The sequence below is a fragment of the Chiloscyllium punctatum genome, chromosome 20 (genome assembly GCF_047496795.1).
Source record: "Chiloscyllium punctatum isolate Juve2018m chromosome 20, sChiPun1.3, whole genome shotgun sequence".
NCBI lineage: Eukaryota > Metazoa > Chordata > Chondrichthyes > Orectolobiformes > Hemiscylliidae > Chiloscyllium > Chiloscyllium punctatum.
Window position 1 is genome coordinate 53857579 of NC_092758.1, and position 72089 is coordinate 53929667.

Consider the following 72089-nt stretch of genomic DNA (forward strand, 5'->3'; position numbering starts at 1 on the left):
GTTGTAATTAAACATCCATTCTGTTCATTAACATCCATCAATGAAGGCAATCCACTGTCCTGACTCAATCTGGCCTATCTGTGATACCAAATCCATAGCAATGTGGTTGATTTTTCACTACACTCTGAACTAGCCATCAAGCCACCAAGATGTACCATACCACTATGAAAATTAACAGAATAAAATAAGAGAAACTAAACAAGCCACCAAATTTGAACACAACAGCAGCTGAATAGGTCTGTAAAATCCTTCTCACTAACATCTGGGGAGTTCTGCCAAAATTGGGAGACATACCACGTAGGCCAATCAAGCAACAATCCAACACTCAGACTCAAATGATCAGCTAGTGTTTCAGACTCCTTTGTCACCATTCCTGGCTATTTCATTGGCAGACCATCACAGGAGGTGGTTGTACAGTGGTAGGGTCTGGCCCTGAGCATTCACATTGACACTACATATAATATACATTGCAACACCTGTTCAAACATGGGAAAAGCAAATGTTTATCATCTTACCTCCCTGTCAAAACCAAAGAGTAAGTATTCCCCATACATTTAGAATAGAACAGAATATCTTTTACTATCATGTGTACTCTAGAACAGAAGTATGAGGTACAGTAAAAAGTTTTTACAATGGCTGTCTCTAATGGTGCCATCTTAGATACAAGCACCTGGGTACAAATCTTGGATACAAAGGAGGGATAAAAGGAAAAAGTATTAGCGCTACTTACACTGTCCAAAAATAAGTTAAAAATAAAATAGTTATAACATAGTTAAAGGATGAATATAAAAGTCTGGTAAAGAATTTCAGATAGTAGCAGCTCAGCACGTGGTCTGACCACTCGCACCAGACCCCAGTCCAATACCTGTCCAGCTCTGCTCAAAGCCTCCAATCTGCCCCCACACCAGCACTCAGCTGCACCAAAGTAGGTTGTGCTGCTCCAGGACTCACTTCCCCTTGCACTGCTCCTGGACTGGTTCCCCTCGCGCTGCACTGGGACTCATTTCCCCTCACAACTGTTTCCCCTCATGCTGCTCCAGAACTCGTTACTTTTGTGCTGCTTCAGGACTTGCGCCTCTCGTACTGCTCAGGGACTGCTTTCTTGCACACTGCTCCAGGACTGCTAGAAAGAGAGAAAAGAAAAGAAAGAAAATGAGCAGGTGGAGCAGAGGAGCTCCGGGTTGAGCACCCAAGAGTGGCTTGGTAGTGTCTTTACTTTGTAAGTTTACTAAGTTCTGAAGAGTATATCTGCCAAAATGATCTGTTGGTGGGCGAGTGGAGAATCAGAAAGAGGGTAAAGCCTACTTGACCTTACCTTAACTAATCTATGTATACATCCTTGACAGTATTGATGCTGGACAAAAAAAGTCATTACTGGAGCACCTCACAATTCTTACAGAGACAAGGTTTCATCCTCACAATGAGGGCACCACCCCATCATATTGTATGGCCCATGCAACATGCTAAAAGGAGTGGACAAACAAAACTGCAGCTCAAAACTGGGAATACATGCTTAGTAGTAGCGAGTAACAAACAGAACTAAGTGATCCCAACACCACAAAAAACAGTTCAGAACTTACCTCTGCAGTGTTGCCAGAGGCAGACATGATTGGTGATGGACAATCAAATGGAAGCTGTAGGCTCCTCAAACATCCCTGCTTTCAGTCATGATGGAATACAATTAATGAAGGCAAAATACAAAGCTAAAGTATTTGCAACATCTGAAGCCTGAAGTATGGAGTGTGTCATCCACTTTGGTTACCAGATGAGGTTCTCAGCATCATAGATGGCAGTCTTCATCATTTCCATAAACTCTACAGGGTATGCATTTGACATTAATGCAGCTGTAGCAAATAAGGACAGTGCTCCCAATCTAGTTGAATCTTTACCTCAGCATACTCCAGCATAGCCACAAGGGCTACAACAATAATATCACCCAACACTGTGGAAAATTGCCCAGGTGTAGTTATTTCAGCCACGTTATTGGCACACTCTATGGCAGGTGGGATTATTATTGTGCCACAAGTGCAGATACAGCATATCTTGTCCACTAAAGGCAGAACAAATCCAATCTGGCCAATTGCTCCAATTTGGTCAATTGCTCCAATGACTCCAACTGTAATTTATTAGTTAACTAATGGAAGGAGTCATTGACAGTACCCATCACGTAGCACTTAATCAACAATAACCTGCTTACTACTGCAAAGTTTGGGTTCTACCAACAGTAAGCAGCTCTTAACCTCATATAGCCTTCCACCAAATATGGGCAAAAGAGATGAATGCCAGTGGTGAGGTGAGAATTGTGCCCTTGATAACAAAATTATATTTGATTGTGTGGCATCAAAGAGCCCTAATAAAATTGAAGTGAATGGGCACATGAAGCACAATTATTGTGTTTGGATTTCAATCATTTCGGCACCAGGGTATAATTGCAAGAGTTCCTCACAATGTCCTAGACCTTACCTTCAACTGCTTCATCAATGACTTTCTCACAACATAAAGTCAGAAGTGGGGATGAACACAGATATTTGGCATTTTCAGGTCAATTTGCAACTTCTCAGATAATGCAGCAGTATGTAACAATATGCAGCAATATTTGGTCAAAGTTTAGTCTTGACTTGATAAGTGACAAATAGCATTAATTTCAGACAAATGTCAAGTAGCGTTCACCTCAAATAAAAGAGAATCTGATCATCTCCCTTTGACATTCAAGATTTCTATCACTGAATCCTGGGCCTGAGTACAGCAAGTCATCGCAATTCAGCAGGAACTTGCTCCCATATTGGATTACCCTGATTGCAAGTGACTGGACACATTAGAAGTTTTCTTCAACGGCACCTCACAAGTTCTTACCTGAAAGGACAGAACACTTCCAATGGCCTTCCAACTCATACAACGTTTTGATTTGGAAATATATTATCCTAGTTTCATTATCACTGGCTCAAAATCCTTTACCCTTCCAAACAACATTATGAATGTACCTTCAAATTTGGACTGCTATGCATCAGGAAGCCAATTCACTGAAATATTTTCAAGGATAATTAGGGGAGGGAAATGAATGCTTGCCTTGTCAGAAATGCCCACATCCTGTAAATAAATTAAACCTCAATCCAGATATTCATATTTTCCCCGTGTCCTCACATACTCATATTACTACAAGCCTCCTGCACACACACAAACCTTAAAACTTTCACACAATGCCAGCTGTTTAATGATTACAGGTACACCATTCACACAAATTCTAAAGTCCTCACAGATGTATTTCCTTGGGAAGCAAGGATTAGTCAGAGAATGTGACCTGCGTCTTCTAAGACCTGTAGAACCAATGGTGTTATCAATGATAGCCATTGCTCTTAATGTGACCTTGAAAGAGCTAAAACCATCAAGGACAGCAGTAAGCCACTACCTCACCTTTGTTCTCACATCACACTTCAATTCATTTTCTGGTTACGCATTACATGCAAGCAAAGACTGCTCTCAAGCAAAAATCCCCTCTCCAAAGTACGACCTTATCTTTGGGCCTTCCTCCTTTCAAATATAAGACCATAAGACCATAAGACATAGGAGTGGAAGCAAGGCCATTCAGCCCATTGAGTCCACTCTGCCACTTATTCATGGCGTTTTAATTCCACTTACCCGCACTCTCCCCGTCGACCTTAATTCCTTGCGAGATCAAGAATCTATCAATCTCTGCCTTGAAGACACCCAACATCCCGGCCTCCACTGTACTCCGTGGCAATGAATTCCACAGGCCCACTACTCTCTAGCTGAAGAAATGTCTCCTCATTTCCATTCTAAATTCACCCTCTCTAATTTTAAAACTGTGCCCACGGGTCCTAGTCACCCCGCCTAACGAAAACAACCTCCCAGCCTCCGCCCTTTCTAAACAATGCATTATCTTGTAAGTTTCTATGAGATCTCCCCTCAACCTTCTAAACTCTAATGAATACAATCTCAGGATCCTCAGCCAGTCATTGTATGTTAGGCCTACTATTCCAGAGATCATCCATGTGAATTCCAGCTGGACACATTCCAGTACCAGTATCCAGTATGTCCTTCCTAAGGTGTGGGGCCCAAAATTGGACACAGTATTCTAAATGGGGCCTCACTAGAGCTTTATAACATCTCAGAAGCATGTCGCTGCTTTGATTTTCCTACCCTCTTGAGATAAATTACAGCGTTACATTTGCTTTCTTAATCACGGACTCAACCTGCAAATCAACCTTTAGAGAACCCTGGACCACGACTCCCAGATCCCTATGTACTTTGGCTTTATGAATTTTCTCACCATTTAAAAAATAGTCCATGCCTGTATTCTTCTTTCCAAAATGCAAGACATCGAACTTGCTCTCATTGAATTTCATCAGCCATTTCCTGGACCACTCTCCTAAACTGTCTAAATTTATCTGCAGCCTCCGACCTCCTCAGTACTACCTGCCTATCCACCTAACTTTGTATCAGCAGAGAACTTTGCCAGAATGCCCCCAGTCTCTTCATCCAGATCATTGATATATAAAATGGACAGCTGCAGCCCCAACACTGAACCCTGCAGGACACCGCTTGTCACCAGTTGCCTTTCCAAAAAAGAATCTTTTATCCCAACTCTCTGCCTTCTGTCACTCAGCCAATCCCCAAACCATGCCAGTGTCTCATCTCGAACAGCATGGCCCTCACCTTACTCAGCAGCCTCCTGTGAAGCACCTTATCAAAGGCCCTTTGGAAGTCTAGATAGATAACATCCACTGGGTTTCCCTGGTCTAACCTACTTGTTACCTCTTCAAAGAATTCTAACAGGTTTCTCAGGCATGGCCTGTCCGTACTACATACATGCTGACTTGTTCTAATCTGACCCTGCACTTCTTAGAATTTAGAAATCTCATCCTTAATGATGGATTCTAGAATTTTACTTACAACTGAGGTTAGGCTATAATTTTCCATCTTTTGTCTTGATCCTTTCTTGAACAAGGGGGTTACAACAGCAATTTTCCAATCATCTGGGACTTTCCCTGACTCCAGTGATTTTTGAAAAATCACAGTCAGTGCCTCCACTATTTCCTCAGCCACCTCTGTCAGAACTCGAGGATGTAGCCCATCAGGGCCAGGAGATTTATCAATCTTTAGACCTTTTAGCTTTTCTAGCACTTTCTCTTTTGTAATGGCTACCATACTCAACTCAGCCCGCTGACTCTCCTTAATATTTGGGATATTACTCATGTCTTCCACTATGAAGACTGACACAAAGTACTTATTAAGTTCTTCAGCTATTTCCTTATTTCCAAGCACTAGCCTTCCAGCACCAATTTGAAGCAGCCCAATGTCTACTTTTGCCTTTCGTTTGTTTCTTATACATTGAAAGAAACTTTTACTATCATTTCTAATATTACTGGCTGCCTCACCTTCATATTTGATCCTCTCCTTCCTTATCTCTCTCTTTGTTATCCTCTGTTTGTTTTTGTAGTCTTCCCAATCTTCTGATTTCCCAGTGCTCTTGGCCGCTTTATAGGCTCTCTCTTTTTCTTTGATGCATTTCCTGACTTCCTTTGTCAGCCATGGCTGTCTAACCCCTCCCCTGGATAATCTTTCTTTTCTTTGGGATGAACCACTGTACTGTATCCTCAATTACACCCAGAAACTCCTGCCATTGTTGCTCTACTGTCTTCCCCACTAGGTTCTGCTATCTTATTTTGTCTTCTCTCTTTCAAACTGCAGACTGAACTCTACCATATTATGATTGCTGCCTCCTAGATGTTCCCTTACTTTAAGATCTTTTATAAAGTCTGGCTCATTACATAGAACTAAGTCCAAAATAGCCTGCTCCCTTGTGGGCTGTTCCAAAAAGCCACTCCAAATATCAAAGTTTAACTTGGTGGGGTCGTACAGGAGCAGCAAGAAGACAATGATAATGACTCACAATCATACCTGACATTGCATGTAACTTAGACGAGAACACAAAAGTAGGATTTATGTCTTTTGAAATATTGGATTATTTACAGCTTGCAGACCAAGCAGGAGGCCGAAATAGCAGAGATGCCAGCTTTCTGGCACTAGGTTCCTACTGCAGAGGACTCAGATGAGCACGTTGATGAGGCTGTATGTGGAAAAACTCTATGACACATGCCAAAAAGTTTGATTGATTGCAAGTTGTGTCAGAATGCCTGTGGAAAATGTAAAGCGACATGGAGACGTTTAGCACCAACTTAGCTTTGTACACACCTTGGAGCCCATTCTTTACAGCGTGGAAGTAAGTGGTTGACATCTCCATTTGGACACTTGACCAACCAATTATGATGCAGTATCTGATGGCTGATATCTCATCTACCATTGTAGCACAAGCTACTGCCATCCAATGCCTGTATATTCCAGTAGAAATACAGACCTTTGCCCTCATGGCTGTGGATTGCAATCATCCGAGAGCTTTGTAGGGTATCCTAGCAACCCATCAATTTATTCTTCAATATGCATTAGGATTGTTGAGGTGTCACCCTGGAACATTGTGTCTTGCCTTCAGTGGATAGCCTTTGTCGCTCAGCAGTCACCCTTAGTTTGCAATGAAGATTCAAATGAAGTGAACTGACACAGAATAAAGCCATCATAACTATTATTAGGACATTGGGCATTTACCTGCATGATTATTTGCATTTGGTTGCACACCATTAGGATGCTGAGAGAGTGAAAGCTTTTTGGTTCCAGCATATGTCAGAGTTGATGTGCAACCCTCACACAGTGATGATGTACCTGCTGTCAATGACATGCTGTGCCACAGGGAAGCCTGAATCCACAATGTACATTCTCATTCTGTTTGCTTTTCTTTGGCATTAGAGGATGAAATGTAATTAGAATATAGGGCCTCAACAAATCTCTAGCACAACAGTTGACAACAAATCGGAAGGTGTTGCAAATGCTTCCGTTTGAGGTTGGATAAGAGGTAGATACATAAAGGTTCATGTCACATTCACCTTCATCATCACTGATAATCCAGTGTTCACTCTGTTCTGAAGTTGTGGCTGCACCATGATTTCAGTGAGAGATTCCTCATGAAGCACTGACATCTCAAACATTAAAACTTGCTGAAATTCAGATGAATGAATTACATCCTGAACTCCCAAGGTAGATATGACTTCCTTTTAATGTACTACAAGTGGAAAGCCTCCTGGCGCACTTATGACCAAGAACCACTGATTTTGGCAAAAGCTTTGAAATTATTGACAACTCTGTCAGCACCTATCACATCATATCACTTTTACCACTTTAAACAACGTCAGTACTTGTAGAATTGAAACAACAGCAAGAGGAAATCATAGAACATAGAACATAGAAAAATACAGCGCAGTACAGGCCCTTCGGCCCTCGATGTTGCGCCGACTGAAGCCTACCTAGCCTACACTAGCCCAATAACCTCCATATGCTTATCCAATGCCCGCTTAAATGACCATAAAGAGGGAGAGTCCACCACTGCTACTGGCAGGGCATTCCATGAACTCACAACCCGCTGAGAAAAGAATCTACCCCTAACATCTGTCCTATACCAACCTCCCCTTAATTTAAAGTTGTGTCCCCTAGTAACAGCTGACTCCATACGCGGAAAAAGGTTCTCACTGTCAACCCTATCTAAACCCCTAATCATCTTGTACACCTCTATCAAATCTCCCCTAAACCTTCTTTTCTCCAATGAGAACAGCCCCAAGTGCCTCAGCCTTTCCTCATACGATCTTCCTACCATACCAGGCAACATCCTGGTAAACCTCCTCTGCACTCGTTCCAGTGCCTCCACATCCTTCCTATAGTATGGCGACCAAAACTGTACACAATACTCCAGATGAGGCCACACCAGAGTCTTATACAACCGCAACATGACCTCAGGACTCCGGAACTCAATTCCTCTACCAATAAAGCCCAGTACGCCATATGCCTTCTTCACAGCACTATTTACCTGGGTAGCAACTTTCAAAGATCTGTGTACATGGACACCAAGATCCCTCTGCTCATCCACACTACCAAGTAGCCTACCATTAGCCCAGTAATCCATCTTCTTGTTACTCCTACCAAAGTGAATGACTTCACACTTAGCTACATTGAACTCCATTTGCCACCTTTCTGCCCAGCTTTGCAACTTATCTTTATCCCACTGTAACCTGCCACATCCTTCTTTGCTGGCCACCACTCCACCGACTTTCGTATCATCCGCAAACTTGCTCACCCAGCCTTCAAGCCCCTCCTCCAGGTCATTTATAAAAATGACAAACAGCAATGGTCCCAAAACAGATCCTTGTGGAACACCGCTAGTAACTGCACTCCAAGATGAACCTTTACCATCAACTACTACCCTCTGTCTCCTTCCAGCCAGCCAATTCCTAATCCAAACCTCTAATGCACCCTCAATGCCATACCTCCGTATTTTCTGCAGTAGCCTACCATGGGGTACCTTATCGAACGCCTTGCTAAAATTCATATACACCACATCTACTGCTTTACCCTCGTCCACTTCCTTAGTCACCTTCTCAAAGAACTCAATAAGGTTTGTGAGGCACGACCTGCCCTTCACAAAGCCATGCTGACTATCCTTGATCACATTATTCCTATCCAGATGTTCATAAATCCTATCCTTTACAATTCTCTCTAAGACTTTGCCCACAACAGAAGTGAGACTCACTGGGCTATAGTTACTAGGGCTGTCCCTACTCCCCTTCTTGAACAAGGGGACCACATTCGCTATCCTCCAGTCTTCTGGCACTATTCCTATAGACAACGACGATATAAAAATCAAGGCCAATGGCTCCGCTATCTCCTCCCTAGCTTCCCAGAGGATCCTAGGATAAATGCCATCAGGCCCAGAGGACTTATCTATTTTCACCCTTTCCAGTATTCCCCAGACCTCTTCCCTACATACCTCAAAGCCATCCATTCTAATCACTTGTGACTCAATATTCACATCAGCAACAACGTCCTGTTCCTGAGTGAATACTGACGTAAAGTATTGATTTAGTGTCTCTCCAATCTCCTCTGCCTCCACGCACAACTTCCCACTACTATCCTTGACTGGACAGATACCCACCCTATTCATCCTTTTATTCCTGACATACCTATAGCAAGCCTTAGGGTTTTCCCTAATCCTACCAACCAAGGACTTTTCATGTCCCCTTCTTGCTGCTCTTAGCTCTCTCTTTCGATCCTTCCTGGCTACCTTATAACTCTCAATCGCCCCAAGTGAACCTTCACGCCTCATCTTTACATAGGCCGCCCTCTTCCCTTTTACAAGGGATTCCAATTCCTTATTAAACCACGGCTCCTTCACAAGACCCTTTCCTCCCTGCCTGACTGGTACATACTTATCAAGGACACCCAATAGCCGCTCCTTGAACAAGCTCCACATATCATTTGTGTTCTTCCCTTGAAGTCTATTTTTCCAATCCACACATCCTAGTCATGCCTCACCGCATCATAATTTCCCTGCCCCCAGCTATAACTCCTGCCTTGCAGTGCACACTTATTCCTCTCCATCACTAGAGTAAATATCACCGAGTTGTGGTCACTGTCCCCGAAGTGCTCACCTACCTCCAAGTCTAACACCTGGCCTGGTTGATTACCTAGAACCAAATCCAGTATGGCCTCACCTCTTGTTGGCCTGTCTACATATTGTGTCAGGAAACCCTCCTGCACACATTGGGCAAACACCGACCCATCTAACAAACTCGAACTATAGCTTTCCCAGTCAATATCTGGGAAGTTAAAGTCTCCCATAATAACCACCCTATTACTTTCAGTCTTCTCCTGAATCATCCTTGCAATACTTTCCTCTACGTTTCTCGGACTATTAGAAGGCCTGTAGAAAACTCCTAACAGGATGACCTCACCTTTCCTATTTCTAACCTCAGCCCAAACTACCTCAGATGGCAAGTCTTCCCCCATCATCCTTTACACCGCTGTAATACTATCCTTGACAAGCAATTCCACACCTCCCCCTCTTTTACCCCCACCTCTGACCCTACTAAAACATTTAAACCCTGGAACCTGCAATAGCCAATCAACCAGCAACTGACGTGTAAGTAGTTGATGATGCTTAAAAATGGTGAAGCTCCTTTTGGTGTTTTCTCAGATGACTACTCACGGCACATTATGGTATTTGTCACTAATCCTCCTTTGTTTTTGTCTTTGTTTTGCCTTGGACACATCTGGTGAATTGTGGAAGAGGATATACAACCACAGAGTGTCTGAAGAAGAGATACAGTTCTCAGATAGGTTTATAGCATGAAAAAAGTAACTGCAATTATGTTTGATTGAGCATAATTACTAGGGAACTGATATACAAATGTAAGCTCTTTCTGAAATCTCAAGCAGAACTCTTTTTCTCTCACAGGCTATGCGGTGATATCAGTAAAACAAGCTCTGCCAATGTAACATGAACATGAACTCCTTCAGAGCCATTGCTTTCTGTGACAGAGAATTTCATGTGCTTTCTGGCAAAGACATTTCTCCTCATCTCTGTCCTAAAAAAGTGACCCCTAATTTTTAAACAGTGCTCTCTCATTCTGGACACACTCACAGGAGGAAATGTCATTTCCACATCCACCCTGATGAGACCTTTCAGGATCTGAAACACTTCAATCAAGTCCATCTCTCACTCTTCTCAACTGCAGTGAAAACAAGCCCAATCCAGCCAACCTTTTCTCATAAGATTATCCATTGTACATTGTGGAATATCTGACCCAAGCATTTTTCTACATAGCTAACCTATTACACATTCATAATTAGAATTACATTTACCACTATCCATCTTCTCCCAGTCTCTGACTCCACGAATGCAGGAAGACTGGAGTTTTTACACTTTTGTTAGAATGCATCTTCTTAGGACTCAGAAGAATGATAGCTCCCTTGCTTGAGGACTGGTTCTGATTTGTGGATCACCACTAGAGAATCTTCGATCTTACAGATATCCTGCATGGAAGAATTCATTCTTGGTAGTGTTATTGTTGATCCATTACCTTATGTGATGTGTGACCCAAACAGCTGAAACCATGTGGCTTTTTCCCAGATAGCCACTCCATCTTTGAGGTCTTTTCACACTGCATGTTGAGAAAATGGTCACAAACAATCAACTTTTTTTTTGCACAATTTCTCTCAATGTTGAATACAGAGTTTGCCAAGGTGAAAAGCACTAACATTTTTCAAACCATGATACCTCTATTAATAAAAGTTCTATTTTTACTGATATATAAGATTGAGCAATAAACAGAAAAGACATAATAAACTACGCATTTTCAACTGTGCATTGATTTATTGATACAAGTTTCAAGTTTGATGGAAAAAAATTTCATCGTAGGATTCATTGGGTTATTAAAGTAATGCTGACTGTATTCTTGTGAAAACTTGCGTGCTGCAGCCTTTCAGAAAATGTCAACTTTAGATTCCTTTTATTGTTCAATAGTTATAAACAAAGTATACCGCCTGCTTAAAATTACATTCTGAACTGTTTAAAGCTGATATGAAAAATGAAGCTTTCATTTGAAACATTTCTGAATGAACTAAATTTACTTACTAGATCTGCAAAGTGACAGATGGAAAGTTTGTCAAAACATAGATATTGATGTGTTTTAACTATGGCTCATGTTATGAGTAAAATTAGGTGTGAAACAACACATGAAATCAATGTTTATTTAAGGGTAAAGGAATACCTGTCAAGCTGCAATTATCTATCTTTTATATGTATCTTGAGACAGACATTTTAACTGGGTCAGAAAAGATTTACAAGAATGTTGCCAAGACTAGAGGGTTTCAGTTATGGGGAGAGGCTGATTAGGCTGAGGTGTTTTTTCATTGGCGTGCCAGAGGCTGAGGGGTCAACTTATAGAGGTTCATAAAATCATGAGGGGCATGGATAGGTGAATAGCCAAGGTATTTTTTCTAGGATGGGGGGGGATCCAAAATTAGAGGGCATACGTTTGAGGTGAGAGGAGAAAGATTTAAAAAGGGCCCGAGGGGTAACGTTTTCACAAGGATGGTGGTGTGTATATGGAGCGAGCTGCCAGAGGAAGCAACAGAGGCTGGTACAATTACAACATTTAAAAGACATCTAGATCAGTATATGAATAGGAGAGGTTTAGAGAGATATGGGCCAAATGCTGGCAAATAGGACTAGGTCAGATTGGGTTGTCTTCTTGGTGTGGATGAGTTTTACTGAAGGGTCAATTTTTCATGCCATATGTTTCTGCATAACTATCTGTCATGAGATGGCATGGTGGCTCAGTGGTTAGCACTGCTGCCTCACAGTGCCCCCAGGGACCTGGGTTCAATTCCTGTCACGGGCAACTGTCCGTGTGGAGCTTGTACATTCTCCCTGTGTCTGTGTGGGTTTCCTTTGGGTGTTCCGGTTTCCTCCCACAGTCCAAAGATGTGTAGGTTAAGTGAATTGGCCATGCTAAATTGCCTGCAGTGTTTGGTGCATTAGTCAGGGTGGGTTGCTTGTTGGGCTAAAGGGCCTGTTTCCACACTGTAGGTAATCAAAAGTGTCACATTACATTAGCAGTATTTTAATTTCCTTCAAATGCACATGACGCTCATATTCTTTTAAATGTTGTATATCCCATTCAGGGATGACTTATGACAATATTGATGCAAGCTTCCATTCAGTATGTATTCTGTTTAAACAAAACGTCAGCTGTAGTTTTTATACAGAAGCACATACTGACATAATTTAATATTATTCAACCTACTTCAGGCAAATATGAAAAATATTTAGATGATAGGATTATCCTGTAATGCGATATGAGGTAGTCTTGATTTGTTATTGAAATTTCAGTTGCAGTCTTGGCCTTTCAGAGTATGTCTTTTTTTTGAATAGGAACACAGAGAATATGAGCCAGGAGTAGGCCATTTAGCCTTCGAACTTGCTCCTCCATCCAATGGTTGATTATTCAATTCAGCATCCTTTTCCCACTTTCTCTCCATATCTTTTGATTCCTTTAGCTTGAAGAACTGTATTTAAATCCTTCTTCAAAACATTCAGTGTTTTGGTCTCAACACTTTCTGGGTCAGAAAATTTCTCCTCATCTCTATCCTAAAAAAAACTCTTAATTTTTAAACGGTGTTCCTTACTTCTGGATGCACTCATTGGAAGAAACATCATTTCCACATCAACCTTGATAAGACTGATCAGCATCTTATACACTTCAATCAAGTCATCTCTCACTCTTCTCAACTCCAATCAAAACAAGCCCAATCCAGCCAACCTTCTCGCATCAGATTATCCAATCATTGTAGGTATCAACCTAGTAAATCTCCTCAGAGCTGCTTCCAATGCATTCACATCATCCACTAAACTGTAAACACTATTCAAACTTTGGTCTCACCATTCACCCCTGTATAACTGAAGCATAACATCCTTACTGATATGTTCAATCACTCTTATAATAACAGATAATATTCCATTATCCTTCTTAATTATTTATTGGACCTGCATACTAACTTTTTGTGATGCTTGCATTAGAATCCCTTTGCACTTCAGGATTCTGCAGTCATTCTCCATTTAGTTAATACTCTACTTTTTCATTCTTGTGCCAAAGTAAACAATTTCACACTTGCCTACATTATACTCGATCTGCCATATTTTTGTCCACTCACTCAATCGACTTATATTGGTCTGGGTTCCTCTTAGATTATTTTCATAATATTCTTTCCTGCCCACCTTTGTGCTGTCTGCAGCCACGCCTTCACTCCATTTGTCAAAGTCACTGAAACATATTGCAAAATGTTGAGAACCCTGTTGAGATCACCTCAGGGTCCCACTCATAACATCGTGCCAATTAGAAAGAGACACATTTATGCATGCTCTCTGTTTTTCCCAGCCAGCCAGAAAATCTACTATTGATGCTCGTATGTTGCCCCTGCATCACATGTTTATAAAGGTTACAATAATTTTTATGTGGCACCTTGTCAAGTGCCTTCTTGAAATACAAGTTCAGTCCATCAATAAGCTCCCCCTACATCCACAGTGCATGGTACTTCGTCAAAGAATTTGACTTAATTGGTTAAACATTGCTTTGGTTTTCACAAAACTAGGTTATCTCCTGCTGGTTACTTTGGGTTTCTTGAAGTGCCCAGCCACAAATTCCATAACGATCACCTTCCCCATGGCAGAGGTCAAGCTAAGTGGCCTATAGTTCTTGCCTTCCTCCCTTCTTGAATCTGTTACATTTCAGTGTGATGGGAACTTTCCAGAATCTAGCAAACTTTGGAAAATGTACTTATTCATGGAACGTGTGCATTGCCAGCTGGCCATAATTTATTTTTCATCCCTAATTGCCCAGAGGGTAGTTAAAATCAACCAGAAAGCTGTGGGTCTGGAAGTGCAGGTAGGCTTGATCAGGTAAGGATAATAGTTTTCCTTTCCTAAACAACATTAGTGAACCAAATGGGTATTTATGACACTCAACAGTAGTCAAGATTAGACTGAGTCTTTATTTCAATTTTCAAACCAGCTTCTGTGAATTTAAAAATCATGATAATTTATTATCATACACTTGTCATGGACATTTAAAACATGCTGTCTCATGCACAGGCTAAAATTAAAACTCAATGAAGGAAAAATAATATTAGATTTTGATATTATTTCAGTTTCTCTGTACCAGACATTTAGTTTCTGAGATGAATTGATGCTTTAGCTGAAGTACAAATCCTCTGAGCAGGGATTCTCAGAAAATGTAAGGATTTCCACAATTCAATTGCCGGTGTATCTGCTCTCAAATAAACTTGAATTTGAAACAAGTTGAGGGGGAACTCCTTCTCCCATTTTCAATATTTAGCTGTCTATTATCTTGGATGTGTAATTGTTTTGCAGATGGTTAGGTGGCATATATAATCTCTTTGACTCCGAATGGCTTCTGCTGTTATTCTTTTATGAGTAGGTAGTAGACATGGTTGCTTTACACTGGGACTTCTTACAAGTCCAAAGTTTCCAATAAGGTAGTCACTTAGGCCAAGGTAATCACTTTTCATGCTCTGAAATTTAAAAGTGGCCAGAGTCTTTATGTTTGAGACAAGGAACCTTCACAATTTAATGAAAGTTTGGTGAGATCCATTTTGCATTTGATGACTTTATTGTCCATGTTGAAATAGAAAACCAAGTCACATGGCATGTTATAGTCCTTTTTGTTAATTATTCATCCTTAATTTGACAATTGGTTATTTTTGCTCATAGTTGTTTAGACATTTGCTTGAGTTTTAGATTGAGCTGATGGTGTCAGAAGTTACATTAAATGCTGTAGCCGTTTTAAACAACTTCTTGAAACATAAATTTGCAATTTGTAGATTCTTCATGCTTGTGCTAATTGTGATATTCTTTATAAAAGTATAAATTAGGATTGTCTTAATTTTGGCTTTAGAAATTCACTCACCAATCATCTTTACATGTTAAAGATCAGATTTTTGAGGTTATTATAAATTTCAACAATTGCATAACATGCTCAAAACTGCACAAGCCCCACATTATGCAGTCTGGCTGATTGGGACCAATGGAGAAAGTATGTGGATAGCTATCCCATGTTACATCATAGCTCAAATTTAAAATGATCTCTGTTTCCTTTTTCACTCAAGTACACCATTAAGAACTTCAATACTATGCACAATATGAGTTCAGTCTTGTTTTAGCACAGCTTATAGGCAGCTTCAATGGCTGATTGATTATCCTATAAGCCTGGGAAAGAGCATCTCTTGAAAACAACTCAGATGTATGTCCCATTGCCAACTTACTTCATGACCTTGATGATTGAGCCAAAATGAAGTATCACAGAGTCAAAATTTACTTAGTGACATCAGGGAATAAATCTAAAAATGCCAAACTTCTTTCACATAAACATTTTAGCCTGTGGCATCAACAAATTTGTCAAATCTGATTTGTCTGTTTATTCATGTTTATACCTCTATAATGGCCAGGTGATAAGAAGAGAAATTATAATTTTTTGTGTAAAAATATATCCTCTCCTGTCACAATGAGCTGAATGATCTCCTTCCCTGATATAACACTCCTGTGATTCTATCTTTCTTATGTTTAAATTCTTTTTTTAAGGATTTGCGTGCTGATACCAAGGACCATGTGCATTATCAATGATATCTCTTTAAATACAGTTATAAATATCAGTTCATGATAATATGTTAATGAAACACTATATCAAGTCATATAAATAAGTATAAAACAAAACAAAACAGAACCTTTAATTAAATTGTAAAACAAACTTCTTCATATTATTGTACACATGTATGCATGCATGTGCATTTGGTAACAATCGGTAGTGTTTTAGTTAAAATAGATTAATGAGACTTTAGTGAAAGTACTATTTTAAATTTGTTACAAATAATGTATAAAACAAAACAGAACTGTTCTTTTAATAATCAATAATTATTTTAATATTGTGCATATGCGCACAGGGCATTAGTGACATCAAAAAGATCACTAAAAACAAATGATCAACAAAATGGTCAGCCTCTTAAGATGGCTGCTGTAATCATTGGAAATAAATGTTACCTTCCAGAATTTTCCACAAGTCAAACTTTCTGCTTGAACAAAAGAGTAGTTCAAACACTACTTTCAATGGGTTTTAGTGAGTAGCTATTTAAAAGTACAGAAATTTGTTCCTTGGTCTTTTGATATGAAACAGTCCTTTACCCATTTCACGCTACAACCAAAAATACAGAGAAAGAAAATAATACAGCCTTTATAACATAAACTAACACCAATATCTTTGATATCTTAAGAAATTCATGAGTTTTACCTTCTTTCCCTTTCTCTTTCTCTTTCTCTTGGCATTATATATCTTTGCGTGTGAATGAAGTTCCACAGCAATTATCCTGTGTTTTGACTCTTATGTTAAATAAACCCTACCTCTAATTTCATTTTCAGGGATTTTGTTGTGAGTTTATATATAAGATTGAAATTTCAAAAATAAACAGGGTTTGATCATACAATTTGCCCTACCTCAAAAGAAATGATATAAACCAAAAATATTACATCAACAATACCTTGCTGTCTTGGCCTTGAGAGGATAAAATCAATTGTCATTTAATTCCCCCAATACCCCTGTTGTCTGGGAAACCTCAAAGTATAAACAGTAAAGACAAAATTTCCATGAACTCCACCATTCTTAATAATTCTGATTCCTTACCTCCGATCAGAATTTGTACATTTAACCCTTACTTGGGCAAGTTATTCAGAAAAGACAGAGGCAAGGCCAGAGTTTTCAAACATGATGATCTGCCCTGTCCCCAAATCTATGGGTTCACAATCTATCACATGCCAAAGTAATTTTGAAGAAGTTAGCCTCAATGGATGGAGAAGAGGAAGAATTTGCAAAATGACCAGCCTGCACTCCTGAAAATACAGGGTACTCCTTACAAAAAGCCCAACATAATTGATTTCTAAAGATAGATCGGCACCCTATCCAATGTATCACCCCAGCTTCTGCTTGACGCTGCTGCTCCTCTATATGCATCTAAACAATGTCCCTAATGGCCAGAGCCTGTTGTCCAGTAGAACCCCAACTGCAAGGTGTGTTTCTCCCTTGCCCGCATGCAGAAAGGTGGGTGTGTGTAATTCAGTGGGCGACCTGACAGTACAGCTTATAGTAAGATGAAGCAAAAGTAGGGAGTGATTCTTGCTACGCGGACTACAATAGCAATCAAGTGAAAAATCACATAACACCACGTTATAGTCCAACAGGTTTCATTAGAAGCACTAGCTTTCAGAGCGCTGCTCTGTCATTAGGTGGTTGTAGTAATATTCCCAGTCTGACACCGGCATCGCCAAATCATAACAGCAATTAAAGCAGTGAGTTTGGTAAAATACATGCGAAAACCTATTTGGTCTCATGGCAGGATTTACTTTTCGAAATCACTCAATGGGATAATCATAAATGCTCTGGACTTGTAATATTGAGTTTGAATGGTGAATATTTGTTTTACATCGACTGGATATGCTTGAAGAACAATAATAATCACTTTAAAATGTTTTCCAATGTTTTGACAGGAATAAAAACATGAATAGAAGAGTAATTGGAATTTAAACTCAGGTAATTTTATTGGCAAACACAACATGGCATTCTGCATAGCTTTTAAAGCTGTCATATGAAGACTATTGTTTCTCATTATGTTTTGCTGAAGAGAATTCTTCTGTTCTTCTGCATAGTTGACGCTGGGTATAGTACCAGCTTGTCTTAACAAGTAAATGTTTCTACCAAATTCCCATTGAACAAACAAAAAACCCTCTAACAATAAAAGTGAACACACTGTATGCCTTCTTAACAACCCTATCAACCTGGGTGGCAACTTTCAAGGATCTATGTCCCTGGACATTGAAATCTCTCTGCTCATTTACACTATCAAGAATCTTACCATTAGCCCAATACTCTGCATTCCTGTTACTCCTTCCAAAGTGAATCACCTCACACTTTTCCACATTAAACTCCATTTGCCACCTCTCAGCCCAACAATGCAGCTTACTTATGTCTCTTTGTAATATACAACATCCTTCATCACTATCCAAAACTCTGCCGACCTGAGTGTCATCCTCAAATTTACTAACCCATCCTTCCATGCCCTCATCCATTATAAATGACCTGGATGAGGGCATGGAAGGATGGGTTAGTAAATTTGTAAATTAGTATAGTGGACCCAAAACAGATCGTAGTAACTGAACTCCAGGATGAATATTTCCCATCAACTACCACCTGTCTTCTTTCACTGAGCCAATTTCTGATCCAAACTTCTAAATCACCCTTAGTCCCATGCCTCCATATTTTGTGCAATAGCCTATCGTGGGGATCTTATCAAATGCCTTACTGAAATCTATATACACCACATCAACTGCTTTTCCCTCATCCACCTGTTTGGTCACCTTCTCAAAGAACTCAGTAACATTTGTGAGGCATGACCTACCCTTCATAAAACCATGTTGACTATCACTAATTAACTTCATCCAATTGAGATGATTATTAATCCTATCTCTTATAACCCTTTCCAACACTTTACCCACAACCAAAGTAAGGCTCACAGTTTTATAACTTCCAGGGTTGTCTCTACTCTGCATCTTGAACAAGGGAACAATATTTGCTATCCTCCAGTCTTCTGGCACTATTCCTGCAGACAATGACGACATAAAGATCAAAGCCAATGGCTCGGTAATCTCCTCCCTGGCGTGCCAGAGAATCATAGGATAAATTCCATCTGGCCCAGGCGACTTATCTATTTTTACACTTACAGGATTGCTAACACCTCCTCCTTATGCATCTCAATCCCATTTTAATACCTTATGAGTAATTATGGATGATATTTTTGTTCAGACTGTCAAATAGTGTTTTTTTTATTTTGTTCGCTCTCAGTTTTTTGGTACAAAATATTTTCTAATCACCCTGTTCAGGCTTGTTATGACACATCTCTGGAACAAGTGGACTTGAACACATTCTCCTAACTCAGAGACAAGGACACTACCACAGAATCACAAGGACTCTTAATTTGGTGCCACCATACTAAATGTCAAGTTATTCAATAACCATCCAATTGATCTCAATAATACCTGACTATATTTCTCAAAAATATAATTTCATTGATCTACAAGCAATTGGATTGCTTGGTCTTGAAAAATAAACCAACTTTCTAAATAATCTAAATAATGTTGTTGGAATTTTGATTCTGAAATTAGTATTAATTTAATTGTATGATATTGTATAATAAAGTTGGATCAACTAGATTCAATCACATATCATTGGACCTTAATAACAGATGTCAATTTTGTCAGCAATAAATAGATTGCTTGATAAATCCCCAAATGATAACACAGCAAAATTTGGCAGAATTCCATTCCAATTTTAACATAGATTTGCATCAGTAATTATTTGCAAAATTTTTCCAGACTTTAATAAGAAACAATTACTCAGGTGGATATGACCAATGAACTTGAAGGTACAACTTGAATATTGATACTTACTTTCTTCCCCTCTTTGGGGATTTAGAGTCTATTTTGGATTTCTTGGCTATGAATCCATACCACAAAATTGATTTTGATTTTCACTTTGTTTCTTAACTTCATTTGTGCTCTCAGATGGAAACCATCAGCTCTTGGCGACATGGCTATTTTAATTCTGGTAGTTTTTCCCTTTGACATTTCTCTTCCTTATATTAAATCCACTTTGTTATCCCTGGCTCCTTTAAGTCTGCAACAGAATATATCATTAACAGTTTGCAGTTTATGCTAGAAATAAGCAAATGATTGATAGGATGTGTGAAGAAGGAAACAGTTTTTACGATGTGCCACATGCAGAACCAGGAAAAGTAGGAGTTGACACAGATTGCAGAATTTCTCCAAGTCCAAAGTGCCACCAACTGCTACATGTAGCATCCAAGCTCCTTTAGATGATCACTTTGATGAATTGCAAGGACTTCCAATTCACTAACGGCAACCATGTGATGGCCAGACAAACACCAGGTCTGTATATACCTCCCTGACAGTTATAATAACATTTCAATCTTGCATCAATCAACCATTTTGCTAATTCTTTGCTCCTGTTTTAAATTGAAGGGTGATAGATACAGGACAGATGTCAGAGGTAGGTACTTTACTCAGAGAGTAGCAGAGGTGCGGAATGCCCTGCCTGCAACAGTAGTAGACTTGGCAACTTTAATGGCATTTAAATGATTATTGGATAAACACATGGATGATAATGGAAAGTGTAGGTTAGATGGACTTCAGTTGGGTTTCACAGGTCAGCACAACATCGAAGGCCAAAGGGCCTGTACTGTGCTGAAGTATTTTATGATCTATGTTCTATGCATAGATATGGAGATTGGGGGATAGGATTACAGATGATGGAATAGCAGGCTGTTTTAGCATAAAAACTATTCCCTGAAATGTGCCTCATCCCAGAGGTCCACAGGTGCTGACCAAACTGCCCTGCAGACGATGCTTCTATCAGCTGCATCCCTCTTTTTTGAGCAGAATTTTGGAGCATTCAGTTGATTATGCTGTCTGTGACACAGTGAGAATGATCATATCACAGTGATTTGCTGTAAGCTGCATTTTCCGTAAGTGGTCAGTCCAATAGAAAGTTCACATGGAGATAACAGTGGATGATTATTTCTAAGTGACTAACACAGATTTCAGGATGTTAGAGAATACAAAGAGCCTAAACCAGGGGTGAGCAATTAATTCTTCCAAGAGGCCACATGAGAAACCGGAGTTGTGTTGGAGGGCATTAATTTTCTCCCATTGTAAAAAGTACTATATTATATCGTTTTGCACTGAAACTTATAATCAAAAGAATAAAGATATTCTGTTACAATAAAGATATGAAATTGTGGAGTAGATCAAATATAGAAGAAATAAACAGTAAAAACAATAATTTCAGTATTTCATTTTATTTTTAACATGTTAATCTCACAAACCAATAATGAAAAGTTGTTTCATTATTGTTCAGTTCTCAAACAACAAACTGCTCTATACAAAAAGCAATAAGTGCTTTTGTCGTTTTTCAGTTCATTTTACTTGTTTAGTGAGAAAAATCCAGTCTGTTTTGGGCTTGAACAAATGCACTGAAATCTGGGTGAATGTCTGAGGTGGATATGCAAAGGACAGTTGAGAGATGATCATCAGTGATAGAGGATCTGTATTTGGATTTGTTGAACTTCATCACTGAGAATGTCTGTTTCCATATATAGTAGATCCAAAGAGGACTAGAATCTTCTGAGCATGCTCCTCATGTGTGGAAAGTTCTCCTCTTTGAGGGAAGAGTAAAAATTAAGCAGTGAGAGTGACCTAAAGTACTCTGCCAGAATTGTGTCAGACTGCAGGTCAATGAGTTCAAGCTGAACATGACTAGGTGCATTCTCCTCATTGCATATAAATGGGGAAAAAAAATCATGTGCATTTCATTCTCAACAGTTTTAAAGTCTTGAGATCGCCTTGAAAATTCACCACGCAGTGCTTCTAACATAGATGAGTACCTGAGGAGGTGATCAGCTGAAGGTGCGGCTTCCTTCAGTGTTGGCAAGTGGCTGAGAATGTTGTCCTCTATTTGGCTTGAGAGAAGCTGCAATTTTCTCATAAAAGCCTTCCCCAAGTTGTACATTTCATGCACAAAAGGGCCCTTGCACTGCAGTTTCACATTTAGTTCATTCATAAGTGCAGTCCCATCAACAGCAAAACCAAGGTCTGCAATCCAGTCTGCATCTGAAAGCTGTGGAATGCCATTCCCTTTCTTCACACAGAAATCTTGAATCTCTTCTCTCAGGTCCCATACACTTTTCAGCATCTTGCCCAGGCTGACCCACCTGACAGCTGTGTGGTAGCCTATGTCACAATGTTCAGTCTCATTTTCCTCCAAAAGTGCAACAAACTGCCTGTGATTCAAAGCTCTTGCCCTGATGAAGTTAACTATTTTAGTTACAACATCAACCACATGGTTCATTTTTAACACTGACTTACCCAGCACTTCCTGATGCATAATACAATGCAAAAATACCAATTTCTGTTCAGGGTCAATTTCTGTCACTTTATCCTGCATTCTCTTTAAGAGTCCAACATTTTTTCCCGTTAGATTTGGACAACCATCCGTTGTCACCCCCACCAGCTTGTCCCATTTTAGTCCCAATGTGTCCCAACATGCACTTACCTCCATGAACAAATCATTATCAGTTGTTGTTCCTTTCATTGACTGCATGGCTGCCAGCTCCTCTGTGATTTTAAAGTCCGTAGTTATCCCACATACGAAGATGAGTAGCTGGGCTGTGTCACGTATATCGCAGCTTTCATCCAAAGCCAAGGAAAAAAAGTCAAAGTTGACCGCTCTGTGCTGCAGCTGAAGCTCCAGATTTCTCACGATGTCCCCAATCCTTCTCGTTACAGAGCATCAGGAGAGGGGCACGTTCTCAAATGCCTCCTTTTTCTCCTGCCATATTAGTTCTGCAGAGTCCAACAAGCACTCCTTAATAAACTCACCATCAGAAAACAGTTTACGGTTTCTGGTGATTTTGTGAGATATGACATAACTTGCCTTGGCGTGAGCTGACATTTTGAGGGCTAGCCAGCAAGCATCACTTTTAGCTGTTCACGCACGCACACACATACACACGCATGTGCATCCATATGTAAATTAAAAAAGCATTATTTTCAAAACAAAAGCAACACAGTTGTATTGTGTGCATGGTGTAAATACCTTTTCATTTATGTTCTACTTTAAGATTGGCCTCATGCGGGCCAGATATGGCCCATGGGCTGTAAAATGCCCAGGTCTGGCCTAAACCCACCTGCAATCTAAGCTTTTTTAACATCGCACATTGAATAATAATTCAACTAAGAAACATCTGACCTTCATGAGGATTCACTTAGGTTAATAGACAATTTGTCACAGTTCCTGCTCTTCCAATTCCTACTTGTGAACTGTAAACCAAATTAACCACATTTATCTTACAACCTCCAAATTAAAAAAAAACAAGATTTGTGCGATTTCTGTTTAGCATGAATTAGAAAAGATGCAAATTTAACAACAGTTAACAGGCAAGTAAAAAGGTGAATTGCATTTTAAACAGCCAATACATCAGAGATATCTTACACAACCAAAGCCACCTGCATCAATCCTGCAGACAACATGTGCAATTCCAAAATTTTCTAACTCAGCTGTTCCCACTTTCCAACACAAGTAAGTGGGCCTTCAAATTAAGTTCACTGACAACCAAATGCTATCTAAGTGCACCCAGCCCCAAAGTTACCATCACCTACACAGTACATCGCTGCAGACCTTCTTAATTAGGTTTCTGACAGTCTTGATATCATAGATTCCTCAGACTCCTTTATCTTACCACTTCAATAAACCCCTTAAATGGCTTGGTTGGTTCAGGCAGAACTAAAGTGGCAGCAATAAAGTTTTTCAATTCATACTATCTGCTCCAAACTTATCTTCAACTTTCTGCCTCTTTCAACTGTCTTATACTTGCAGCTGATGTAATGCAACTTCTCCTGTTGTAGCATCTTTGTCTCTGGCCACACAGTTTATTTCTTAACTTCCTAACTGATTGCAAAGAACATACAAAAATATGAATTAAGAGAAAGTGTGGGCCTTTGGTTCCTGAAGCCAGATCCACTATCTAATATTGCTTCCAGCTCAATTTCCAATAGAATAATCTACACTTTCAAAGTGTTGTCGTGAAAGCCTGCAGCTCTGTAACATTCAACAGGACTACAACCCAAATATGCTTAATAGTATGCCTTTGACTTGACCTTTCTTTCTGCTGGCACTTTGTGCTGTGTCCATTACCTTGTGGTACTTTTAATCCAAATATCACTCAGATGTGCATGTTTGTGCTAGGTTTGGGGGAGCAATGACTGAGTGATGATAAATCTGCGAAATGGTCATCTCTCCATATTTAATACCCAAAATGCCCCCAAAAACCTAGAAAAAGTGCTCTCTAGTTATCTTGGTGGGTGTCAATGCTACAATACCAGTTGGAGGGCACTTATGTGTTCAATACTTCAGGCAGAATGCACATTATGGTCATTGGGAGTATAGAGACAAGGTCTGTAACTTGACATCATGAAATTTGACTTCCCTGAATGGAGCTATTAATCTGGTCCAATTTGCGAGCCCTGGCTGACATGTACTAAAGTGAAGGACTGTTCATGTTTTCCTGATAGGCCTCAGTCGAGTTATTTCAGAGGCTTCTCAGTATAAGGCCAGGTCAGTACCTGAAAGTAGTGTTGAATCCATTGCACATACAAACTGAGTCCTAATGCATGTATCAGGCCATTTTGTCAATTTTAACTATCAATAAGTGCAGGATCACAGTCAGCATCCAGCAACTGAAACAGCATTCCTTAAACAAACAGCATACAAAATAGACAATAGACAATAGACAATAGATGCAGGAGTAGGCCATTCTGCCCTTCGAGCCTGCACCGCCATTCAATATGATCATGGCTAATCATCCTCAATCAGTATCCTGTTCCAGCCTTATCTCCATACCCCTTGACTCCACTATCTTTAAGAGCTCTATCCAATTCTTTCTTAAATGAATCCAGAGACTGGGCCTCCATTGCCCTCTGGGGCAGAGCATTCCACACAGCCACCACTCTCTGGGTGAAGTAGTTTCTCCTCATCTCTGTCCTAAATGGTCTACCCCGTATTTTCAAGTTGTGTCCTCTGGTTCGGCATTCCCCCATCAACGGAAATATGTTCCCTCCTGCCAGAGTGTCCAGTCCTTTCATAATCCTATACGTTTCAATCAGATCCCCTCTCAGTCTTCTAAACTCAAGGGTATACAAGCCCAGTCGCTTTAGTCTTTCCGTGTAAGGCAATCCTGCCATTCCAGGAATTGACCTCGTGAACCTACACTGCACTCCCTCAATAGCCAGAATGTCTTTCCTCAAATTTGGAGACCAGAACTGTACACAGTACTCCAGGTGTGGTCTCACCAGGGCCCTGTACAGCTGCAGAAGCACCTCTTTGCTTCTATACTCAATCCCTCTTGTTATGAAGGCCAGCATGCTATTAGCCTTCTTCACGACCTGTTGTACCTGCATGCTTGCCTTCATTGACTGGTGGACAAGAACACCCAGATCTCTCTGAACAGCCCCTTTACCTAATTTGATACCATTGAGGTAGTAATCTGCCTTCCTGTTCTTGCCACCAAAGTGGATAACCAGACATTTATCCACATTAAACTGCATCTGCCATGCATCTGCCCACTCACCTAACTTGTCCAGGTCACCCTGTAATCCCCTAACATCCTCATCACATTTCACCCTACCACCTAGCTTTGTGTCATCAGCAAATTTGCTAATGTTATTACTGATACCATCTTCTATATCATTTACATATATTGTAAAAAGCTGCGGTCCCAGCACGGATCCCTGCGGTACCCCACTGGTCACTGCCTGCCATTCCGAAATGGAGCCATTAATCACTACCCTTTGTTTCCTATTAGCCAACCAATTCTCTATCCAATCTAGTACTTTGCCCCCAATCCCGTGCACCCTAATTTTACTCACTAACCTCTTGTGTGGGACTTTATCAAAAGCTTTCTGAAAGTCCAGGTACACTACATCCACTGGATCTCCCTCGTCCATCTTCCGAGTTACATCCTCAAAAAATTCAAGAAGATTAGTCAAGCATGATTTCCCCTTCATAAATCCATGCTGACTCTGTCCTATCCTGTTACTATTATCCAGATGTGCCGTAATTTCATCCTTTATAATAGACTCCAGCATCTTTCCCACCACTGAGGTCAGACTAACTGGTCTATAATTTCCTGCTTTCTCCCGCCCACCCTTCTTAAAAAGTGGCACAACATTAGCCGCCCTCCAATCCTCAGGAACCGACCCCGATTCTATTGAACTCTGGAAAATAATCACCAGCGCATCCACGATTTCCCGAGCCACCTCCTTCAGTACCCTGGGATGCAGGCCATCAGGTCCCGGAGACTTATCAACCTTCAGACCTAACAGTCTCTCCAACACCAAATCCTGGCAAATAGAAATTCCCTTAAGTTCAGGTCCTTCAGCCACTGTTACCTCAGGGAGATTGCTTGTGTCTTCCCCAGTGAACACATCTGAAGTACCTATTTAATTCCTCTGCCATTTCTTCGTTCCCAGTAATATATTCCCCTGCTTCTGTCTTCAAGGGCCCAATTTTTGTCCTAACCATTTTTTTTGCCTTGGACATACCTAAAAAAGCGTTTACTATCCTCCTTTATATTCTTGGCCAGTTTACCTTCGTACCTCATTTTTTCTCTGCGTATTTCCTTCTTACTAATCCTCTGTTGTTCTTTAAAAGCTTCCCAGTCCTCCGTTTTCCCGCTTATCTTCGCTAAGTTATACTTTTTCTCTTTTAACCTTATATGTTTCTTTACTTCCCTCGTCAGCCACGGCCGCCCATGTCTCCTCCTGGGATCTTTCTTCCTTTTAGGAATGAACTGATCCTGCATCTTCTGCATCATACACAGAAATATCCGCCATTGTTCCTCCACGGTCTTCCCTGTTAAGGTATTGAACCATTGAACTTTGGCCAGTTGCTCCCTCATAGCTCCATATTTCCCTTTATTCAACTGAAATATTGTCACTTCAGATTGTACCCACTCCCTCTCAAATTGCAGATTGAAGCTTATTGTATTATGGTCACTACTTCCCAATGGCTCCTTCACTTCGAGGTCACTGACCAATTCTGGTTCGTTACACAATACCAGATCCAGAATCGCCTTATCCCTGGTCGGCTCCAGCACCAGCTGCTCTAAAAATCCATCTCTGAGGCACTCCACAAAGTCTCTTTCTTGAGGCCCGATACCATCCTGATTCTCCCAGTCTACCTGCATGTTAAAATCCCCCATAACAACTGTAGTAACATCTTTGCGACAAGCCAATTTCAGCTCCTGATTCAACTTACCTCCAACATCCAGACTACTGTTTGGGGGCCTGTAGATGACTCCCATGAGGGTCTTTTTACCCTTAGTGTTTCGAAGCTCTATCCACACTGACTCTACATCCCCTGACTCTAGGTCCGCCCGCGCAAGGGACTGAATATCCTCCCTTACCAACAAGGCCACCCCACCCCCTCTGCCCGTCAGTCTATCCTTACAATAGCACGTGTAGCCTTGAATATTCATTTCCCAGGCCCTGTCCCCATGAAGCCACGTCTCAGTTATCCCCACAATAGCGTATCTGCCAATTTCCAAAAGAGCCTCAAGCTCATCCACCTTGTGTCTAATGCTTCGTGCATTCATATATAGAATTTTTAATTTGTTACTGCTCTCACCCTTCCCCTCAACCCTTATTTCACTCAACTTTACAGCATGATGCCTTTTCCAGTTTTCTGCCTCCTTGATACAGTTGTCTTTCTTGACTTCTCTTGTTCTAACTACCCCTTCAACTTCCTTTTTAAACATCCAGCTTGTCCCCTCCCCCCCGCTACTTAGTTTAAATGTAGCGGTGTTGCAGCAGAAAACCTGCCTGCCAGAATGCCGATCCCTGTTCTATTAAGGTGCAAGCCGTCTCTCTTGTAGAATTTATGGTTACCATAAAATATACCCCAGTGATCCAAGAACTTGAAACCTTGCTTCCTGCACCAGTTCCCCAACCACACGTTCAAGTCCATTATCTCCCAGTTTCTGGCCACACTAGCCCGAGGAACTGGAAGCAAACTGGAGATAACCACCTTGGACGTCCTGCTTTTTAGCCTTCTTCCTAGTTCTGCGAAGTCTCGCTGTAGTATGTTCCTCCTCTTCTTCCCGACATCATTTGTGCCGACGTGTACCACCACCTCGGGCTCTTCACCCTCGTCCTTGAGGATGTCCTGCACTCTGTCCGCGATGTCTTTCACTCTAGCACCAGGAAAGCAACACACCATCCTCAAATCCCGTCTGCTGCCACAAAAACCCCGGTCAGTTCCTCTCACGATGGAGTCCCCTATTACCACGGCTCTGTGCGATGTCCGACTCTTCCGCTCTGCTTCTGCGGCAACTTTTGATTGACAAACATGGCCGCCTTGCGAACTGGTAGTGTCATCAGACTCTACTGTTTCCAAAAGCTTCAACTTGTTCCTGACAGGTACTTCTCCCGGCGTCTCTTGCACCTGTCTCCTCTCTGCCTTCCTCATCGTCTGCACTCTTCTGCTCTCTTCTGGCATGATTGGTGTAATAACATCACTGAAGGTCTTGTCCAGAAAGATCTCGTTCTCTCGGATGAGCCTTAGGTCTTCGAGTTCTTTCGTCAGTGCTGCAAAAGGCACTTGTTTACTTTATTTTTGAGCGTGGAGGAATTTTAAAGTCAGAGTATCTATTTAAATTAACAGTTACCAGACAAATTGGGACTCAACTAGGAGAAAGTGAGGACTGCAGATGCTGGAGATCAGAGCTGAAAAATGTGTTGCTGGAAAAGCGCAGCAGGTCAGGCAGCATCAAAGGAGCAGGAGAATTGACGTTTCGGGCATAAGCCCTTCTTCAGGAATGAGGAGAGTGTGCCAAGCAGGCTAAGATAAAAGGTAAGGAGGAGGGACTTGGGGGAGGGGCATTGGGAATACAAAAGGTGGAAGGAGGTTAAGGTGAGGGTGATAGGTCAGTGAGGGGGTGGGGGCGGAGAGGTCGGGAAGAAGATTGCAGGTCAAGAAGGCGGTGCTGAGTCTGAGGGTTAGGACTGAGACAGGGTCGGGGGAGGGGAAATGAGGAAGCTGGAGAAATCGGCATTCATCCCTTGTGGTTGAAGGGTTCCTAGGCGGAAGATGAGACGCTCTTCCTCCAGGCGTCGTGTTGCCATGGTCTGGCGATGGAGGAGGCCAAGGACCTGCATGTCCTTGGCGGAGTGGGAGGGGGAGTTAAAGTGTTCAGCCAAGGGGCGGTTGGGTTGGTTGGTGCGGATGTCCCAGAGGTGTTCTCTGAAACATTCCGCAAGTAGGCGCCTGTCTCCCCAATGTATAGGAGGCCACATCGGGTGCAACGGATGCAGTAAATGATGTGTGTGGAGGTGCAGATGAATTTGTGATGGATATAGAAGGATCCTTTGGGGCCTTGGAGGGAAATGAGGGAGGAGTTGTGGGTGCAAGTTTTGCATTTCTTGCGGTTGCAGGGGAAGGTGCTGGGAGTGGAGGTTGGGTTGGTGGGGGGTGTGGACCTGACAAGGGAGTCATGGAGGGAGTAGTCTTTCCGGAACACTGATAGGGGAAGGGAGGGAAATATATCCTTGGTGGTGGGGTCTGTTTGGAGGTGGCGGAAATGATGAAGGCTGATACAATGTATCTGGAGGTTGGTGGGGTGTTAGTTGACCAGTGAGGTTCTGTCCTGGTGGCAATTGGAGGGGTGGGGTTCAAGGGCGGAGGAGCGGGAATTGGAGGAGATGCGGTGGAGAGCATCGTCAACCACATCTGAGGGGAAATTGCGATCTTTGAAGAAGGAGGCCATCTAGGTTGTTCGGGATTGGAATTGGTCCTCCTGGGAGCAGATGCGGTAGAGGCGAAGGAATTGGGAATATGGGATGGCGTTTTTACAGGGGGCAGGGTGGGAGGTGGTGTAATCTAGATAGCTGTGGGAGTCAGTCGGTTTATAGTAAACGCCCGTGTTGAGTCGGTCGTCTGAGATAGAAATGGAGAGGTCTAGGAAGGGGAGGGAGGAGTCTGAGATGGTCCAGGTAAATTTGAGGTCTGGGTGGAAGGTGTTAGTAAAGTGGATGAACTGTTCAACTTCCTCATGGGAGCACGAGGTAGCACCGATACAGTCATCGATGTAGCGGAGGAAAAGGTGGGGCGGGGGGGGGGGGCAGGGGGTTTGCCAGTGTAGCTGCGGAAGATGGACTGTTCCACATATCCGACGAAGAGGCAGGCATAGCTGGGGCCCATGCGGGTGCCTTCTTAACCTGCAATCTTCTTCCCAACCTCTCCGGCCTATCACCCTCACCTTAACCTCCTTCCACCTATCGCATTCCCAACGCCCCTCCCCCAAGTCCCTCCTCCCTACCTTTTATCTTAGCCTGCTTGGCACACCCTCCTCATTCCTGAAGAAGGGCTCATGCCCAATATGTCGATTCTCCAGATCCTTTGATGCTGCCTGACCTGCTGCGCTTTTCCAGCAACACATTTTTCAAATTAAGACTTAATGCCTCTGAACCAGAGGGAGGCAAAGTGGGTATCAGAGTGGTTTTCCTTATATGAGGAAGTGTGAAATGTGATATCTTGTCCATGGTACATTTTTTTTTCACCTTTTTTCACTGGGACACACTGCTCAGGCTACTTGATAATATCTGAACATTTTAGACTCTCATGATACCTGTTTTGGGTAATGAATTCCCTGAGCAGCTGCAAAAATCATTATGCCAGTATATCCAATCCCAGGTACAAAGCATTTGAGGTGAGATCACTTGGCTTTTATGTTTATTAAATATTCATGAATTACAGAACTATTTGGACTTACATCAAAAGAAGCAGTTTCTAAGTGTTACACGCTTTGCTCTTTGAATGATATATTAAGATTAAAAGGTGTGAATTTTCCTCAACTGTTCCATTCACCAACTAGAAACAGCCACAAAACTGAGTAGTAAGCCTATAACCATCAGTCTACTATGGCTTTACCTTTCCATTCTCCAGTGCATGAAAAGCTACCAGCAGAACTTTTAGCACCCACACTGAAAAATGCCAACAGCCCCTGGTTCGTAACCATGTATCCTTGTTGTGGTCTCTGATCCAGTTACTGCCTGAGAATAATCGTAGTCTCTGGAATAGTAGTGGCATGTCCCTCAGTCTCGTGGAGGAGGGTGAGGTTTTACAGCTTCCTAAAATCCTCCAGAACGTAGCTGTTAACATAGAACATAGAACATTACAGTGCAGTACAGGCCCTTTGGCCCTCGATGTTGCGCCGCCCTGTCATACTAATCTGAAGGCTATCCCACCTACGCTATTCCATGTACGTCCATTTGCCTGTCCAATGACGACTTAAATGTACTTAAAGTTGGTGAATCTACTACCGTTGCAGGCAAAGCATTCCATACCCTTACCACTCTCTGAATAAAGAAACTACCTCTGACATCTGTCTTATACCCATCTCCCCTCACTTTAAAGTTGTGTCCCCTTGTGTTTGCTGTTCCCATACTTGGAAAAAGGCTCTCCCTATTCACCCTATCTAACCCTCTGATTATCTTGTATGTCTCTATTAAGTCACCTCTCAACCTTCTTCTCTCTAACGAGAACAGCCTCAAGGCCTTAAGCCTTTCCTCGTAAGACATGCCTTCCATAACAGGCAAATCTCCTCTGCACCCTTTCCAAAGCTTCCACATCCTTCTTATAATGCATTGACCAGAACTGTACACAATACTCCAAGTGTGGCTGTACCAGAGCTTTGTACAGCTGCAGCATAACCTCCTGGTTCTGGAACTCAATCCCCTCTATTAATAAAGGCCAAAACACTGTATGCCTTCTTAACAACCCTGTCAATCTGGGTGGCAACTTTCAGGGATCTGTGTATGTGGACACCGAGATCTCTCTGCTCATCTGCACTCCCAATTAGTCCAGTACTTTGCATTCCGATTACTCCGTCCAAAGTGAATCACCTCACACTTGTCCGCATTAAACTCCATTTGCCACCTCTCAGCCCAGCTCTGCATCCTATCTATGTCTCTCTGCAACCTACTACATCCTTCGTCACTATCCACAACTCCACCGACCTTAGTGTCGTCCGCAAATTTACTAACCCACCCTTCTAAGCTCTCATCCAGGTCATTTATAAAAATGACGAACAGCAGTGGACCCAACACCAACCCTTGTGGTACACCGCTAGTAACTGGACACCAAGATGAACATGTTCCATCAACTACAACCTTCTGTTTTCTTTCAGCAAGCCAATTACTGATCCAAACTGCTATGTCTCCCACAATCCTATTCTTCTGCATTTTGTATAATAGCCTACTGTGGGGAACCTTATCGAATGCCTTGCTGAAATCCATATACACCACATCAACCGGTTTACTCTCATCTACCTGTTTGGTCACTTTGTCAAAAAACTCAATAAGATTCGTTAGGCACGACCTACCCTTCACAAAACTGTGCTGACTGTCCCTGATCAGATTATTCTTTTCTAGATGGTTATAAATCCTATCTTTTATAACCTTTTCCAACACTTTATCAACAACTGAAGTGAGACTCACTGGTCTGTAATTACTAGGGTTGTCTCTACTACCCTTTTTGAACAAGGGAACCACATTTGCTATCCTCCAGTCCTCAGGCACTATTCCTGTAGACAATGATGATTTGAAGATCAATGCCAAAGGCTCGGGAATCTCTTCCTTTGCTTCCCAGAGGATCCTAGGATAGATCCCATCCAGCCCAGGGGACTTGCCTATTTTCACACTCTGCAGTATTTCTAATACCTCTTCCTTGTGAACCTCAGTCTCTTCTAGTCTAGATGCAAGTATCTCTGTATCTTCCTTGCCAACATTTTCATTTTCTATAGTGGACACTTTCGAAAAATATTTATTTAGTGCTTCCCCATCTCCTCTGACTCCGCACACAACTTCCCGCTATTATCCTTGATTGGCCCTAATTTAACTCTCGTCATTCCTTTATTCCTGACATACCTATGGAAAGCCTTCGGGTTAACTCTGATCCTATCTGCCAACAACTTCTCATGTCTCCTCTTGGCTCTTCTGAGCTCTCTTTTTAGGTCTTTCCTGACTTCCTTGTAACCCTCAAGCGCCCTGAGTTTTCACATTTTGTCCTAACATAAGCCTTCTTCTTCTTCTTGACCAGGCATTCCACTTCCTTCATAAACCACAGCTCACAAGTTCTATATCTTCCTTCCTGCCTGACAGGTACATAGGTATCTAGGACACACAGGAGCTTTTCCTTGAATAAACTCCACATTTTTAATGTGCTCGTCCCCTGCTGTTTCCTTGCCCATTCTGCACTTCCTAAATCTTTCCTAATTGCATTGTAATTTCCCTTCCCCCAGCTGTAACTCTTGCTCGGTGGAGTACACCTATCCCTTTCCATCATTAAAGTAAACCTGACAGAATTGTGATTGCTGTCTCCAAAGTGCTCACCTACTTCCAAATCTAACACCTGGCCAGGCTCATTACCCAGTAGTAAATCTAAAGTGGCTTCGCCCCTTGTAGGCCTGTCTACATAGTGTGTCAGGAAGCCCTCCTGCACACACTGGACAAAAACTGACCCATCTATAGTACTCGTACTGTAGTGATCCCAGTCAATATTTGGATAGTTGAAGTCCCTCATGATAACTACCCTGCCTCTCTCACTCCTATCGAGAATCATCTTTGCTATCCTTTCCTCTACATCTCTGGGACTATTCGGAGGCCTACAGAAAACTCCCAGCATGGTGACTTCTCCTTTCCTGTTTCAAACCTCAGTCCATACTACTTCAGTTAATGGGTCCCCAAACATCCTTTCTACAACTATAATATTGTCCCTGATCAACAATGCTACACCTCCCCCTCTTTTACGATCTTCTCTGTTCTTACTGAAACATCTGAATCCTGGAACCTGCAACAGCCATTCCTGTCCCTGCTCGATCCATGTCTCTGTAATGGCCACAACATCAAAGTCCCAGGTACCAACCCCCACTGCCAGTTCACCCACCTTATTTCGGATGCTCCTCGCGTTGAAGTATACACGCTTCCATCCAGGTTCTCGCTTGCTAGTGTCAGATACTTGATTTTGGAACTCCCTACTCTCATCCTCTTCTGTACCATAAGCCTTCAATTTAGGTTCCCATCCCCCTGCTGTACTAATTTAAATCCACCTTAATAGCTTTAGCTAATTTCCCACCAAGGATATTGGTACCCCTCTGGTTTAGATGAAGACCATCCTACTTGTAGACGTCCCACCTACCCCAGAAAGAGCTCCAATTATCCAAAAACCCAAAACTCTCCCTCCTGCACCATCCCTGTAGCCACGTGTTCAACTCCTTTCTCTCCCTATTCCTCACCTCACTAGCACGTGGCACGGGCAACAAACCAGATAAAACACCTCTGTTTGTCCTATCTCTAAGCTTCCATCCTAGCTCCCTGAATTTCTGCCTCAAGTCCTCATCTCTCTTTCTTTTATCTGGGGAGTGACTACCTTTCTGTAAGTCCTGTAAATAATCCCCTCTGCCTCCCGAATGATCCAAAGTGCATCCAACTCCGGCTCCAGTTCCCTAACGCGGTTTTCGAGGAGCTGGTGTTGGGTGCACTTCCCACAGATGTAGTCAGCAGGGACTATTCAGCCTGAAGCCTTCAGTAAAAACATTGCTACAGTTGTCAGAGCGTTTTTGACTCCTTCAGATTTTTTCTGTCACTTCTGACCTGCACTGCATATTCTGCTTTTATGGTCCACAGTGTTAGGGTGCCCTCTTGCTTACAGGCATACAATAGAATCCCATCCTGCATAACTAATGAACTTTAGTTCAAGATTTGAGCCCCTAGCAAATGAACAGAAATCTCTCTCCAGCCATCCTCCAGCAAGAAAAAGGGAATTCCAGGCCAAAATGTTTTGCATTTGTGTTATAAGAGGATTTGGATTTAATTTTGATGGACACTAGGAGGGTCAGAGGAAGAGAGGAATCTTGCCTTTATATAGATTAAAAGAACAGAGCATTGACATTGTAGCTGCACAACATTTTGGTAAGACTACAGCTGGGGTACTGGGTGCAGTTCTGGTCACCTCACTACAGGAAGAATGTGATCACACTGGAGGGGGTGCAGAGTAGACGCACCAGGATCTTGCCTGGAATGGAGCGGTTTAACTCTGAAGAGAGGCTGGATAAGCTCTGCAGAACACAGAAGGCTGAAAGGGGACCTGATTGAGATGTATAGGACATTAAGGGGAGTGGACAGGGTGAATAGGAAGCAGCTGTCTCATTTAGTTGAAGGGTCATTATCAAGGGGCATACTCTTAAGGTGAAGACTTCAGTGATTGTAATGAGGTCAATAAGTTAGACAGCATAGAATATGACTTCCCTGACTGGGGCTGTTAATTTCATGCAACCAGGGACCCCTGGTTGACAGATAAAAAGTGGAGTATTGATAACCTGAGAGCTGTCTCTGAGGGAGCTGTACCAGAAGCAAGGACTTTTCATGTGTAAATAAAAGGTGACCAGGTGACAGGATATCGGCCCCTCTGAAGTTATTTCAAAGACCAGGAGATTTAGAGGGGATTTGATGAAAAACATTTTCAGCCTGAGGGGTAGACAACCTCAAGAGTACAAGAGGTACGGGACCTCAGAACCTTAAAAGGTGTGTGGATGAGCACTTGAAATATCATAGCATTCAAGGCAATCAGCTAAGTGCTGGAAAGTGGGATTAGTGTAGTTAGGTTGGTATATACTTAATGGGCCAAAGGAACTCTTCTGTGCTGCTTGCCTCTGTGACTATGTGATATCCTAAGAAATAATCCCTATGACTGCAGATATACTATCGTCTCTGAGGTCATGTAAAATTGCTAAGTACATTTAATTTTGACATGCGTAGTCCCAATATTTTTCTTGTTCCTGTTGGAACTTCCAATTGTATAGTATATAACCCAGAAAATATGTTTCAATTCACTAGTTCTCCTTGCAAAGCCACCCACATCTATCTGTTTTTATATAGTTCCACACAAATTACATGAAGGTGATATTACATGTATAATTTTTATTATTTAAAATATTTTACATGAATGCTCAGAATTACTAAACATGGCAATGAAAATGGGAGTAATTTTTTTAAAAGAACAGTATGCTTAATGGCAAGAGTTTAGCATTTTTCATTCATCTTTGAGATTTGCAAACTAATTTGACTGCTGCCTTTGTGCCATATATGTTAAAAGTAACAGTGAAAGTATTTGAAATTATTTTGAAATTATTTGAAATGTGGCTCTGTGTAAACCAGAAGAGTCCTAAGAATGAATATTTTGCTCCCAAGAGATCTGGGAATCACTCACAGAACAGAGAAGCAGATGCTTGTTTGTTCATACTTTCATGCGTAACATTCCTTAATAACAGCAGTTTCAATTGACCCCCATATCTATTACAATTTTGTCTAATTGGAGCTAAAATACAGAAAATCACATGGGCCCTAAAATTTTACATCATTTATACAATAAGTTCAGATATGTACATGCTTATCAAACAAACTTTGTAGTCTTCTAATTTATCTGCCTCTGACTCTGTCCTCCCTACTCCCCAGATGAAATCTGCCTGTTCTACTGGTTGGTAATGAGAAATCCAGGAAGATTTGAATTTCAGCATAATGTCAATTATAGGGATGCTAGATTTTAGAGATCAAACATAGCTATGTGTAAATATCAGTTGTTGTTTATGTGCTTCTTGAGTATCCCCAGGAATGGAGAAGCAGAGAACCCCCCTGGTCCTCACCTTCCACCCTACCAACTTCCGCATAAACTGCATCATCCACCAACATTTCCACCACCTCCAAATGGGCTTCACCACCAGGGATATATTTCCCTCTCCAACCCTTTCCACTTTTCGCAAAGACCGTTCCCTCTGTGACTACCTGGTCAGGTCCACGCCCCCCAACAATCCACCCTCCCCTCCTGGCACCTTCCCCTGCCATTGCAGGAATTGGAAAACCCGCACCCACACCTCCTCCCTCACCTCCATCCAAGGCCCCAAAGGAGCCTCCACATCCATCAAAGTTTTACCTGCACATCCACCAATGTCATTTATGTATCCATTGCTCCCAATGCAGTCTCCTTTACACTGGGGAGACCGACGCCTTCTCGCAGAGCGCTTTAGGGAACATCGCCAGGACACCCACACCAATCAACCCCACCGCCCACTCTGCCGAGGACATGCAGGTCCTGGACCTCCTCTGCCGCCGCTCCCTCACCATCCGCCGCCTTAAGGAAGAAAGCCTCATCTATCGCCTCAGAACACTTCAACGCCAGGGCATCAATGTGGACTTCACCAGTTTCCTCATTTCCCCTCCCCCCACCTTACCCCAATTCCAACCTTCCAGCTCAGCACCGTCCTCATGACTGGTCCTACCTGCCAATCTCCCTTCCCACCTATCCGCTCCACCCTCCTCTCTGACCTATCACCTTCATCCCAACCTCTATCCACCTATTGTACTCTTGGCTACCTTCTCCCCAGCCCCAACCCCCTTCCATTTATCTCTCCACCCTAGAGGCTCCCAGCCTCATTCCTGATGAAGGGATTTTGCCCGAAATGTCGATTTTCCTGCTCCTCGGTGCTGCCTGACCTGCTGTGCTTTCCCAGGACCACTGTAATCTGGCCAATTAAAAGAAAATAAATCACTTCAATCTTTTCAGAAAATGCAACAGAAGTATAACCTCTGTTGTCCTAGTTAGGAATTGCACACTGACAAACATGATAAATGGAAAGCTTGACAAAATAACAGCAGCATCATTTGTGCAGCCATGTTCAGAATGAGTGAGCATCTTTAGAAGCAGGAGCTGAAAAGAAAAATATTAATTGAAAAATTCAAGGCAAAAAAAAAGGCTTTGAAATTTTACTTATCTTAGTATTTGATGTGATAAAGATAAATATCTGCACGTGCAAGATTGTCCATCTCAATCAGCTTCAGCTGCTTCATCAGTAAGGTCAGAAATGGGATATTTGCTGATGGTTGCACAATGTTCACCAACACTCATGTCTCCTCAGATACTGAAGCAGTCCATGTCCTGACAATCTCCAAGGTTGGGCTGAAAAATAGTAAATAATGTTTGGACCATATAAGTGCCAGGATTACCTTCTCCAACATCAGAGAATCTGACCATCCCCTTTTGACATTCTAAGATGCTATAATTACTGAATCCCCTATCACTATCAACATCCTGGGGGTTACCATTGATCAGATACTGAACTGGCCTAACTTTATAAATACTGTGGCTTCAAGAGGAGGCTGGGAATCCAGCAACAGGTAACTCACCTCCTGATTCCCAAATCCTTCCATCAACTACAAGGCACAAGTCAGGATGTTCCCCACTTTCCTGGATGAATGAAGCTCCAACAACACTTGACATGATCCAGGACAAAGCAGCCCACGATATTGGCACCACATCCCCAGCATTTGCTCCTTCCACGACCGACTCACAATTGCAGCACTGTGTACCATCTACAAGATACACTTTAGAAATTCATCAAGGTTCCTTAGGTGGCACCTTCCCAACTAATAATCAGTATCATTGAGAAGAACAAGGGCTGCAGAGACATGGGAATAGCACCAGTTGCAAGCTGCTCACTGTCCTAACTTGGAAAAATATCATTGATTCCTCAGTATCAAGATCCTGCAACTCCAGCTCTAACAGCATTGTGGATATATACCTACAACAAATTGTCTACAAGTGGTTGAAGAAGGCAGTTTACCACAATCTTCTCAAGGGGAATTGGGGATTAGCAACAAAAGATAGCCCAGTCAGTGATACCCAATTTCCACGATCTTTTTTTAAAAATCACTATATTATGTGCAATGGTTCACAATTTCTTTAGTGAGTTAGATGGTGACATCAGATGTACTCTTATGGTGTGACCTACATTTTTAACTGCTTTAGTGAGCTAACTGTAAATCACATATCTATGTTTTGTTAAGCTAACGTTGCCATTAACCAATCAAATTCTTCCATTTAAGATTATAAAAAGGCAACATATGACACGATTCATCAACTAACTCATCAAAGTTTCCTATACATTATCGTACATCACAAGACATTATGATACCAAAGTGTCCTGTCTATCAAGATACATTATTATATCAAAAACACATCAACAGGCTTATGATATCATCAGTAAAGCAAAATTAAAATAAACCTCCTAGAAATGTCACTATAACAAAGTAGGCACTGCTGAGGATAATGTGAAGCCTAAATTTCTGCCATTTAAGTTTATTATGAAAGCCACAATATATCAACAATCAACTTACAACATAAAAGGAGCCAGAAGTGCAATTTTCACAGCTGTTTGATGTCAACAATGGGACAACTGAATTCACCATTAACTCATAAATATGCAAACATGTAAATTAAAGCTATTAAAAACCATGTTTGAATGTAAAGCTTCTTTCTGGATAACATGCTAAAGGTAGGACCATAGTAAAATAAGACTTATGGAGGTTGACAGTATAGAGACTTACAGTTGAAATGTTCCTGTTGGTTTTTCTAATTGCAGTCGAGAGTGTAGTGCTGGAAAAGCACATCAGGTCAGGCAGCATCTGAGGAGCAGGAAAATCGATGTTTTGAGCAGGAATGATGAAGGGCTATTGCCCGAAACGTCAAGTCTCCTGTTCCTCAGATGCTTCCTGACCTGCTGTGCTTTTCTAGCACCACACTCTCGACTCTAAGTTCCAGCATCTGCGGCCCTCGCTTTTGCCTTTTTTCTAATTGCAGCCCTGGGAAGCAGTAGAACAGGCTGAAAACAAAATTACTTTTCCGTGCCTCTATTTATATATATCCACTAATGTTAATGGGAAATTTAAAGAATCCTGCAGAATTTCTCCCTCATTTCATCTTAAGATTTAATGTCTCGATGCAGATGTTGGAAACTTCTCTCACTGAGTTCTTCATTAATTTTCAAATGTTTTTAGTATTTAGCTACTAGGTTCCCTACAGTGCGGAAACAGGCCCTTCGGCCCAACCAGTCCACACCAACCCTCCGAAGAGTAACCCGCCCAGGCCCATTTCCCTCTGACTAATGCACCCAAAACGATGGGCAATTTAGCATGGCCAATCCAACTAACCCGCACATCTTTGGACTGTGGGAGGAAACCCACATAAACACAGGGAGAATGTGCAAAATCCACACAGTCAGTCACCCGAGGCTGGAACCAAACCTGGGACCCTTGTGCTATGAGGCAGCAGTGCTGACCACTAAGCCACTGTGAGATTTCCATCAAATAAGTCTATTAAAAAAAAGTAATCCCCAGCAACACATTGATCAATTATAGTGATCCAAACAACATCAGGAAATGGCAGGTTTCAATACCTGGTCTTTACTGAGCTGTACGATCTCACATAGGTCAGCAACAGAAGATTCACATTTGACATCAACTGACCCTGAGCTAAAAAATTGGTATAGAGGACTAAATCAACCCAAGAAATCTAATAAATTTGGCTTTGAACGTGTAAGTAGAATCATAGAATCCCTACAATGTTGAAGCTGGCCATTCAGCCCATCGAGTCCACACCGACCCTCTGAAGAGCATCCCATCCACACTCACACCCCTTCCCTTTCCTTGTAATGCTGCATTTCCCATGGTTAGTCCACCTAGTCTACACATCCCTAGACACTATGGGCAATTTAGCATGTCTAATTCACGTGTATGTCAGTATTAATAGAAAAATAATTTCCCAATAGTCATATTCTCATAGATACTTGTGGTTTAGGCTCACATGCGAAAAGCCATCATTTGAGCAATACATAAGATTGCAAAAGCAAGAACTATAACTGAAATTGCATTACATTGTTTTGACTATGTGAGATTTTAATCAATAATGTGAATGGAGCATTTATTTTTAATTGACTTAATTGAATCTTCTTTTGTTAACTGAATGATAAAACACTTTCATTTGTATAAGCTACATGTGTTTTGGAATACTAATGTGTAATTTGTAAATTAATGTTTGACTATTTTCCTGTCCTTAACCGGTTTAACAGAAAATTTGAGACAAGTTGAAGTTTAAAGATCAGAGCCAAGTTCTTTCTTCCAAATCTAATTCTTGCATCAACAAACTTTTACATACGTGTAAATAATTCAATGTTGAGTTATCAAGCCAAAGTCTCCTTTCAGTTCTGTTGGGTTTTTTTGAAGAGGCAAAGCAGTTTCTGATTAACTCATCACCTGATATTGTGGGCAGAAGAGAGCAGGCTTAATGATATAAAACTCGAATTACGTTTGGAGCTTTTCAGTATAAGCTTTTCCCAGTTCTTCAGATGATTCTATGTCTCTGAAGTCCTGTTTGCTCAATTATCATTGCTGATATCAGCAACATTGTAGCTGCAGGCAGAAAGGAGCAAGAACTGCCCAGGTAGGGTTCTCACTTTAGATTTTTCAACTTCTCTCAAGACAGGCACCATCTCCTTTCTGATTTTCCTTTTCTAATGAGGAATCAACAAAACACTCAGTAACAAATTTAACAGCTCCATAAAGGTATGTGTAGGAGCATAACCCCCTGACTGGGAACAAAGACTCAGGAGACAGGCAGGATTCAAGCAAGTAGAAGACCTTTATTCAAGCAACAACCAATTAATACAGGGACAAGGTCAAAGACTTTCCCCGAATCTGGCCTCAATGTGAGAACCCAATGGTTCTCTTAATTTTCAGCTCAGATTGGAAACAAGATCGATGACACACTCCAATTTTTACAGTGGAATAGAGCATTTTTGTACATTTTTGTTACAATAATCACATACAGCGTGGTCACTGTGACCTTCCCCCTTATTCCATATACTCAATCTTGTGAAACACCTAATCAGTGATGGGTATTCCTATGGAAAGCCCCAGGTTATCATGATCCCATTGTGTTTAACAGACATTGCATTCTCCAGAGTTGATAAAATGGGGAGCTGGAAAAACAGCAGGTCAAGCAGCATTAGAACAGCAGGAAAGTTGATGTTTCAGGCAGGACCCTTCATCAGGACTGCAGTCCTCACTATCTCCAAGTTGCCAAAAACATTAATGCAAAGCCTTTACCAAGGATGTCCACCTTGAAGAAATTGGAATCTCCAGGCCTGGGGATCTTCCTACACATTCTATTAATTTGCATTCCAAAGTTACTGATTATATTATATCCGAGACTTGCTTATCTCTGAAGACCACTTGAATTCTGTTTTTTATTATAGTCTATGTGCTATCTCTATCGAATTCTCTTATTCCTCTTATATTTTCAGCTGTCCCAATTATGCATATATAAAAAAATACAAAAGTCAGTTGATTTTAACTAACTGCTGTAAGATTCATAATATTAATTTCTGTTGTAAAGTATTAGTTAGAAAGCATAAAGATATACCACTGCTTCTACTGTGAGCACTTTGCAACTAATAGGTTGTGAACTATCTATTTCATTCAGGGTGTATCGGGCATCTGTTTAGAGATAAGGAAAATGCTTCTTGAGATTGATTAATTTTCATATCTAGGTTTAAATGTTTTTCCACTAATGCTTCTATTATACTTTGGTTATACATATATTTATACTTATGTTGAAATTGATCTCTATGATTACCTGAAGAATCTTCATCTAAACCTATTTCTTAATATTGTGAATAACTTCAAACAAATAACTAATTACTACAAATTAACTTTAGTTGTTGTTTTAACAGCTACTTAATGAGATAGGCTAGCTGGTTCATGGGCTGAGATTTTCTAACTGGTGCTGTTTACTTAATGGAATAAGTGAATTAATGAGGCAGGGATCAATCGCTTGTCTATCCCTAGATATCCTCTTATCAAACTGTCTTGGATGGTTGCTTGTAGGGCCTTCTGTTCACCTTGGGGTAGACCTGTTCAACGGTAGCATTATATTTCACTTAAGTGCTGGAGGAGGCTGTTTAATTCTACTTCTCTCTTGACGGCCATTTTGTGTCTTAATGCTGAAGCAGGCTGGTTTATTCTGTTTAACCCTTGTTGGCCACATTGTGTCTTTCAAACATGGGCTGCCCTTATAATATGTTTATTTGTTCTGTGAAACTGAGGGAAAATATAGTTCTTTACTATGTATTTTGACAGTTACTAGTGATTTATAATCTTAAAGAAGAGCTGTTTTGTATAGTGTTATTTTAGCATTTAACAGAAATGAGTTTGAAAGACTAGAGTTTCAATTTATCAACAGAAAGATTTGAATCTGAATTCTTCTTGGTAGTTTAGATTGCATTTGCATCATCTCGTGTTCAAGGCGATTATATTTTCCTTCTTATCTATGTTGGATGTACTTCTCAGTTATGATTGTGATCAAACCACATTGTTTTCTAATTTGGGGTTGGCTAGTTTTGTCACTGTCAAATTTAAGACTGCCAGCAAGGAAATAGATGAAGTAGTTAATCTGTTACACGTTTTTGATTGTTTTGACCTTCCATTATATTTGCCCATTTTTGATCCAATTGCTTTTAACTGGAGAGTTTAGGAGCACTGCTACGTTATTTAAAGATTTATACTAACCAAGTCACAAATTTTCTTTTAAGTTCTATAAATAGTTAGAATTAAAAGGGAATTTAAAATTAGAACTGACTCTGTATAAATTTTTTAACGACGATCAGAATCTTATACAGGCCTTATTGACACAGGAAATGGTGAAAAATGTTGGAACTTTTGTATGAGAAGTCCAGTGAGGCCCATTTTGATGTCAGGGACAACTCGTTGCATCATCTAGATAAATTCAGAGTGTTGAGGTGACATTATCACTTGACAGTGGCCAAGTTGCCAATTAAGGAGAATTATTGGTTGTTAACTGCACATTTCACATCAAAATATGTAGATTTCTGTCTAAGCATCAACCGCGAGCAAACTGGATGCTGAGAATTCCTGACATGGATGTCAGAGAGAGTCAGATGACTTCAATAACTTGTAGTTTTTGCAGAAATGGACCTCAATGTTAGACATTAAGCATTAACACCTCAGGGTTTGCTTCACTGACACTAGCCACATGTACTTACATCCATGGACATTGACATCCAACTTGTGCCAGCTTCTATGAAACTTGATGAAGCATCTCTGATCTCCTTACAGTATGCTTCTGCAGTTGAATTTCACCTCAGGTGAAATGGAAAGGGTCATTGTGAGGCTGCAGCGAGGATGTTTTGTGCTCAGGATCAACAATGGACCATGCCAAGCTGCATCTCCAGGCTGCTTGTTCTCCTAGTGCTCACTCGCTTTGAGCCTACAGGATGCTTAATTAATCACTGTCTTGCATTGCCTTTCCTTGTCTTTTTGCACCTTACACCTCAGCAGGATACCAGGCTTAATACCAGTCCTGCTGTATGGCCTTGCTGTTTAGCAAGGACACAAAGCCAGGAGGTTTGTCATGATTGTCAGTAGGGCTCGGTTAAGTCAAAGGAGATAGGCTTTGTCCAGATGGTCTCAGCGCAGTAAGTCAAGGGCAGATTCTGATACTAGTCCAGGGGCTTGGACAGGGTTAGTCAGCCACTTGGAGTGGTTCAAGTCAGGATACATTCCACAAATGGGATGAGCAGCTGAATTTTGGACAGCCTATCTCCTGTTTTGACTCTTTCTGCCCAATCTTAGGCTATTTCCATCCTGAAATGAGAGAGAGGAGATATCAAAGGAGTTGTAAGTGTGTGGCACAGTTGCTATTTTTGGACAGTTGTGGTAAGACATGCTGAGAGATCTCACTAAGCCCATTGGAGAGAAACCCTCAATGAAAGCTAATAAATCAGCATAAAATTAAGCCCAATATGAAAATTGTACCACAAAATTCAGGATTGAAAACAAAGTGAAATCATGAGCATTCCTTTGAATGAGTATTCAGCATCTTCCGATTGCGTGAAATTTTATTTTGTTCATTTCGTAAAAGATAGCAGATTCCTTGTTCTTAATTGTGCTAGCCAGGTAAGTTACACTGAGACTGAAAATGGGGAGAATGATGGGTCTGCAGGGGCAATCAATGATGGTCATTAAGAACCTGCCATCAGAATTGTTTTCTGACTGAGGGCATGCGGTCTGCCTATCAGCTCAATCAGCCTATATAAGCCAGCAGCTGAGCACCACCAATCAAGGAGGCTGTTGCTGATTCTGAGGGACAAGTCTTGCCATTTTGAGGCTTGCAATGAACAACCAGAAAGAAAGGTCTTTTTTTATCTTGAGAAGCAGCTGACAAGCCATTATGATATCCCTGGCAGGTTTCCATACAGAGCATAGCAATTTCCCCATGTCAGTACTATGCCTGCAAGTGTGTGAAGTGGGCTTAATTAGTCAATTGAATTGTTGTTCGAACTTAGTCAGTGGGAAATTGCTCCACTGCCGCTCTCTCTTCTACAGAGAATAAGCCAAGCTAGGTGAAGGCATAACGTTTCCCTCGCATGCATTGTGCTCCAATTTTATGAGTGCTCCTGCCTTCCAGCCCATTTCTAGCAGGCTAGTAAAATTCACCCCCATATCATTCTGAAATTAATGAAGTGTTGAGATTTCATGAAAATTAAATATACAGAGATGAGAATACGATGGAAAATATTTTAAATCATGCTTCACGAGCCACAAAAAAAATTTCCTTAAACAATAAATGCTACAATGTGACAAACACTTTGAATTAAATGGCGGATGGAATTTTCTGCTCCCTGAAACTGTCTGGACAATGGTGAGAAAACTCAGTGGAAATGGAAAAATCAGTTTCTCGATGTTGAGAAAGTAAATTCTAATTTTTCCCCTATGGTTTAAATGAAGAGTTTAGAATCTTGTCAATGAGTGATGGCTGTTTTATTTCCATGCATTTAGCTCATTATTAACTAAACTCATCTCATTTCCATGAAGCTCCCAATTCTTCTTTCTTTTCACAAGAAACTGGATGGCACCAACTTCCAACATGGACATCAGAGTGGCAACTTGATGCTAGTAGCTCACCGTTTCCTTTTCTGGGCCCTTTTCCAACTCTGTCTTTACTCTGCGCCCCTCATCCATTCAAACCTACCTATCGCTGAACTGGTTGCACTTTGTGCTCTTAGATCTAACTCTGATTTGTCATTGAGCTTGCTGACAAGGGTGGTGCTATTGTTGTCTGAAGGACTGACCTCCGCATTGCAGGGCTGACTGCCTGCTCTCAGGCACCTCCTCCTACATCCCGCTGGACATGACTCTACCATCAAGCATCAGGCCACTGTGTCCATGACTATAACCAACCTCATCTCATCTCGAGATCTTCCCCCAGCAATGTCCTGGATCATAGCCCCCAGTCCTATGCTGTCTGCTTTGACCTTCTTCCCAACATCCACAAATAGGACTGCCGGGGCAGGCCCATTGTTTCTCCTTGTTCCTTCCCCACAGAACTTACCTCTTCCTATCTTGACTTGATGTTTTCCTCCCTTGTCCAGCCCCTTCCCACTTATATCCATGGTTCTTTTGACCCTTTACACATCTGCCACCCATCAGATAGTCTCAGACCTCTCTGCTTCTTCCTATAGAAAAGGCCTTAGCTGTCCATATCCACCACCAGCCTCATCTGCTGGCCAGGCTCGTCCTCACCCTGAACAAATTCTCCTTTAGCTCTTCTCACTTTCATCAGGTCAATGGTTTGGCCATGGATACCTACATATGCCCCACTTATGCCAATCTCTTTGCGGATACTTCTTGCGCCAGTCCTACACAGGCCCCTGCCGACAACTCTTTCGCTGGTACAGCGATGCCATTATCGGTGCTGGTTCACTGTGTTATTCTGAACTGGAAAAATGTATCAATTTCACTTCCAATTTCCACACCACTCTCCTCTTCACCTGGTCCATCTCTGATTTCTCCCTTCCCTTCCTCGCAATCTCTGTTTCTATTTCCGGAATAAGCTGGCCACTGATAGCCATTACATTTTGTTCTGCTATAACATGCATTTTGTTAACACAAATTCTCTGTAATATGATTGACAAATTAAGGATACTTTCTAAAGCACAAACTTTTAAAACTTGTGATGGCTGTAACACAATTACATCACAAACATTTTAAGCACTGTTTCTTAAAGCTCAATTTTTCTATAATGTAGGGTTGCACAAGAACACAACCATCGCAATATTGAAGAACTGCCTGTGCAAACCAAGCGACTTCGAGAGTTACTCTGCGTATAAACCATCACACCCTGCTTCCTGTAAAGAGTCTATTTCATTCTCCCAGTTTCTCTGTCTCCATTGCATCTGCTCAGATGATGCCACTTTCTGCAGGGGAGACATCAGAATGCCCACTTTTTTTCTCAACTAAGGACTTCCCACTACAATGGTTGACAGGGCCCTAAGCTATGAACAATCCATCTCCTACACATTGTCCCTCATCCCTTCTCTTCCCTCCCAAAGTAACAATATGGTCTCCCTGGTCCTCACTTAACACCTCACCAGTCTCCACATCCAATGCTTCGTAAGCTGCCAAAATTAGACAAACATTCTCCTCCCTTGTCAGCATTCCACAGGGGCCATTCCCTCCAAGACATCCTGGTCCACTCCTCCTCCACTCCCAACATCTCCCCACACCTCTACAGCACTTTCCCATTCAATCTCGAAAAATGCTACACCTGCCTGTTTACTTCCTCTCTCCTCACCATCCAAGGCCCCACTCACACCTTCTAGGTGAAGCAGCAATTTAACTCTACTTCATTCAATTTAGAATACTGTTTTTGCTGTTCTCAATGTGGTCTCCTCTCCACTTGGAAGATGGATTGTAGGTTGGGAGACCACTTCGTTGATCAACTATGTTCTGTCTACCACTTCAACAACAACATGTTCCCATATCAATATTACTGTTGCAGACCTGTTGTGGTCCTCTAATAAGCCTCAGCACAAGCTCAAAGAACAGCATCTCATTTTGAACTTGGGTACCCTGCAGCCTCTGGGACTTAACATTGAGCCTGATTCCATCTTCCCACATGTTTTAACCATTCCCACACCTGGTCCTGTCATGACTTGGTTGCTTTCAGTGCAGCTTACCCATTCTTGCCCACTGTTAGTCCCATTGTCACTTGTTCAGTTTCTCTTCTGTCCTGGCCAACTATCAACAATCCTCTTGTCTGCCTCCTCCTTCCAGAGCTCACTCTCTCTCTCTCTCTCTCTTTCTCTCTCTACAGGCTCCATCTCTACGTTTCTACTCACTTCTCACCTCTTCCAAATCCCCACACCCTCTCAACCTCCTCTTCACCATAAATATTTTCTTGCTGCTATCAGTTCTGTGGAAGAGTCAGCAGACTCAAAACCTCCATGCTACTTTCTCCTCAAGGATGCTGTCAGCCCTGCTGAATTTCTACTTTTGATTCTGTCTTCACTATGATGTCCCTGCATGCTCCATGGACAGTGTCATCTTCTAACCTTCATCGACACAGGTACATAACAGTAAACCACCTGTCTCATCAAATATTATGCCTGCTTCCAAGCCAAGTCAAACACCATTTCAACCCTTCACTTCACTTTGGAGTGCAAGGACACTTTTCACTTGCCTGTTTCTGCCAGAGCACTTTGTATGCAGGCACGCTTACATACGCACATGCCATGCATTTACTTAGGATGCAACTTTTGATTGTTTGCTTACTCTGTTAGCACTCAGTCATTTTGCATACAGAACCTACCTGTGTCTTTGGTTCACATTGCTTTTCAGCTGATAGCGAGAGGTGTCAGCTTGTCACAACTCAGAACACGGAATGGTCAAGGGTGTGGACATGTTGCTGTGTAACTCTGTGCTACAGTATCTAGAGTACTGATGAGGAGGTGCCAGTGTTGGACTGGGGTGGACAAAGCAGCTGAAGATGGCGAGGCCCTGGGACACTGCTTGTGAACTCCAACATTGATGATCCAGGGATGAGGTAATCAGACTTCAGCAAGAAACGTCATCATCCCTTATTCTAGACATGATCCCAACCAGTGGAGAGTTTTCCCTTTGATTTCCATACATGTTAATATGGTGAAGCTGGTGGTTTGCCCATGCCAACCTATGTGGATGAATGATTGAGGTGGTTAGTGGCCATGGAGCATACAGTGTCATTGGTTTGAAGAAGCAATGGCAGGATATGTATTTGGTAAGCTGCTGTGAGTTACACGTCTAGAATTTTAACCATCTAGCTCTCAGTGAAGGAGAAGAAAATTGGAAGAGGTGAGTGAATATGGTGAGTTCATGTTTAATGAGATGTGAATGCATGGAAATTCTATGGTTGCCCCTCAGTAGCAAAATCCTAATGCGGCGTTTACTCGAGGAGAAAACTGAGAAAAATAATCACAAAACAAAACAAGATAGAAGAGACATTCAACATCATCAACAACACCCTCACAGGCATAAAGTTCACCAAGGAGGAAGAAACCGACAACAAACTCGCATTCCTGGACGTCACAGTCAAAAGAAAGGACGACGGACAACTACAAACCTGCGTATACAGAAAACCAACAAACACTGACCAAATACTGAACTACACCAGCAACCATCCCAACACACACAAATGAAGCTGTATCAGAACATTATTTCAATGAGCTACCACACACTGCAGCACAGACAAACTTCAGAAAACAGAGGAGAACCACCTATACAACGTATTCAAGAAGAACGGATACTCAAAAAATACGGTCCGCAGATTCCTCAAGAACAAACCATGACAAGTAGACCAAACACAGCCGGAAACCCTAACCACCTTACCATACATCAAAGAAGTTTCAGAAATGACAGCCAGACTACTAAGACCCCTTGGAATCCTAGTAGCACACAAACCCACCAAAACTCTCAAACAAAAACTAACAAACTTAAAAGACCCAGTACAACCCATGGACAAAATCAACATCATCTACAAATTTCCATGCAACGACTGCCACAAACACTATGTAGGACAAACAGGAAGAAAGTTAGCCACCAGGATACACAAACACCAGCTAGCCACAAAGGGGCACGACCCTCTCTTCCTCATAGTCCTACACACAGATGAAAAAAACCCACCAATTCGACTGGGACAACACATCTATCCTGGGACAGGCTAAGCAAAGACATGCCAGAGAATTCCTAGAGGCCTGGCACTCCAACCACAAAGCCATAAACAAACACATATATCTAGATACCACCTATCAACCCCTCAGAAAATGAACAGGAAATGACATCACCACAAACCCCAGGAACCCCATCTAGGACAAACATATAAATAAAAAGCAGAGACAACAGCTTCGCTTCACTTGGAGGTCGCTACTGATGATGTTATCTAGCCAGGTAATGAAACGTCTGAATATCAAACCTACAGCTCAGTGAGCAAACCTACACCCCAAACCACAACCTGAGCTACAAACCTTCACAAATCTTGCAAATACAGATGTCGTTATTAGATTTTTTTTCATTTTCCACATACTTTCCTACCTTTCTTACCATCACTCACACCACACCAGGGAACCCTGCCCATAGTCTCAATTCTATAAAAATAGCACAGGATGGGATGAAACAGGAAGCAGACAAGAAATTTAAAAATCACAATTTTGCTAGTGGAGATAAAGTATTAATGTTACTCTGAGTGGTAGGTGAACCTTTAAAGGCAAAGTTTAGTGGGCCTTATCAAATCAAACCAAAATTGAGTGAGGTGAATTATTTGGTAGGAATGCCAGATAGAAGGAAATCTCAGAGTATACCATGTGAATATGCTCTAAAGGTACCTTAATAGGGAAGGAAAATAAAAGTTACTGGTGGCAACACAGATTGAAGAACCAAGTTCACATGATTCTCAGATTATTCTCAGGTCAAATTGGACACTGAGGAAGTTTTCAAAAATTGGGATAAATTATTGAATTACCTTCCAGTAGAGATCAAAGTGACCTGAAAGAGATATTGTAACTACATGGGGAGATATGTGGGAATAAGCTGGGAAGTACTAATCTGATTATGCATAATGCTGATATAAGAAATGGTGTTTCAATTAAGTAACATCCTTATAGACTTAACCTTCTAACGTTAGCACAGGTCAGAAAGGTACACAGGCATTGAACAGATATTTTGTGTCAGTCTTCACAGTGAAAGAAATGAATAATGTGCCAGTAACTGACAGAGACGAAGGTAGGTGAGGACCTGGAAGCAATCATTATCATGAAAGAAGAAGTGTTGACCAAGCTAATGGAGCTAAATAGAGACAAGTCTCCTGGCCCTGATGGAATGCATCCCAGGGTTCTAAAAAAGATGGTGGGAGAGATAACAAATCCACTCTTGGTAATTTTTGAAAATTCACTGAACTCTGGAGCAGTTCCAGCAGATTAGAAAACAGTAAATGTGATGTCACTGTTTAAAAACAGCAAATGTGATGTCACTGTGTAGACAAAAGATGGGGAATTATAAACCAGTTAACTTAGCTTCTGTAGTGGGGAAAATGCTTGAGTCTATTATCAACAAAGAAATAGCAAGGCATCAAGATAGAAATTGTCCTGTTGGGCAGATTATATTCATTGGAATTTAGAAGGATGAGGAGGATCTGATAGAAACATATAAAATTATGAAGGGAATAAATAAGATAGAAGCAGAGAAGATGTTTCCGCTGGAGGGTGAAACTAGGACAAGAGGGCATAGCTTCAAAATTAAGGGGAGTTGATTTCAGACTGAATTGAGAAGGAATTTCTTCACCCAGAGGTTGTGAATCTATGGAATTCCCTGTCCAGTGAAGTAGTTGAGGCTTCTTCAGTAAATGTTTTTAAAGCGAAGATAGATAATTGTTTGAACAGTAAAGGAATTCAGGCTTATGGTGGGAGAATGGCTAAGTGGAGCTGAGGCCATGAAAAGATCAGCCACGGTCTTATTGAATGGCAGAGCAGGCTCAAAGGGCCAGCTGACCTACTCCTGCTCCTAGTTCTTGTGTTCTTTTGAAAGAGATTGAACACATGCTCAAAGACAACATAATCAAATTGGGGTTGCAGTGAATGGAGCACACATGGTTTGGACCAGTTTAAAGTCATGCCATTTGCTATGAAATATATGCCAGCCACATTTCAAGAACTAACCAATACAGTCATTTCAGGATTACCCAATTGTGCGGTGTACAATGGTAATCTGGTGTTTTTTAAACATGCCTAGAAGAAACATTTGCAATAACTATTGGAATTGTTTGATCAACTTCGGGAGGCAGGCTTGATGATAAACCTGGCTAAGAATGAGTTCCCAAAAAGCCAAAGTTAGCCACATTATTGGACATGGACAAATGGTCCTATGGGAAGTGAAAACAAAGGTTACTGGGGAGTTTCACATACCATTGATGAAGAGGGAAACACTGCAATTCCCAGGAATGAGTGTTTTTTATTGGAGGTTCATATTGAATTTTAACAGTATGGTTGCTCCACTGATTGACATGTTAAGGAAGTGCAGAATATGTCAGTGGATGGTGAAGTGTGAGAAAGCCTTTGACAACCTGAAAGTTGTGCTGACAACTGCCCAGTGTTAGCCACACCTAATTACACAAGTTATTCAAGGTGGCTATTGATGCGAGTCATGTGGATGTTGATGTTGTATGCTTACAAGAAGACAATGAGAAGGTAGAAAGGTGGTTTGGTTACTTTTTCAGAAAATTGAATAATCATCAACAGAAATGTTTCACAACTGAGTAGGAGACTTTGAGTTCGGTGTTGACATTGTAATATTTCAACATTTATATTGCCAGTAATGTGTCTGAGACAATTGTTTATATTGGTCATAGCCCCTTAAAGTTTATGGTACTTGGCATAAATAGTGAGTCAATGGCTTCAGTATAAAGCCCAATCTTAGCCGTGTACTCGGCAGCGTCTTCCGCCAGGATCAACTGGGCCAAATGTTCCGGACTACTGGTCGGTCCGTGGTGGGTGGACTCTCTGCTGGAGGAGTTAGGGGGGTTCAGCTGGAGTACCACCCATCTCCTCTACCTGGGAGTCTACCTCAGCCCGGCTGAGGAATCCTGGCCGGCCAACTGGCAGGAGCTGGAGGCCAAAGTCTCGGCTCGCCTAGGCCGCTGGACAGGACTGCTCCGAGTGCTATCTTACAGGAGTCGAGTGCTGGTCATAAACCAGCTAGTGGGCCGCCATGCTGTGGTACTGGCTGGTCACTTTGGTCCCTACTCCTGGCCTTGTTGCTGACATCCAGAGAACCTTGGTCGACTTCTTCTTGGACAAAAAGATGCACTGGGTCACCGCGCAGGTTCTGAGTCTCCCTATTGAGGAGGGCGGTCAGTCGCTGGTGTGCGTCCGCACCCAGGTCACGATGTTCCGCCTTCAGACCTTGCAGCGATATCTTTACGTCGAGCCTCCTCCTAGGTGGTGCGCCCTGGTGACGTATTTTTTCCACCAGGTGCGTAACCTCAACTACGACACACAGCTCCTGTTCGTCGACCGTGACGGTTTGGAGGTCGCCCTCAAGACGCTGCCTGTCTTTTACCAGGACCACGTCACACCTACCCTCCAGCTGGAGTAGTGGCTGTCGTCAGGGAGCCGTTGCTCAGGAATCCAAACCTCCATACTCGTGGGTTTGAGTGGCTGTCGGAGGGGAGGGCTGTGGCGGCGAGGGTGACCAGGGTCAGGGACATGTTGGGTGCCGGGGGCCTGGGCTGGACGCTGCCGCAGGACATAGCGAGCAGGGCAGCGGTAGATGTCCGGTAGATGGTCAAAGCCATCAGACGCCTTAAAACGGACCCGATGTAGTGCACCAGTTGGAGGACGCTCAGGTGTGCAGTGGGATCCCGTCCGCGCTCACCCCAGCCCGGACGGAATTCCACAATGGCCCCAAGGTCCCGTACTTCCCGCAGGAGCCTGTGCCCCACAACTTGAGCCGTCTCCGGAATTTTAATTTTGTTCCTTTCCAGGGGGTAAAAAGGCGGGCCCTGTATCGACTGCTGCTGAACACCGTCCACCTCTTCTCCCTCATCCACCGTCCGGACACGCCTTGGCGTGCCCATTTGCCACCGGGCAGTGGGGATCCCCAGTGGAGGGCTCTCTATGCGGGAGTCCTCCGCCTTTCTCTCGGGGATCTGGGGTGGAGGGTGCTGCACGCAGCAGTCCCCTGCAACCGCAGGTTGCGGAGGTTCACGGACTCCCAGCCCAACTGCTTGTTCTGTGGCGCTGTGAAGTCTGTGGACCATGTATATATTGGGTGTCGGTGTTTGCACTCCCTTTTTGATTTTCTCAAAAACCTCCTCCTCTGCTTTTGGTTGCACTTCAGTCCCACGCTCCTGATCTTCGGGCACCCAGTACGGAGGAGGGAGGGCAGGTCTGAAGACCTCCTCGTGGGTCTGCTCCTGGGCCTGGCCAAACTGGCCATCAACAGTTCGAGGCTGTGGGCCGGGGAGGGGGTCGTTAGGGCCGACTGCCTGCCCCTCTTCCGCGAATACGTTAGAGCCCGCGTGTCTTTGGAGAAGGAGCACACGGTGTTCACCAACACCCTGGAGTTGTTCAGGGAGAGGTGGGCGCCGCAGGGAGTGGAGTGCATTATTTCCCTCTCCAACTCTATTTTGATTTAGTCCCTACCCTCCCCTTCACTGTTTTAATCACACAGCATTGCCCTTTGATGTGAAGGGCGGTGCTTGTCACTGGCCACTCGGGTGTTTTCCTGTCTTCCTGGTGGTGGAAATTGAATAAAGATTCGTGCACCTTGTGTCTTTCACTGTGTCTCACACCTGCACACACACACCATGGGTGCTGGGGAAAAAATAAGCACCACCGCAGTTAGGCGGTAGTGTGGAGGAGAAAAAAAAGCCCAATCTTTCGTTCTCCACTTGCCATTTAATACCAGCACAACTGTTTCTGCCAAGTTCAATACCTATCTTGAATAGTGATGGATTGTCATATTCATAGCTCATAAGCCCTGCTGAACTAATCACCTGCTTTTATGTGGTATTTATTGTTCATACTTTGTTAATTAAATTGTTGCTCTTAGAACCAATTTAACTACCTGCACTGTGGTAAGTAGATTTTATCAAGAACATGCCTTGTTAAAAAGCAGGTAAGTGTTCTCACGATATTGTTTTAACAAGGATCTCATACTGACCTATCAAGGAAAGGGAAAAAAATGCAATATTAAGTTCTGTTCATATTCTGTTTATTTTGTTCATAATTACTCATTCATTGCTTTTACAAAATACGCTCCATCTTCTGGTATTGAAATGTCTAACGGTTGCATTCTGCATGTTTCGTTATACGGATGTTGACTTTCCTTTGTCTGAAAAACAATGCAATATATTCAGTTTAAGTTCTGCTACAGTTCCCCTTATTGCTTTTCATTGCTGACAAATTAGACAACTGAGCACAGATGCTATGCATATGGGAGCAAGAACTTTGGTGAATTTTTAAACTAACAGATGAAAAACAGAGTCTAAGGTGATACTGGCTGATGTACAGCAAAAACATTTGTGTGATCTCACTATGTTCCCACACATAAACTCAACACAAAGCCACTACTCATTACCATAGCCTTGGAGTATTTTTGACCATCTGCTTATTTTCCCCAGATCCAGCTACACCCTAATTCTAGTCAATGTATAATAGTGTTATAGTCACAACCTTACTGATTGTAATAATAAGTCTTACACTTTCTTATTTTATTGGTTTTTATTCAATTGGATATGATCACAATTAGTCTTCCTCTTTAGAGGTCATCTGTGCAAATAATCAAATTATTGTTTCTAAATTTCCTCAGGCTTTCTGTCACCTTGTTTGCCCATGTATATATTATGTTCTGCATCACTTCAAGCATGTAAATTACAGCATTTCAACACCAGAGAACAACAGACTGCCATTCGGCCCTTTGAACATGCAATCTCTTTCAATTAGGTCATAAGTGATCTGTCCCTCAATTCCATTCAGGTGTCTCATCGCCAAATCCTATCACCCTTGCCTAACAAAAATCTATCCATTTCATGAGATTTCAATTATCTCAGCTGTAAATTTCAGATTTTTACTGGCCATTGTTAAAAATATCAAAAGGTTTGAGAATATACAGATGCAATGCTTTGTTAATGATCTTTTTTCTCTGTTAGTTAATATTACTAGACTCTAGATTTAGGTTTAACATTCCCCTGCATGCATCTATTTGTGAAGAAAACAACTGGCTTCCATCTGAGACGGAAATGTTTATTGTAATTTGATTGTTATGGTTTTTTGCTTTATTTGGTACTACATTCAATTAAAACATCCAGGAACTTTACCGAATAACCTTATTGTGAGACCTTTATTAAAATTTGTAACCAAACAACAATTGCTTGCTATTTCGGATGCACACATTTAGCTCAATGTTTGTGTAATCAGTTTGTATACACTGTACAATATATGATAGAGACTTCCGTAGGTACAAATAGGTACTTTTCATTTCCTTTTAAGTAAAGGAACTAATTCACTCACTTGATCTCAAGGCACATCAAGCACTCATTTGAGTACGTGTTGCCATCTGTACCACAGACAGGAGCATAATTCCTCGCACATCCAGGTAATATGTATTTATCACAGGCAGGCTAGAAGAAACGGAGAGTTGCACAACTTAATCCTAAGATTCAAATACTGTAAATTCCTTTTTTAAGTATCAGACAACCAATCATCTTACCTGTTCAGTTTCTTCATTAATATTAATACCTTTGGACATATCTGAAATATAGATAAAAAAATTCATATGAAATGCAACCTAATGCATTCTGTACTTTGTGGAAAAACAAAACCAACTATACAAAAATAAAACTGAATGTAAATGAACTAACCAAAACATATTTCTATTGCATTAAAACGTGTCGAAGATAGAAATTTTAATTTGTCATATCTTTTCAAATGCAAGATTAACAGAAACCTATATCAAACAACATGCATCATTTAAATGGTTGAAACAGGGAATAAGCTTAATAGAACATGAGATAAATGAACAAGAGTTATAAGTTGCAAATAAAACGATGCACAATAAATAATGGACTGTTGACTATATCTGCTTATAAAGTATATTTTTAAGTACAATACCAGAGTATGGTAAAGGAATTTCCAATTGACTAAATTCTGTTACAAATTTAAAAGCTGAACTTTGATTTTTTTTTAAGAAAATTGCTTTCAGGTGTTGTATTCACATCCTTAATTTTGCAACAAGGTTTCTTTTTACATTTCTTCTATTTGTAGTCATTCATGACAAAATAATTAGGAATGTTATTAACATTGGATATAATTGGATTCATCATAATATTTCAAAGCTTTTTACTCATTTTAAAGATGACGGTGAAACATACAGGTAGAAACTTTACTTACTAGTAAAAATGAAAGCCACAATGGCAGCAATGAGGAAAGACTGTGTTACCTTCATGCTTAGTTTCCGGGGTAACTTTGAACTACTTGGTTTCAAGCAGTATTTATATCTCTACATGATCCTAGTCAGCACGTTTGTGACATCATTAGCATATGATAAAAGATCAGCTGTTGCACAACCTGATACCTGCAACAGTTGTATCATAGCTAAGATTGGAAAACAATCACTTTCAATGCTACTTGCTAAATGTTATACTTTCAATGCATTTGATTAAGAGATGGACATTAATTGAATCATTCACAATACAACTCTATGAATCAAGAATATTCTAACTTAAAGTACTGATTCCTTACATAGCATTAATGAAACTATTTGTCAAGAATTACAGTTATCAATGAATATTTACTTAAACAACATATTATGACTATACGTGAATACTAAGACATAATTTCTCCATTCTCTTAACAATTTACGATGGTTGCCTAAATCCATATTTCCTTCAGTTAGACAAGGACTAATAACCACAAACATGGATTTCAATAGATGACAAAAGAGGCTTTGTTTATAAAGTTTGGAAATAAGTTATAATTTAAACATCTATGGAAAGCACCCTGTAGAAATATGCATAAAATATGTACCCACAACACACAGAATACATTCTTATTGGTTAAGCAAAGGCTAAGTATGTGGGGACAAAAGGCAAGGAAGCAATGACAACCAAACCCTAGCTTCTAGATTCTCAAAGAGGGGTTAATCAAAGACAGCTTCACTTAAATCAGCCCTCATGTTTTATTCTCTGATTCCCAAAAGTTTGATATAGTCATGCCTAAAGACCCAAAATACTGGAGCTTTCTTTCAATGATCACACTATGTGCTGCAGGTTCGTTCCTTGGAGCTCAGGACACACACACACTATAGTACAGTAATGAGAGATTTGGCATCCTGGACATTTAAGTATACATGCACATAACAATATCATTCCTATCCTTTTACTAATAACGTTACAATATGGCATCCTCTATCTTTAAAGTCACCACAATATATCAGAGCAACTGCTTCAATCGTTAACTTTAAAGAAAATAGATGTAGAAACTAAAAAAGATTAAGAATTTACTTTTACACTTAAACTGATGACTTTAAGTGTCTTTTACACCTTGTTTACTTTTGTTAACAACTTGAATCATGGTTGTGGATTTGGAATTCATTATGCAAACTATCAGCAATAGATAGAGTCACCATCATTGCTGTAGAAGTGTATGGTAGGAGTGGTGATGAGGAAACTGATGGAGAGCATTCCCATTGTTGCCGAAGGCCTTGTGGGAATCTGTTTAAATATGTAAAACATTGCCTAAGTTCGATGAGAAGGATGTAGAAACCTTTTTAATTTCATTTAAGAATGTAGCTGAACAAATGAAAAGGAAACTAAGGAAAAGAGAAATGCTCAGGTGGTAAGGGAAAAGGAGATAACAGACAGAAGAGGTGGTGGAGGGTTGTTTTTCAGTGTGGAGGCCTGCAACCAATGGTATGTAGCAAGGATCAGTGCTGGACCCAGTTCCAGCTTCCACCACTTCCTCTAGCAGCTCATTCAATCCACTTCCCTCTGTATGAAAAAGTTGGTCCTTGGGTCCTTTTGAGATCTTTCCCCTCTCACCTTAAACCTATGCCCTCTAGCTTTGGATTCCCTGTACCCTGGGAAAAAAAAACCTTGTCTATTTGCCCTATCCAAGACCCTCATGATTTTATAAACCTCTACAAGGTCACCCCTTAGCCTCCGATCCTCCAGGGAGAATAGCACCCGCATATTCAACTTCACCCTAATGTTCAAAACCTCCAATAGTTTTGTCCTTTAAATATAAATGATTTCAATGTGAAAAATAGGAGGAATGGTTAGTAAGTTTGCAGATAATACCAAAATTGGTGGTGCAGTCTACAGTTAGTAAGGTTATCTTGGAGTACACCGGGACCTTGATCAGATGGGCCAATGGGCTGAGGGTTGTCAGATGGAGATTAACTTAGATAATTGTAAGATGCTGCATTTTGGTAAGACAAATCAGGGCAGGAATTATGAACCTTATGGCAAGGTCTTGAGGAGTGTTACCAAATAAAGAGACCTTGGGGTGCAGTTTCATGTTTCCTTGAAGGTGGAGTCACAGATAGACAGGCTAATAAAAATAGACATTTGGAACACTTGCCTTTATTGGTCAGTTCATTGAGAATGTAAGTTGGGATGTCATGTTACAGCTATACAGGACATTAGGTAAGCCACTTTTGGAATATTGCATTTGATTCTGGTCTCCCTGCTCTTGGAAAAGTGTAGCTAAATTTGAAAGGGTGTAGAAGAGAATTAAAAGGGTGTTGCTGGGATTGGAGGGTTTGAGTGATAGGAAGGGTTTGAACGATAGGGAGAGGCTGAATAGGCTGGGGCTATTTTTTTCTGGAGAATTGAATGCTGAGGGGTGACTTATAGACATTTATAAAATCATGAGGGGCATGGATATGGTGAATAGCCATGGTCTTTTTACCAGGGTAGGGGAATCCAAAACTAGAGGCTATAGTTTTAAGGCGAGAGAGGAAAATATAAATGGGACTTAAGAACCAACGTTTTCACACAGAGGGTGGTGAGCTGCCAGAAAAAGTGGTGGAAGCTGGTACAATTACATTTAAAAGGCATTTGGATGAATAGAGAGGGTTTAGAGGGATATGGGGCACTTTTTTTAAATCCAAAATGGAGGTGCAGCAGCAGCCCACTTCAGCCTCTCCAGACTGAGAGCTATTAAATCAGGAAACCTGGAGTTTGCAGACACTGTTATAGTCTGCACACACTGCTACAGTACAGGAACCAGCTCAAAACGTACCTGGATGGAGAGCTGTGGCAGGAGCTACACGATCTCGGCTTGCTCCAGAGACCAGGCCTCACCTGATGCCGGTGGCCGAGTCATGAGATGTCAGAAGCAGTGTGTGAGGAGGAAGAATTGCAGTAAGCATGGAGGAGTTCTCGGCTTGCAGCAGAGACCAGCCTCCAGTCCTCAGCCTCGCTTGATGCCAGTAGCCAGGTATTGAGTCATCGGAAGCAGTGTACAAGGGTGCAGAAGCACGGTAAGCATGCAGGAGTTTGTCTTAGGCTGGAAACAAACCCTAGCTGGCCAGCTCTTCCATCCATTCTGCTCTCCAATGTCTGCTTTCTGATCAACAAACTGGACTGCGACAGGCGTCTGTGAGTTCAGAGACTGCTGCGTCCTTGTTTTCATGGAAACATAGCTCAGGTACAGAGTTCCAGACACCGCCTTCCAGCTTGACAGGCTCACCTTGTTTCGTGCCAACAGAAAGGCAGCTCTGTGTGGTAAGGTTCAGGGTGGGGGTCTGTATGTCTACATCAATACAAAATGGTGCAAAGACTCTGTGCTAGTCTCCAGTTACTGCTCATCACTGGTGGAGTTTGTGACTGTTAGATGCAGACCATTTTATTTGCCACAGGAATTCGCCGCTGTCCTTATAGTTGGGGTTTATTCCTCCCAGTGCTACTGCTAGCGAAGCACTCTGTGAACTATATGGGGCTATTAATGAACTGATTATGGCTGGAGATTTCAACCATGTGAATCTCAAGACTGGGCTCATTAAATTCCATCATTCTGTGGACTTTGTGATGAGAGAGGAGAACACAACAGATTTGGGTGACACAAACATTCCCAACCCATACAGGGCAAAGCTCCACCCCTAATGCGGCTCCTCAGACCACATCTCTGTTATACCAATCCCAGCATACAGACCGCTCATCAGCCATGTCAAACCGGTTCTGGACCAGGTGAAAACCTGACTGGCAGGAGCCATTTCTGCCCTTCAAGATTGTTTTGAGCATACTGACTGGTGCGTGGCAATCGATGGCTATTCCATCAATGTAGAGGAGTACATGGTGTCAGTGATTTGCTACATTAGCAAGTGTATTGATGACATCGCTGTGTCCAGGACCATCTCGCCCCAACCAGAAGCCGTGAATGACCATAAAGGTGTGTGCGCTGCTGAGGACCTGTGATTCCACCTTCAGAGCAGATGACGATGCGGCCCTAACAACAGCGAGGGCCAACCTGACCCGGGCCATCAAAGAGGCAAAGCGTGCACACTTACAGAGAATACACAGCCACTTTCAGGACAGCGGCAATACGCAGAGCATGTGGAAGGGCATCCAGGCCATTACTAACCACAGAACAGCATCGCCTACTTGATGCCTCCCTCCTGGATGAATTGAACAGCCTTTATGCATGGGTTTGAGGTATAAAACAACATGGCAGTGAGGAAGACCATCCTCTTCCCAATGACCAGGTGCTGTGTCTTACCACAGTCGATGTGAGGAAAACCCTATACAGAGTCAACCCACGTAAGGCTGCTGGACCAGATAACATCCCTAGCAGAGTGCTCAGAGGATGCTCTGATGTACTGGTGGATGTTCTCACAGACATCTTCAACATCTCCCTGAACTGCTCCATAGTTTCAACATGCTTCAAGGTTGCTACCATCGTCCCTGTGCCGAAGAAATCTTCAGCATCCTGTCTCAATGATTACTGCCCTGTTGCACGAACGCCCATCATGATGAAGTGCTTTGAGAGGCTCATGGTGAGGCATATTAAGAGCCAGCTGCCCCTTCACTGGACACCTTGCAGTTCATGTATCAACTCAACTGCTCAACAGATTTCCACCACCTTCCATCTGGCCCTTACCCACCTGGAAAAGAAGGACACCTACGTCAGATTACTGTTCATAGACTTCAGTTCTGCATTTAATACCATCAATCCTCAGCATCTGATTGGAAAGCTGAGTCTACACGACCTAAATACCTCCCATTGTAACTGGATCCTGGACTTCCTGACTGGGTGACCTCAGTCAGTCCAGATTGGGAACAGCATCTCCAACACCATCAAACTGAGCATAGGCACCCCCCCACTGCACACCCCCACCCCCCCCCGCGCCCCCCACCCCACCACCACCACTCCACCACCCCTGCCCCCCACCCCCTCCCCAGGGCTGTGTGCTCAGTCCACTGTTGTTCACAAACAATAAGTCAGCATACAGAGAGGAGGTGCAGCAGCTGGCGGACTGGTGCAGAGTCAACACCCTGTCTCTGAATGTGTACAAGACAAAAGAGATGGTTATTGACTTCAGCACGGCACAGAGCGATCACTCTCCATAGGACATCGACGATTCCCCTGTGGAGATCATGAAGAGCACCAAATTTCTTGGCATACACCCGGCAGAGAATCTCACCTGGACCCTCAACACCAACTCCATAGCCAAGAAACCCTAACAGTGTCTCTACTTTCTCCGCAGGCTCCTTAACACAGTATGATCAGACTCTTTCCCATCTGAAGTTCTTTGCACAACTCGAATTGCTGCTAGAAACATGTTTATTATTTACCATTTTTCTACCACACTGTAACTTATATGTTTTGCACTTCTTATGCACTTTATGACGTGTATGATTGTGTAGTTTGTGCTATCCATGTAGCACTCATGGTCCTGGAGAAAAGCTGTCTCATTTTCACTGTATCAGTTGTATATGGGAGAAATGACAAATAAAAAGAAAGCTACTCTGGCAAATGCGGTTAGATTAATTTTGGATATCTGGTCAGCGTGGACCAAAGGGTTTATTTCCATACTGGACAACTCTATGACTATCACTCTATCTCCTCAAAGATAGTAAAGATAGTTATTTTAATATTTACTATAAAGGTAAAAGGAAAGCCATGTTGGGGAATAAGAAGTGCAAAAGCTCACATGTTTTCACTGTAATAAAGTAGGCCACATAAAGTTGCAGTGTTGGTGTTTTAGAAAAAACCACTGGGAGGACAAATGTGGGAAAACAGGATAATCAAGTAAGTTGCACTGACATGATAAGGGAAAGCACAGTGGAAGCTAAAAAGCTGCATAAGAAGGTACAGCCTGGTCACGGGTTGGTTGAGAATAAGTTGCCAGATCTCTTTAAAGACATTGCTTGTGTGGGTAAGGTTTATTCACTTATGCCAGGAAGATAGGGTGAAGAAATGAAAATTTTGAGAGATATGTGAGCAAGTCAATCATTGATGGTGAGAAATGAGGAGATATGTAATTCAGAAGGAATATTTCAGGAAAAAGTGGTAATATGTGGAATTCATGGTGAGGAGAGCTGTGTTCCGTGATGTAAAGTGCAGTTGGAGAGATTAGTCAAAGGTGGTGAAGTGATGGTCGGAGTAATAGAGAAATTCTCAGTTCCAGAAATGCAGTTTATTCTTGGCAATGATATAAGTGGATCACAGGTGGGAGTGATGCCTACTGTGGTTGAAAAGTCAGTGGAAAACCAAGTAACTGAGGTGTAACTGGAAGGATATCCTGGGATATTTCTTGACTGTATGGTAACAAGGTCACCAGGTTACAGGTTTGAAGCAGGAGGAGAAGTCAAAGGCTAACGATAAGGAAGTTGAAGTACAATTATCAGAGACTATAGTTGATCAAATGGTTGAGAACAAAAATAGGTGGAGAACAAAGTTGATACTTTTAGCAGAGAAATTAGCTGAATTACAACAGGAGGAGGAAAACATAAGGCAGTTGTTTCAAAAAGAAAATTAGAAGAAGAATCTGAATATATCCCAGAATGTTACTGTCTTAAAATTTGCGTCTTGATGAGGAAATGGAGACCATAACTTTCCAGGAGGTAAGTTTACCGGTAGATTATTGAAAAAAAGTGTTGCAAGTAGCACATGAATTCCCAGTAGGAGGACATTTAGGGGTAAGGAAAGCTCAACCTAAATACAAAAGCATTTTTACCGCCCTGGACTGCATAAGGATAGGGTTGAATTTTGCCAGGCATGTCATTTGTGTCAGGTATTAGGAAAACCTCAGGCAATCATAAAACCAGCACTATTACTAACCATTTCCACATTTGAGCAATCTTTTATAAGAGTCTTAATTGATTGAGTAACACCCCTACCTAAAACAAAAAGTGGGAATCTGTATTTGTTGATCATAATCGAAGTGCCTGCTAGATTTCCAGAGGCAATTCCATTCTGCAGAATTATAGCTAAGAGGATTGTAGAAGAGTTACTCAAAATTTGTACTAGATATGGACTAGTAACAGTAAAAACAATCATATCCAGGGTCAAACTTTACATCAAAACTGTTAAAGGAAGGTATGGATAGCTTAGGAATAAAATAGTTCAAGTCCACTGCGTATCATCCAGAATCGAGCAAACATTCAAATGGTTGTATCAAACTTTTAAGACCATGTTGAAAGCTTATAGTCAAGACTATCCAGAGGATTGGATAAAGGAATTCTATTTGCACGTGTTTTTTTTCAATTAGGGATGCACCTATTGAATCAACCAAATCAGTTCATTTGAATTAGTTTTTGGGAATGAGGTGAGAGGATGACTCAAATTAATTCAGGAGAAATTGGTGAGTCAGAGTTCAGAGACCACATATTTAGACTATGTGTCAAATTTTAAGGAAAAATTTGAAAGCATTTGACAGAATTTGAAAGCAATTGAAAGTAACATAGCAGGTGATGAAACAGGAAGTGGACAAGAAATCAAAAATCCCTAATTTTGCAAGTGGAGATAACTTGTTAGTGTTACTCCCAATGATGGGTGAACCTTTAAAGCCAAGGTTTAGTGGGCCTAGGCAAATTGAATGAAATAAAATTGAGTGAGGTGAATTATTTGATAATAATACCAGATAAAAGGAAATCTCAGAGTGTATGTCATGTGAATATGCTGATAAGGATAAGGAAGGAAAGCAAAAGGAGAATGTTTTGGAACCAGTAATGCAGAGTGAAGAACAAAATCAGATGATTCTGAATTGGATATTACTCAAATCAAGTTAAGCAATGAGGAAATTCTCAAAAATTGTGATGAATTATTGAGTTACCTTTCAGAGGAAAGACCTGAAAGACTTATTACAATTCCATGGGGAGTTTTGCAGAAATAAGTTGGGAAGCACTAATCTGATCATGTATGATATAGATATAGAAAATAATGTTCCAATTCAGCAGCATTCTTATAGATTTAACCCTCTAAAGTTGGCACAGGTTCAAAAAGAGATTGATCGCATGATCAAAGACAATATAATCAAAGTGAGTTGCAGTGACTGGAACTCACCTATAGTAATGGCACCAAAACCAGATGGTACCCAACGATTACCTGTGGACTATTACAAGTCAATGCAGTTACAATATCATTTCCTCTTCCATATTTGGAAGACTGCTTTAAGAAGGTGTGACAAACAATTTATATTTCTAAGTTGGAATTACTCAAAGGATGCTTGCAGGTATCTTTATACAAAAGAGTGAAGGAAATTTAGGCTCTCATAATGCTAAATAGATTTTACCAGTTTAAAGCTTAAACCATTTGGTATGAAAAGTGCACCAGCCACATTTTAAGGACTAACCAATAAAGTCATTTTGAGATTACCCAATTGCATAGTTTACATTGATGACCTGGTGATTTCTTCATCACGCATGGAAGGAACATTTGGAGCAGCTATTGACATTGTTCAATTGACTTCGGTAGGCTGGTTTGATGATAAATCTGGTTAATGGTGAGATTGCAAAAGCCCAAGTCATTCAATATTGACAAATGGTCCCATGGGATATGAAAACAAAGGTTATTGGGGAAATTTCCATACCATTGACTAAGAGGGAAGTTTTATAATTCCTGGGAATGAGTGGTTTTGTCAGAAGTTCACACTGAACTTTGGAAGTGTAATTTCTCCACTGATTAACTTGTTGAAGAAGTGCAGAAAATTGTAGTGGATGGTGGAGTGTCAGAAGACATTTGACAGCCTGAAAACTGTGTTAACCATTGCCCAAGTGTTACCCACACCTAATTACACAAAGCTATTCAAGGTGGCTATCGATGTGAGTGATGTGGGTGTCAAAGCTGCAAGAAGACAATGAAAAGATAAAAATACCAATTGGATGTTTTTTTCCAAAAAATTAAATAATCATCAACAGAAATGTTCCTTAATTGAGAAAGAGACATTGAGTTTGGTGTTGGCTTTGCAACATTTCAACGTTTATATTGCCAGTAATGTGTCTGAGACAATTGTATATACTGATCATAACCCTTTAATGTTTTTGCAAAACATTTAAAGATAAAAATCCCAGACTGTTTAGATGTAGCTTAGTATTGCAGCCATTTAATTTAAAAATTATACATATGGCCGGATGAGAGACCATAATTTCAGACACTTGTCGTGACTTCATTGAAGGAAGATGGAGGTATTCAGGGAAAAAAATGGACTGAAGTTGACTGTAGTAGTGAATATTTGCATGCTTAGAGTGAATATAATGGATATGAATCGTAGTGTAGCAAAAGTGTAAGACTAAAGGTTGTTAGAAATGAGGCCATCATTGAATATTGATTTTTTTTAAGGAGGGGGTAGTCTGACAATACTGTGATTTAAGAAGTCTATTTTGTTCTTTCTTTATGAGAAAGGTTGAGACAGAGGGAAGGAGCAGTCTATGCAAAGTCAATAGAGTAAACAGCTTGTGAGGCCTTTGGGTTTTTTTTCCAAGTTGAAACAACAGAAGCAGCCTGAATGGTTTGGTTCAAGCTCCCACAGAACCAGGGTTTTTAGTTATGGCTTTCTAAATTTCTGGGGTTTTAAAGCTGGATATAGAGGCTTTTTCTTCCTTTCTTTGTTCCTTCCGCTGGGGTTCTCTTCTTGTATAGAATTGCATGTGAAACAATCTGTTTTATAGAATTTGTCTTTGCCAACAGTGTTTTTCTGGGTTGATATTATATTGGAACAGTTATTTAGTAGTAGTTGATATATCTAACACGTTGTTAAGCTTTTTGATAGAGTTACAGTAAAATGAATTATTTCCTTTTTATTTTGGCATATTTTAACTTTAGTGTAAAAGTATGTATTTTGCTTAAAGACCAATCAAATTGCTTCTGGAATGCAACGCCTTACAACTTACCTTCAAAATAAGAAAAGTTAGGATCCAGCCTGTCTTCTTAGGGTTTGGTCTGGTCCTTAAACAAAAACAATTTCTTTATTCTGACACATTATCCATATGTTCTCACACTCACTTTCACAGACAAAAGGTTTGCATACAGATGAAGGTAATGTAAAAATTAATTTGAAGTTCCAAATAGTGCATGAAAATACTGGACATGACAATATCAAACTTTGTGAATGTTGATTAGATTAGATTTAGATTACATTACAGTGCGGAAACAGGCCTTTCGGCTCAACAAGTCCACACCAACCCACCGAAGCGCAACCCACCCATACCCCTACATTTACCCCTTACCTAACACTACAGGCAATTTAGCATGGCCAATTCACCTGACCTGCACATCTTTGGACTGTGGGAGGAAACCGGAGCACCCGAAGGAAACCCATGCAGACACGGGGAGAAAGTGCAAACTCCACATAGTCAGTCGCCTGAGGCAGGAATTGAACCCGGGTCTCTGGCGCTGTGAGCTAGCACACACATCCAGGCAAGTAGAGAATATGCCTTGTCGGTGGTGGAAAGGCTTAGTGGAGTTCAATAGGTGAGTACTCACTATAGAATACCTAACATGTAGCTTGATCTTGAAACTAGTTTTTATCTGGCTAGTCCAGTTAAATTTCTCATCAATGGTGATCCCCAGGATGTTGATGGTAGGAATAACTGACAATAGTACTGCTGTTGAATATCAAGGGAAAATGGTTAGATTATCTCTAGATAGAGATTGTCATTGCTTGGCAATTGTGTAGTGTAAAATGTTATTTGCTACACATTAGTTCAAGCTTGGTCTTGATGCATTCAGTTAACTATCTAAGCAGCTATAATTAGAGTAGAACACTGTACAAACATCATAGAACATCTCCACTACTCATCTGCATTATGAAGGTTAGGTTATAAATGAAGCAGCTGAAGATGGCTAAGCCTAGGACACTGTTTATGGACTCCAACATTGAAGACCCAGGGATGAGATAATGGACTTCAGCAAGAAAAATCATCATCATTTACTCTAGACATGATCCCAACCAGTGGAGATCTTTCCCTTTGATTTCCATGCATGTTGATATGGTGAAGCTGGTGGTTTGCCCATGTGTGTCAAATGGTTGAGATTAGTGGCCATGAAGCATGCAAGGTAATAGTTCTGAAGAAGCAATTGCAGGATGGCCAGGATAGGTATAAATCTCTCATCACTAATTTTATCTCTGTACCTGGGTCTATCACTGAACAAGCCTTCATTACCATGGCATTATGTGTAACATCCAGGTGGACTTTCCACCACTTATTAGCACCGTCACTAAGATCACTTATTTCTATCTCCACAACATCGCAAGACTGTGATTAATTCTATGACCTAATGACCATTTACCCAACTACTATTAAAAGGCCTACTCCTGCTCTTATTTTGTATTTCCAGTGTCTCTTTGATCTTAACATCGTCATCCTTTTATCAAATGGCTCCATACCTGTCATCTTAGTTCTGTAACCTCCTTTGGGCTCGAGTCCCCTACATCTCCACACAGCATGCATTCTGGCCCATTCAGCATGTTCAGTTTTAGTTACTCCACTTTTGGTAGCTATCCCTTTAGCTGCCTAGGCCTTGGCAAACTCTCGCAATATCTCTCTTCACTCAGGCTCACTTTCCTCACTTAGATTGGTCCTTTAAACCTTCTTCAGTAACTAAGCTTTTTATCGTCTGGCTTAATATTTCTTAATGTGATTTGGTGTCACATTTAGTCTCATAGTTTTCATGTGGAGTATGAATTTGGATGCTGAATTAATTTAAAGGTGGCATCTTATTATTGTTACTGATCCTGTGATGTTTTCTTTAAAATTGCCAGGTTCAATGCTGAGTGAGATTGTGACTCAAGTGTGGGAAAGAAGGATTGCCTCATAATGCCCTCATTAACATGAAATATAAATGTCAACAAAAATACTTCTGCATCTTGCTCCTGGAAACCAAAAGTGAGTGTTATGGTATGTGGCACAAGTAATGAGTCAATGACTTCAGTAAAGGCCCAATCTTTCATTCTCCACTTGCCAGTTAATATCAGTACAACTATTTCTGCCAAATTCAGTACCTATTTTAAATAGTGATAGATTGCCATATTCATAGTTTATAAACTCTGCTGAATGAATCCCCTCTTTATATGTAGTATTTATCTTTCATATTTTGTTTAATCAAATTGTTAGTCTTAGAATTGATGTAACTACCTGCACTGTGGTAGGTAGACTTTATCAAGAACATGCTTTGTTAGAAGGCAGGTAAGTGCTCTCACAATATTAAACAAATAAAAATCTTATAATTACCGATCAAGGAAAGGAAATAAAACATGCGTTATTATGTTCTGTTTATATTCTGTTTATTTTGTTCACAATTAATCATTCATCGCTTTTACAAAATACACTCTGTCATCAGGTGTCGGAATGTCTAACTTTTTAATTTTGCATTGTTTCATTATATGGAGGTTGACCCTGAAAAAGCATATGGAGTATTCAGTGTAGGGTGCTGCTGTAGCTCCTTATTTCCTTTCATTACTGACAAATTAGACAACTGAGCACAGATACTATTGATATTGGAGCAAGAACTTTGGTGAATTTCAAAACCAAAGGATGAAAAACAGAGCTTAAGGTGATACTGGCAGATGTTCAGGAAATGCATTTGTATGATCTCATTATGTTCCCACACATAAACTCAACACAAAGCCATTACTCAATATCATGGCCTTGAAATGTTTTTGACCATCTGCTTATTTTCCGCGGTGTAGTCACACTTTAATTTTAGTCATTATATAATAGTGTTATACTTTAACAATGATATAGACCAGACTAGACCTAACCTTTTCTTATTTTAAAGATAGATGTGAAATGGGTGTTCCATATGTGATGTGACTGGTCAATATACCGGGGTGTTAAGGAAAACATAATTTATTTAAATACTGTAGTTAAAGTACAAAAGACAAAAGAAAGAGGAATTTAGATATCTATTGGTAACCTTAACTGAATAATAGATATAGTATCTATTAATTAACCATTCCAATATAGTAACATCTCATAAACACACCCTTGGCAGAAAGGCAAATTCAGACACAGTTTCTTACATGCAGTTCTCTATTCCAGGAGGAAAAAGACGTCAAGAGAGATTTCACAATAAATAGTGGTTAGGAATCATTCACTGAAGCTTCCAACTCTCCTGAGACCCCAAACAGCTTCTACCTACTAAAGCTAAAAAACACTACAAAATCTGGTCTGTGAGAGCTGGCCACATCCATTCAAGCTGCTTCCATTGTTCCAATGTTTTAAAAAACCTAAAGGCCTCATGTAGATCCTTGACTGGCATTACATCCATAAGCCTCCACTCCTTCCAACAGCGACACTCAGCAGCAGTGCATATTGTCAACAAGATCATGGCAGACAGCACCTTCCAAACACATAAACCACTTCCATCTAGAAGGACAAGGGCAGTAGATATATAGGAACACCACCATCTTCAAGTTCCCCTCCAAGCCACTCACCATCCTGATTTGGAAATAAATCGCCATTCCTTCACTGTCACTGGGTCAAAACCCTGGAATTCCCTCTCTAATGGCATTTTGGGTCAACCCACGGTAGGTGAACTGCAACAGTTCAAGAAGGCAGCTTACCACCACCTTCTCAAGGACAACTTGGGATGGGCAATAAATGCTGGCCAGCCAGTGATGCCCACACCCCCAAATGAATGAAAAAAAAACGTTGTTTACTTAAACAGTTCTCAGTAATTGGTTTGGCACCTCTGCCTCATAAACTCTCTTAAATAAAAACCAGGACAAAATAATCTTTTAAAGTGACAACGTCATCACAACAACCTCACTGATCATTGTAGGTCCTACACGTTCTATTTTTACTGTTTATTATTTAATTGGATGCGATGACAATTAGCCTTCATCTTCAGAAGTTGCCTGTACAAATCATGGTTCTAAATTTCCTCAGATGTCCTGGCACATCTAATCTATAACATCATTTCCCCATGTACATTTCCCCTACATGCCAAAGACATTAATCTGAATGTTCCCCAACCGGAAACCAGATAAACCAGATGATTTATTGCCTACTGAACTCCAGGTGTTCAGCATTCAGGTCAGCTGACCCTGACCTTTACAGGAAATACAGATAAAACCTCTGTAAGACTATGAGAGACACCGAGAGGCAATACCAGGCTAAGTTAGAGACCCAAACTAACCACACGGATATCTGCAGTTTGTGGCAAGGTCAACATGAATAATAGCAGATAAAAATGCATCCCTCTCTGATGCGCTCAATGCAGTTTATGCTCGTTTCAAATGGAAGGTCTGTGAAACATTGTCACCTGCCCCGACAGTCTCGGATGCACCTGTTCCCTCATTCACCGTTACAGAAGTCAGATCGACCTTTTTGAGAGTGAACCTATGGAAAGCCCAGATTGAGTGTCCACAAATGGCCTCAGATTCTGCATGGACCAGCTGGCAGAGTGTTTACTGACACCTTTAACCTCTCCCCACCTTCTTCAAGAAGACCACCGATGCCAAAGAAGCCTCATGCAGTGAAACTCAATGACAACCGCCCAGAGGCTCTGACCTCAATAATTATGAAATGCTTGGAGAGGTTAATCATAGCTCATGTTGACCCTTGCCTCCCAGCTTGCCTTGATCCCTTGTAATTTGCCTACTGTCATAACAGGCCCATGTCAGATGCCATCTCCTTGGTCCCGCACTCATCCCTGGAACATCTGGATAACAAGAATACCTATGTCAGGCTTTTACTTATTTTCTACAGCTTTGCCTTCAACAC

The 72089-nt window shown here is 41.4% G+C and overlaps 2 protein-coding genes across 2 annotated transcripts; both read right to left on the reverse strand.

The window, feature by feature from the left end:
- Window positions 1-1062: 1062 nt before the first annotated feature.
- On the reverse strand, window positions 1063-22694 carry LOC140492322 (general transcription factor II-I repeat domain-containing protein 2A-like). Its single transcript, XM_072591268.1, has 3 exons — window positions 21950-22694; window positions 1763-1814; window positions 1063-1123 (listed from the first exon to the last, which is right to left on the reverse strand). Exons 1-3 carry the CDS (start codon window positions 22692-22694, stop codon window positions 1063-1065), a joined length of 858 nt encoding a protein of 285 aa, XP_072447369.1.
- Window positions 22695-55175: 32481 nt separating this feature from the next.
- On the reverse strand, window positions 55176-57364 carry LOC140491797 (trypsin inhibitor ClTI-1-like). Its single transcript, XM_072590199.1, has 4 exons — window positions 57310-57364; window positions 56630-56670; window positions 56431-56540; window positions 55176-55252 (listed from the first exon to the last, which is right to left on the reverse strand). The coding sequence occupies exons 1-4, from the start codon at window positions 57362-57364 to the stop codon at window positions 55201-55203; spliced, it is 258 nt and encodes an 85-aa protein (XP_072446300.1). The 3' UTR covers window positions 55176-55200.
- Between the last annotated feature and the right edge of the window lie 14725 nt (window positions 57365-72089).

What these genes read in the sequence shown, in the direction of transcription:
- LOC140492322 (XM_072591268.1), bottom strand. Translation starts at nt 22,694, where the DNA reads ATGCAGTCAATGAAAGGAACAACAACTGATAATGATTTGTTCATGGAG. An exon ending in TATGTTAGAAGCACTGCGTG is followed by an intron (nt 1,815 to 21,949) that starts GTGAATTTTCAA and finishes CATACCCTGTAG; the next exon opens with AGTTTATGGAAATGATGAAG. An exon ending in GATGCTGAGAACCTCATCTG is followed by an intron (nt 1,124 to 1,762) that starts GTAACCAAAGTG and finishes CTCTCTTTCTAG; the next exon opens with CAGTCCTGGAGCAGTGTGCA.
- LOC140491797 (XM_072590199.1), bottom strand. Translation starts at nt 57,364, where the DNA reads ATGAAGGTAACACAGTCTTTCCTCATTGCTGCCATTGTGGCTTTCATT. An exon ending in TTAATGAAGAAACTGAACAG is followed by an intron (nt 56,541 to 56,629) that starts GTAAGATGATTG and finishes CGTTTCTTCTAG; the next exon opens with CCTGCCTGTGATAAATACAT. An exon ending in TTGATGTGCCTTGAGATCAA is followed by an intron (nt 55,253 to 56,430) that starts GTGAGTGAATTA and finishes ATTGTTTTTCAG; the next exon opens with ACAAAGGAAAGTCAACATCC.